The sequence below is a fragment of the Rana temporaria genome, chromosome 8 (genome assembly GCF_905171775.1).
Source record: "Rana temporaria chromosome 8, aRanTem1.1, whole genome shotgun sequence".
Classification (NCBI taxonomy): Eukaryota; Metazoa; Chordata; class Amphibia; order Anura; family Ranidae; genus Rana; species Rana temporaria.
Window position 1 is genome coordinate 53,651,164 of NC_053496.1, and position 72,089 is coordinate 53,723,252.

The 72,089-nt window shown below is 43.7% G+C and overlaps 1 protein-coding gene across 1 annotated transcript; it reads right to left on the bottom strand.

Annotated features, from left to right (window-relative positions):
- Positions 1 to 2,716: 2,716 nt before the first annotated feature.
- LOC120946950 lies at positions 2,717 to 56,961 on the bottom strand. The gene is made up of 10 exons (XM_040361810.1): positions 56,672 to 56,961; positions 32,112 to 32,187; positions 27,257 to 27,388; positions 23,911 to 24,034; positions 21,277 to 21,337; positions 19,437 to 19,483; positions 13,578 to 13,653; positions 10,797 to 10,868; positions 7,938 to 9,515; positions 2,717 to 3,088 (listed from the first exon to the last, which is right to left on the bottom strand). Exons 1-10 carry the CDS (start codon positions 56,698 to 56,700, stop codon positions 2,887 to 2,889), a joined length of 2,397 nt encoding a protein of 798 aa, XP_040217744.1. The 5' UTR covers positions 56,701 to 56,961; the 3' UTR covers positions 2,717 to 2,886.
- Positions 56,962 to 72,089: the final 15,128 nt, after the last annotated feature.

The following is a 72,089-nucleotide window of genomic DNA, read 5'->3' on the forward strand; positions in this document are numbered from 1 at the left end:
AAAAGTTGAGAAGTAAAAAAACTAATCTGCATAGCAAAGGGTTAAAACTAAAAGACCATTCCTGTAGACACGGTCACAATACTGGGGGGAGGATGTGCCTTCATTTAGTACTGGAAAGCATAGGGCTGTAAACCCAGAAATGGGAGCATGTCTGCCGACGGGAACCATCAGGCTAAGGTAGATTATCGGTGGTTATAACAGGAGGTTAGCCCTCTATGCTGGCCGTTCACATTCCACTACACCAAACTGGTCCAACCATGTTTTTTTGGGCATGGATTTGTGCAAATTAACTTAATATTTCGGCGAGGTGTCCACATACGTTTGGTCAAATAGTGTGGATATTTAATGGCCATGTACATTAGGTGAGACATTAGGCATATCAGCAACAGCCAATTGTCACTACCTTTCGTTCTATCCATATATAAAAGGTAGTTTCCCATTGAGTCCTGAAGCTCCTAACCAGTCATTGGACAATCTTGTATGAAGCCAATCTAAAAACCATGCAAAGAGTTGGATTTGTGGAAAGGAAGGTAGGTGATGGCAACCATTTTAGGGATGTTTAAGATAGTGACAGAATCTAAAAAGGACAAAGAAGTTTTATTCACCTTGATACTATGTAAAATGCTCCAAACCACTCAATACTTTCTATGGCTGGAGTGTTGGAACTCAACATTTTACCTACTGATCAGACTTTATTTTCCAATACTTTCATGTTTTCTAATCTGATGATTCTGATTTGATGATGTAGGATATAATTTAATACCTTCAACAATGTTTTATGTTTATTTGGTGAAACCTACACAAGCCTTTAAGGGTAAAAATATAGAAAAACAGACCAACCATACTTTTAAGGATGACACAAGTAGAGACATAATGGAACTGACATTGGGCTGGAGTTGAGCGCTCTTAGCTACCAACATTATTTACTATCACAACTTCACTTTGATGAAAAGCACATCGTCTTACATATTAAAGAAATGCCAGATTTTGGTCCTTATTGTTTTTAAACTGAGATAAAGTAATGCATTTCACATTTTGTAAGAAGGAAGCTTCAGTCCATTGCCTCTAAAGCAGGGGTCTCCAAATTATGGCCCTCCAGTTGTTCAGGAAATACAAATTCCCATCATGCCTAGCCATATCTGTGAATGTCAGAATTTTACAATGCCTCAAAGGGCGTGCAGTTCTGCAACAGCTAAAGGGCCGTAGTGTGGAGATCCCTGCTCCAGAGAATGAGAACGTCAATTTACTTCATGTTTGTACCTGCTTCCAGAAACAGCACATTAAGCCGATAGATATGTAGCCCAGCATAGGACTTGATAGCCTATCCCATTTAGTTATTACAACTTTACTTTTATTTTCTATACTATCCGCAGAATACACAAATTGTTTTAGTCACACAATTTGCTGGACGGTTTCATTTTTCAATATATGGCCAATTTTGAGCGGCAACATTTACATTAATTGTTGAACAGTTTGTCCATTGACAGACAACAGTAAAAAATGCACTTTTAAAAGCAATTTTCAGGGTATTTCGCTTTCCTGCATCAGAAATGTTATTCGCCAATGAATCAACAATGGAAAGAAAAATAAGTACCTAATCCCGTACACCAAGTGTCGGTACAAATTCACAGACACTTGGTGTACGGGATTAGGTACTTATTTTTCTTTCCATTTATATTTTTTAAACAGCAGCTAGATTCGCTCATTTATCCTTTCCAGACAGGCGCAGTGGTGGGTTATCAGCAGGGCGCATATATTGATACCCCATTCATTTCAATGAATCAACAATATAGTGAATTTGTACTTTGCTCAGGGCAAAATCAACCAGTTAATCTTACTGCTGTCCTCCTCATTAGCACTTTCCCTTGGAAACGCCCCCCCCCATACTCCACTCAGCTCCAAGGATCGAGGAAAATAAGTCCCAAGCCCTAGTTACATCTTGAGTAAGTGCTTACACAGGCCAATCACCAGTGTTGCTACATAGGACAAGAAGTGAGTAATATGTTCATGTATATCTGAAATTAATGGGTATTTTTTTTTGCTCCCAAAGATAGACTGGAGTAGCAGGGAAGCAGAGGCAAGTTGCCTGGCTGTATGACTTTAATAATTTGAGTCACTGGCCCAGAAGCACAAAGAAAAGAAAACAGAACTCCTGGTCTGTATGCTTGTTGATGACCTGTTAAGTTATAGCCATTGGATTAGCATGACAGAAAACTGGCTAAGAATATGTATATTTCAGTTCTTCGTTCGTTTTAACACCGACGCTAAATGGACTGGATTTAATTCCCCTGGTGGAGAAGTCGTCCCGATTGCTTCCTCATTACCAGGGTTAAACTGTCTCACTGCACAGTTGTAAAATTAATATAGGCTTTTGATGTGTGAGTGAATACTAGGAATGAATTGTTGCTCTTCATGAATGAAGTCACAATAACTGCGAACTGCATTCTAAATTGTATTGGTTATTTTTTTAATACTTGTTCTAATTTGCTTTTTACCAGCTTTCCCAACAGCTCTCTAGCTGCTAAAAAACATAGTCCCAGCATACACGTTTAAGGGTGTAACAAAGCAAAAAACGTTTAGGTCCACAGTAGTGAGGGAACCAAAGACTGTGGAAGCCTCACATATATATCAAATGGCTTAGCCAATTTAAACACACTGAACAACTGAAAAATATCCACCACATAAAATGACTGTCAGACAAAAAGCAGGCTGTGTCTATATTGAATCTACTTGTACTCGAACACCTTTAATAAAACAAAAAGTTCTGTTTGGTAAAAGATAAAGTCATTGCAACAATACACTGCCTATGACAACTCACTTGACAGTGTGTACAACAAAATCTACTATTACAATTTTAAAGGGATTTTTTTCTTTAACACAAGCGTCTCAGTAATGAAATCTGCTTCTTCTTTGTGGTGGGAACTGGCCACCCATCTCGGGCATACCAAGGGGATGAGCAGGAGGCGCCATATTATGTGGTCCTCTTAACTCCGGGGCTTCTAATGGCTTCTTGGGGGGATATGGCGCAAACCTGTTGGGTGGCCGGATCGATTCTTCTGAAGGATTAATATTCCTCGCCTCATATGGTCTGAAATAAATCAAAAATACTAGTTAGTTATTTAATTAAAAATTGTACACATTCAAAGAAACCTGTATGGAGAGAAATATTTTTCCCACGTTGACCAGATATTTTAATGTGATGAGTAGCTAGAACAAGTATATAAAAACCACTTCCCCATTGCAGGCCCAGCCATTCAGGGACTCGCCTATGGGATTGAATGGGGAGAGCTGCACACATTTGTATGAGGTTAAAGGGGTTGTAAAGGTTTGTTTTTTATTTTCTAAATAGGTTCCTTTAAGCTAGTGCATTGATAGTGCACTTACCTGTTCCTTCGATTTACCTTCTAAATGTTTATTTTCTTTGTCTAAATTTCTCACTTCCCGTTTCTCCTCAGTAAACTTCACACCATCACCGAGCCGTTCTGGCTGGGGTTTAGTCAGCCAGAACAGCTTACTGAGGAACAGGAAGTGAGAAATTCAGACAAAGAAAAAAAAAACATTTAGAAGGGAAATCGAAGGAAAAGGCAAGTGAACCAACAATGCACTAGCTTAAAGGAACATATTTAGAAAATAAAAAACGACCCTTTACAACCCCTTTAAGGATACGACCAGGACTTTTTTCCTGTTAGGCCTCGTACACACGGACGGACTGTCCGATGAAAACGGTCCGCCAGACCGTTTTCATCGGACATGTCCGCTGCCGGAATTTGGTCTGATGGTTGTACACACCATCAAACCAAAATCCCCGCAGACAGGATATGCGGAGACGTCACCGCGCCGTCGCGGCGACGTGCGCGACCCTGGAAGGTCAATGCTTCTACGCATGCGTCGAATCACTTCGACGCATGCAAGGGCTTTCGGCCGAGCGGACATGTCCGGTAAGTCGTACAGACGACCGAACATGTCCGACGGACAGGCTTCCAGCGGACATGTTTCTTAGCATGCTAAGAAACATTTGTCCGCTGGAAACCTGTCCGATCCGCCAGAAAATTGTCCGGTCGGACGTACACACGACGGAACATGTCCGCTGAAACTGATCCGTGGACCAGTTTCAGCAGACATGTTCGGTCGTGTGTACGAGGCCTAACAGTTCTCCAGCTCTGAGCAGGGCGATGAGCCCAATGAGTGATAAAGGGGGCAATTTTTATTGAACAGGGTGAGATTACTTGGCAGGGATTAGAAACGAAGTCCAGAGCCATCATTGTATATTTAACAGAGGGGTATAGGGGAGACTTGCAGTGTTTGTTAAAGCGGAGCTTCACCCAAAAGGGGAAGCTACGCTTGTTTGCTTCTTTCCCCCTCCGCTGCCACATTTGGCACCTTTTGGAAGGGGGGGGGTCACCGCAAGATGTAATATCATCACACCGTTGTGCAGCGATCTTTAAAACTTCCAGCCCCTCATTCCCCCCCCCCCCCCCATGCCTTCTGGGAGGTACATGTCCCAGAAATCAGCAGGACCATTTCCCCCACAGACTGAAATTCCTCTTTAACCACTTAAGACCCGGACCAAAATGCAGCTAAAGGACCCGGCCAGGTTTTGCGATTCGGCACTACGTCGCTTTAACAGACAATTGCACGGTCGTGCGATGTGGCTCCCAAACAAAATTGGCGTCCTTTTTTTCCCCACAAATAGAGCTTTCTTTTGGTGGTATTTGATCACCTCTGCGGTTTTTATTTTTTGCGCTATAAACAAAAATAAAGCGACAATTTTGAAAAAAATGCAATATTTTTTACTATAATAAATAACCCCCAAAAATATATATAAAAGAAAACATTTCCTCAGTTTAGGCCGATACGTATCCTACTTATTTTTGGTAAAAAAAAAAAAAAATCGCAATAAGCATTTATCGATTGTTTGCGCAAAATGTATAGCGTTTACAAAATAGGGGATAGTTTTATTGCATTTTTATAAAAAAAATTTTTTTACTACTTATGGCGGCGATCAGCGATTTTTTTCGTGACTGCGACATTATGGCGGACACTTCGGACAATTTTGACACATTTTTGGGACCATTGTCATTTCCACAGCAAAAAATGCATTTAAAATGCATTGTTTAATGTGAAAATGACAGTTGCAGTTTGGGAGTTAACCACAGGGGGCGCTGATGGGGTTATGTGTGACCTGAAGTGTGTTTACAACTGTAGGGGGGTGTGGCTGTAGGTGTGACGTCATCGATTGTGTCCCCCTATAAATGGGATGACACCATCGATGCTGCTGCTACAGTGAAGAACGGGGAAGCCGTGTTTACACACGGCTCTCCCCTTTCTTCAGCTCCCGGGACCGATCGCGGGACTCCAGCGGCGATCGGGTCTGCGGGGTCCCGATCATGGAGCTTTGGATCGGGTCGCGCGCCCGCAATCCACGGCTGGGTACTAGTACAGGACGTATCTGTACATACATGTGCCCAGCCGTGCCATTCTGCCGACGTATATGTGCAGGAGGCGGTCCTTAAGTGGTTAATCAATTATTAATTCTCATATTAATGTTTACATGTATTACGAAATAATTTGGAATTCCTTGTCGAAATATTGAATAATCCTGCCAAGAAACATCCTCGCTCAGAAACTTCCTGTTTCAGGTGTCTTTCTCTAGTCTACACAGTCACATGTACCCGTAGTCAAAAGCAGAAGACGAGAGGCGAAAGGGGATTGGGGAACTGCCCTTTTAAGGGGAAAGTCTTCCATACACTGCATACATTTCTGAACTGGCCGAAGTTTGGTCCTTGGGTGGCCCTGTCAGTTGAACAGTAACTGCATCCAATCACGTGCAGTCACTGTTCAGGTATTCTGAAAGCCTTGAATGCCGACTATCAGAATGCAATAGCTAGCAAGAGAAATTTCTTTATCCAAGCTGGGAGAATCGATGCGATTTCTTTTTTGGTCCCATGAGCTGTAGAATGTGTGGCTAGCTTAAAAGGCAGAACTTTTTTCAACCAACAGCCTAGAGCTACTCTTGCTAAAATCAAAGTGCCAATAAAAGTGTTCCTTATGAAGGTCCTGCTGCCTTTTCAGCTAAATCGGTCCGCTTTAAGATAAAAGTGGTCACAGCAGCGGATTCACAGCAAGATCACTTTTATTGCTTTTTAGTGTAGTGTAAATATGAGATCCGAGGTCTTTTTGACCCCAGTTCTCATATTTAAAGAGGTCCTGTCATGCTTTTTTTCTATTACAAGGGATCCCTTGTAATAGGAATAAAAGTGGACACAAATTATTTTTTTTTTTTTAAGAACAGTGTAAAAATAAAAATAAGAAAAATGTACGTATGTGGGCGCGATGTGGACAGGTGCAGTTTTTTTTGTATGGTTAATTTAACTTTTATTTTTCTAGTTAGATGCTCTCTTTAAAAAAATAATAATCACTTTCCTATTACAAGGAATGTAAATATCCCTTGTAATATGAATAGTGCGTGACAGGTCCTCTTTACAGTAAGATCTGGAGTCAATAAGTCCCCACATCTCACCTCTAGGCTGGGAAGACTGAAATAATAATAATAAAAAAAAAAAGGGGGGGGGGATCCTGGCTTTCCAGTCGAGTCGGCAGCATTTTTTCAAATGCAGAGGCTGGGCGTGAGGTCAGAGAGACTTTGCGCCCCATTACCTCGCCGCTATGATTGTTCTTATGGCGAAGGGAATCGCCGTCTGACAAAGATGATATCTGAATACTGCAGGCATCATTCAGATATCACCACTCAAATTTGACATCATATGACGTTGGGCAGGTGGGAAGCGGTTAACCTCTTGCCGATCAGCCGCCGCAGTTTTACGGGGGCAGGTCGGCTCAGCTGCGCAAAATCCGGTAATATTATGTGATTTTGCATTTCAGCCACTAGGGGCGCGCGCTCGCCCCTGGTGCCGACGCGCATGCCAGTTACAGAGCGAGAACCGGGAGCTGTGTGTGTAAACACACAGCTCCCAGTCCTGTCAGGGGGAGAAATGACTGATTGCATTTTCATATAATGTATGAACGATCTAATTTCCCCTAGTCAGTGACACCCCCCCCCCTTCAGTTAGAACACACCTAGAGAACATAATTACCCCCTTCTTCGTCCCCTAATGTGAACACCTTCCCTACCAGTGACATTTTTACAGTAATCAATGCATTTTTATAGCACTGATTGCTATAAAAATGCCAATGGTCCCAAAAATTTGTCAAAAGTGTCTGCCATAAGGTCGCAGTACCGATAAAAATTGCAGATCGCCGCCATTACTAGTAAAAAAAAAAAAAAATTATAAAAATGCCATAAAACTATCCCCTATTTTGTAGACGCTATACATTTTGTGCAAACCAATCAAACGCTTATTGCTTATTATTTTTTGACGAAAAAAATGTAGAAGAATATGTATCGGCCTAAACTGAGGGAAAAAAAGTTTTTTTATTTTTTGGGGGGAATATTTATTACCGCAAAAAGAAATATTCATTTTTTTCAAAATTGTCCCTTTATTTTTGTTTATAGCGCAAAAAAATAAAAACCGCAGGAGGTGATCAAATACCACAAAGAAAAAAAAAAGCTCTATTTGTGGGAAAAAAAGGACGCCGATTTTGTTTGGGAGCCACATCGTACGACCGTGCAATTGTCAGTTAAAGCGACGCAGTGCCGAATCGCAAAGAGTGGCCCGGTCATTGACCTGCAAAATGGTCCGGGGCTGAAGTGGTTAAGGAGAGCTTTATTCTGCTTTCGACCCTACATTGCACGCAAGGGAAGCTGGCTGATCCCAACTCAAACATTGCTTGCATTAAAAAAAAAACACAAGTGATCCTATTCGTGTACAGTGTTGCATTAATTTGTGTCTATATTTGCCTGGAGTTCAGATCTAAATAAAGTTTTAGTCAAATTGTTCCCTAAAAAAAATTAAAATAAAAAAGGAGTATAATCATACCTTGCAAAATCCTCATGCATTGATCCATCCATTGGTCTTGGTCCTCTTGTTGGCACTGGATGCATCCGTTCATTTACAGGCCTTTCCATGGCTCTTGCATTACCCTGTGGCATCCATTCATTCATGGAGCCATCTGTGGCCCGAGCACCAGTTGGGTATGGCCGATTCATAGGGTTTTCAGTGGGGCGTGTAGGTCTAGGGTACATGCCATCTCCACCATCTCTTGGGTACATGTGATCATTATTAGAGCCATCCATTGCTTTTGTACCTCCTGGATACCCTCGGTCACCCATGGAGTTTGGCCCAGAACGTGCACCCCTCTGGGGCATCCGAGCATTCATGGGACCACCCATTGCTCTTGGGTCATTTAGCTGCATCTCTTCATATCCAGGATCTTCCATATTTTGTCCTGGTCTTGGGTCCATCCTTTCATTCATGGAATAGTCCACGAGCTGTGCAGGGTTTGGATGTATTCTTTCAGATAATGGGCCTTTCATGAGCTGTGCCCTGTTTTTCATCGGACCTTGCATGCCCCGGAAACCTCTTTGAGGCATCCTTTCATTCATTGGCCCTTCCATGCTCCGTATTGCTTGTGGGTGTAACTTTTCATTCATGAAGCCTTTACTTGCTCTGGCATTTCTTATGTTCAATTGGTCATTCATAGAATCCTCTATGTATGGAGTATCTTCCATATAGGCTGCTTCTCTTGGATGTCCCCTTTCACCCATCTGTGGATTCATGGGCCTTGTATTTCTTCGTGGAATGTGTTCATTCATAGAACCTTCTCTTGGATACATTCTTTCATTCATAGTTTCATCCATGAATGGATGCAGGTCTTCACTTGCAGGTCCTGCCATAAGCCTTGAATCTCTAGGGTTCATTCTTTCTCCCATGGGTCCTCCCATTGGTCTTGCAATTCTTGGCTGCATCCTTTCATTTACAGGACCTCGGAAGGAACCTCTCATCGCTCCTCTACCTCTCGGGTCAAACCTGGGGGTTTCATTGCCAATAAAACCCTCTCTATAAGGTAATTCACTATTCATTATGTGCTCAGCTTCTTCTTCTTCTCCTTCTTCTTCAAAGGCAGGATTATTCATTTTATTGTGTGGAAACATTTGTAACGGGTGAGCGGAAGGATCATCATATTGCATATCTGAAGAAAAGTCTTGTGATTGCATGGCATGCATTGGGCGACCCCTTGATCTCATATCATAATCCATGCCTTCATTTAACATCCCAGGGTCTTCAAAAGGTTGTTCCATCTCTCTTGGTGCACGAGCTGGAATGCTCATGAGTGGCCTTGGTGTAGGGTCATGGAAGCTTTCCATATCTGGATGGAAATCTCCAGGTCTTCTTAACCTCTCAGGAGGATACATAGGCTCTTCCATATCCCCTATGTAATGTGTGTTCTGAGGCTCAAGCGAAGGTAATCGAAGATCGTGATCACCTAGTATATTTCTAGGGGCAACCCTTGCTCCCCTCGCATCAAAATCATCAAGGCAGTCATCGGATCTCATTGGTGGCATAGGCCGCCTATCACGAGCATCAAAATCTCCAAAGTCATTTCCTTGTTCATCTCTGCAAGACACATTATACTTTAGTTTAGTTTTATAAATTGTAACACTTTAGAAAATAAAAAAAATGCCCCTTTACTATCTTAAAGTGTAGTTCCACTCGTTTTTTCAGTTTATTACAGGTCAGCAGCTACAAAAAGTGTAGCTGCTGACTTTTAACACACACTCGCCCGTCTCAGGGTCCAGCGGTGCGGCAGCCCGAAGCCTTGGTTCGCTCTCTCTCCTCTCCGCTGCACCGACATTGCAAGTGTGGGCATCTGGCTGTGACAGCTTGCAGCTTCATAGCCCAGTACGCACTGCAAATGCGCAAGTCGCCTGGCACTGTCCTTAATGGCTGAGCAATCTTCTGGAGCCTGTGTTGTGTCCCAGAAGATTGCAAGGAGGGGGGGGAGCCAACTAGGCAGCACGGCGGAAGTGGGTGCCGAATACCTGTCAAAACTAGGTACCAACTCCCACCTTAAAAAAAAAGGGGGGGGGGGGTTAGGACTTCCACCAAAAAAATTACCTCTCGCTTTAACCCAAGTATATTTAATGCATGCAACAAATCTGCAGTTTTATTTACTGGTTGTTGATTTTACAACATAATGTCCCTGTACAGTACCAAGACATGCATCTTCAGGAAATGAAGTCAAATCAAGCAAGTACTAAAAACAAAGCAACACACCTGTTAATTAGTTCTCGTATCCTGTAGACACCTGGATAAATACTAAATTTGACATACATATTTTTCTAATGCCTAAATTCCCCCTGCTAGGTGCAGGGACTGGTGCAGTATCAGCATTTCATCATAAACAGTAAAAGTAGACGAGGAAATGGAATCTCACACGCTTCCACTAAAATCAATAGCGTCAATTCAAAATTCATTCAAAGTATAGATTGTTGATGATCAGGGGCACGGTGTGTAGTATGAATGATTATTATATAGGCTAGTGATTTTGGTGGAAATGTGTATTTCATCTTTCTTCAATTGTTGCTCTTTAGGAAGTTATGTGATGCTAAAACCCAAACAAGCCTTCAGTTTACATGAAATACATGTCAGGTGCATGAAACAGGTGTGCCAAGTGTCACCATTTGTTTTATTGCCCATCCCCAATTTCAGATTGTGTGCACTTCAATACATGTGTACTTTGCACCCATCATCTTTCTTTTATCTTTCGTCTCTCTCTCTCTCTCTCTCTCTCATCTGCTCTGAAACTGATGCTTTCCTCAGATTTTTGGATCCCTGATCTGCACATCAACTTCCTGGACTTTCCTGCTCTACAGGCCACCTGCAGTAAATTCCTACCTTAGTAGATCTCCACCACTATTCAGAGCTCTTTGCTCTTCTTCCGTTGGAGGCAGATCTATGCCAACATTGCTAGGGAAAAAACAGAAAATTAGTAAAAACAATTTGTTTTTATATATAAAATGTAGCTAATCAAAAAATTAGAAACAAAGTCAAAATTGCATTATAAAAATAAATCCCTGGTCCCTTATTTATTCAAAGCTGAAATACAGACAACTCTGCTTAAAGGGATTGTAAACCCTTGTTTAAAAAAAATAAACAAAACATGTCATACTTACCTCCACTGTGCAGTATGTTTTGCAGAGTGGCCCTGATCGTCCTCGTCGCCCGGCAGCGCTAGTAGCTGCTCCCCGAAACAGGTGTCCAGGTTGGAAAAGCGTTCTCCTTGGTGGACACCCGTGCGGGCGCACTCCCAAGTCCTGCTTCTGCGCGTATTCACACAGAAAGAGGGACTCTGGCCCACCCCCCCCGCATCATTGGATGTGATTGACAGCAGCGGGAGCCAATGACTGCACTGCTATCAATCTAACAAATCAAGAGCAGAGACAACGGGCAGAGAGGAAAAGCACGTCTCCACGAGGGAACGAACGGGCTCAGGTGAGTAAAACAGGGGGGCTAGGGGATGGACAGTGTCAGAAGTTTTTTCACCTTAATGCATCTCCAAAGCTCCAGTGCCATTTTGATGCAACTTTACAATCTATGGATCAAAGCTGCATCAAAAGTCATACAAGAAGTGCAGGCACCTTTTCAAAGTCCCTGTGACTTTACGTGGCACCAATTAAAGCATAATTCCCTCCCCGAGAGCTGTGATCCCGGCCCACAAACACCTTGGAGCATGAAAAAGTAGTGTAGTTGTACAGCAAAGACTCTAGTAGCCGTTTCATCCCCCAAAAAAGCTATATGGAGGGCATCTTCACATTTGTCTGGCCCTGCGAGCTGCGTTTTCTGCGGGCACGGCAGTCAATTTATTTGAATGAGCTGCTGTGCCTCCTGAAAACACAGGGAAAAGGTCTATTCTCCATTTATGAAAATGCTGCCTACATGGAAACCCCCAGTGCGTGGGGGTGCCATCAGGCATCTCCTGAGCGGTAGCACGTTTGTCTGTGCGGGTGGCTGTGGCTGCAGGAGCAGGTGAGGTCTCGCAGTAGCAATCACCCGCACAGGTGTGAACCTAGCCCGAGTTTCAGCTAGATCTAGATGCACTCAATTTGTATAAAAACTCAAGATTAAAAAAAGTTAAAACTTCATTTTTAAAAAAACACCTGTAATATATGCCACCCTTTCCCCTTTAAAACTTAGACCTTAAAGTGGTTTTAAATCCAAATTGACATGTCACTAGGCAGAACAGGGGAATGCCTTGTTTACAAAGGCATCCCCCCTGTTCTGCTTTTGCTGACCGCAATCGCGGGCCACCTGGGAACATAGTGTTCCCGGGACCCACGGGTGCACTGACAAAGCACGCGGCGGGCATGCGCGCTGGGTGGCAAGTTTAAAGGGATGTACATGTACACCCATTTGCCTGCGCCATTGTGTCAACGTATATCGGCATGCGCTGGTCGCTAAGCGGTTAACATGATGGCAACACACAGTTGCTGCAGATTTGTTACTCGTATAGGAGTTGCTCTATAGACCATTTTGTATCACTATTTGTAAATCACACACATCTTTTGTTTGATTATAGCAAGCGCTGCACTTTTGTGTTTAAATATATTGTTTGGGTTGATATCTGTTGACCTGTGCTGGCAGCGGTTTATTCTCCAACAATTCAGATTTTTTTTTATTTGATCTTTTTGATTTACATTACAGTGAGCTCATTATGTTCGAGAAACCCATGGTGAGATGATTTGAGCTTTGTGACATGGTGCATTATCCTGCTGAAGCCATCAGAAGATGAGTACACTGTAGTCATAAAGGGACGGACATGGTCCACAACAATACTCAGATAGGCTGTCGTGTCTAAACAATGATCAATTGGTTCTAAGGGGCCCACAGTGTGAGAATATCCCCCACACCATTAAACCACCACCACCAGCTGACAGGAGTGGCACCCAATGTGGTCTTCTGCTGTAGCCCATCTGCCTCAAGGTTCGATGTGTTTTGCGTTCTGAGATAGTATTCTGCATGCCTTGGTTGTAACAAGTAGTTATTTGTCATTCTCTGACATCAATAAGGCATTTTCTTTTACACAACTGCCACTCACTGGATATTTTCTCTTTTATGGACCATTCTCTGTAAACCCTAGCGAGGGATTGCGTAAAAATCCCAGTAGATCAGTTTTTGAAATACCTCAGACCAACCCGCCTGGCACCAACAACCATGTCACGTTCAAAGTCACTTAAATCCCCTTTCTGATGCTCAGTTTGAACTTCAGCAAGTTGTCTTCATCACGTCTAGATGCCTAAATGCGTTGAGTTTCTGCCATGTGATTGGCTGATTAGCAATTTGTGCTACCAAGCAATTGAACAGGTGTTACTAACAAAGTGGCATGCAAGTGTATACAAAGTAGCATATCTGAATGAGATCATTTATATAAAAGCATATCCAAGGTCCCTTTCACATGGCTGCTGTCCAGTCCAATAAAAAAGCACCTAATCTGACATTAAACCAAACATTCATTACTAGTGCATGTTTTTTTAATGTCAGTAATTAATTCACCGCTAGTAAAATGTTTGCTGAAAGTCACATTCACTGCCTTATTCACATGTCCCCATGTGTCTATAGAAAGACGTTGGGTATATTTCCTTTTATACACAATGAAAATACAGAGAAAATTGTTCATACCTTCGCATAGGTCCTTTAATTAGATCCTCAATGTAAACTGCTCCTTCAATTGGATGCCCACGGGAATTTGCAAAAGCTAAAAAACACATTTCGCATTAGTTTTGTGGGAACCATTTTTACATAATTTAATAAAAGAACATATCTCCTAATCATATTGGTAAATCACTTTTCACCAACTACATCAACCCAAAGACCTTCTAAAATTACTAGAATACATAAAATAAAAAAATCATGTGTACAATTCCTAATCCATATTATCCCTAAAGTAGCAAGTATAGAACCTAAAATATTTACACCCACAACAATATAACCCAACGCCAATGTGGTGCCTATATTTGAAAAGGGATTAAATAGGTAGATTCAGAAAGAGTTAGGCCGGCTTATCAGTAGATAAGCCGACCTAACTCCGAATCCACGCCGCCGTATGTTTAAGCATATGCTCAAACAGAGATACGCTTAAACAAAGCTAAGATAGGACGGCTTGCGCCGTTCTATCTTAGCTTGCAATTTTTCGGATGGCCGCTAGGTAGCGCTTCCATTGCGGCCGGCGTAGATTATGTAAATGAGCTTGTACGCCGATTCCCGAACGTACGCCAGCCCGCCGCAGTCGAATTACGTTGTTTCCGTAAGGCCTTAGGCGGCCTAAAGTCATTCCACCTATGAGGTGGAATAACAATGTTAAAGTATGGCCGTCGTTCCCGCCGTGAGGTTCGAATTTTTTACGTCGTTTGCGCAAGTCGTCCGCGAATCGGGATTTACGTCGTTTACATCCACGTCAATAGGCCCGTACGGCGTACTTAGCCGCAAAGCGCACTGGGAAATGTAGGCGCCAGACGCATGCGCAGTAGCAAAAAACGTAAAGTCAAGCCTCATTTCCATACAACACGCCCCCCCTCCAACCAATTTGAATTAGGCGCCCTTACGCCCGCTCGTTTTAGGCTACGCCGCCGTAGATTAGCAGGTAAGTTGATTTAGAATCATTACTAGCCTAGCTAATTTACGGCGGCGTAACCTAAAAAGGCTAAGCTACGCTGCCGCAAGTTTAATCCTATCTACCTGAATCTACCTAAAAGTCTTCACCAAGTATCTACAGCCCAGTTAGTTTAAAATAACTGCAGAGGTTGATAAAAAAAAAAAAAGACCACATAGAAGAGTTTTTCTAGAAAACAATATCTTAAGCAATAGTCAGCATGGATTCATGAAAGACAGAGGTTATCAAACAAATCCAAGCTCTACTTATGAGGAAGTAAAAACTTAGACAAGGGAATGGCATTTGACACAGTTTCCCATAAGTGGCTAAAGTGGTAGTTAAAGTGGAATTCCAGCCAAAAACACTATGTGTAAAAGGATAGGTTCACCTTTTAACAATAATAAATGCACTTTTTTTGCAAGTAAAAAAAATGTGCATTTACGATCTTTAGTTTTGGGAGCCTGGAAAGCATTGCACCAGCAATCAGCGGATCGTGGGTGCCATGCAGGTCTCCCACAATTGTCGGTGGAAGCCGTTTGCCCCGTATATTGTATGGCCAGGCGGTTTCACACGGACAGGAAGAATCAATTAACTACCACAGCCAGGGCCGTCTTTACCGCAGGGCAAATGGGGCAGGTGCCCTGGGCCCTGTCACTGTTGGGGGCCCAAAGCAACCCCCTTTAGAAAAAAAAAAAAAAAAAAAATAAAAAAAAAAAAAATTTTTTTTTTTTTTTTTTTTTTTGAGGTCCGGAGGCCCCCAGGGCCCCAGATGGCAACCCCCCCTTTTTTATTTATTTTTAAATTAAAAAAAAAAAAAGTATATATTTTTATTAAACGGACAATTTTTTAATATATTTTTATTTTATTTTTTATTAAAGGGCCAACTTTTTTTTTTTAGAGGTCTGGGGGTCTCCAGGGGCCCATAGTTCCCCAGGGCCCCCGATGACAACCCCCCTTTTTTTTATAAAAAAAATATTTTTATATATATATATATATATATATATATATATATATTTATTATTATTATTATAGGACCCAGGGGTCCCCAGGGCCCCGGATGGCAACCCCCCTTATTTTTTATAAAAAACATTTTTTTTATATATTTTAGTTCTTTTTTTTCTATATATATATATATATATATATATATATATATATATATATATATATATATATATATATATATATATATATATATATATATATATATATATATATATTTTATTATTTTTTTTTTATTAAAGGGCTCAGAGTTCCCCAGGGCCCCATGTGGCAAACACCCTTTATTTTTTTTTATAAATGTTTATTTCTTTATTTTTGTTTATATATTTTTTTATTTATTTTTTATTTAAGGGCCCAGAGGTCCCCAGGGCCCTGGATGGCAACCCCCCCTTTTTTTTATATAAATGTTTCTTTATATATATTTTTTATTAAAGGGCCCAGAGGTCCCGGATGGCAACCCCCTTTTTTTTGTAATTTATTTTTATTAAAAAAAAAATATTAAAGGGCCCAGAGGTCCCCAGATGGCAACCCCCTTTTTAAAATATATTTTTTATATATATTTTTTATTTCTTTTTATTAAAGGGCCCAGAGGTCCCCAGGGCCCCGGATGGCTACACCCCTTTTTTATATATATTTTTCTTTATTTCTTTATTTCTTTTTTTGTAAATGGCCCCCCGCTTCTAAATTTGCGGCAGCCCCCCCTGCTTTATTAATTTCAGGCGGCAGCACCCCCCCATCCCGGTTTTCTGCTCCAGGGGGCCCATGCCTGAAGCTGTGTAAGTGGCCTCATAATTCCTGATGGCGGCCCTGCCTCCCGTTAAGCCCCTGTGCTGCCCACAAATCAGGCTGAAAATCATCAGCGGCACGCAGCCAGTGACAGTACTGCTTCCCTTCCCAGTGTTTTAAAATGTACAGCACCCCTGGCTTCCCTTTAGATGCGCACTTCTCCCTTCCTGCCACTGGGTGCTGCTTGCATATAAAAGTGAATTAGAATGTGATTTTATAACATCCCCAGTTTGCTCTTCCTGAGGCTGACTTCTTCATGTCCTGCTCCTCAAGGTATGTCACTGTTTGCTAATCTATATTGTAAATTGAAGTTTTCTGTAGAGTGTGCCCAAAGTCTTTATAATATTTGATGATTCACTGCAGGTCTGGTCAGTGTTTTAAAAAGTTCCTCTATTTTACACATGGCATGGCATGGGGTCACAGCACCGTCTGTCCATTCTGCTTTAGCACCATGGGACCCCATGCCATGCCATGTGTAAAATAGAGGAACTTTTTAAATAACAGACCAGACCTGCAGTCCAGGCTGAGTAAAGCCTCAGAGCAGATGACATTACTGTCTGTATTTAACTGCTTGATGGGCTTATTTTGGGCCTGGCTGGTTCACATGTATGTGTTTTGGCGGCCCACATTTGCGCAGGCACAGCAGCCCATTCATTGAATGGGCCGCCATGCCTGCGTTTCCTGCAAAGAAAAGCGCATGCCTCATGTAATAGGCTGCGCACACGGCACGCCTATGCCCATCAAGCACTGAAATACAGCACTGTCTGTCCATTCTGCTGTCTGCTGTGACTTATCTGCAGTTCCCGCACTGTCAAACTTGCTGCATTTTTAGATGTTTAGGTCACGCTTTTAAAAACACAGTGCGTTTGTGTGTGCAAGAACTGCAGGTAAGTAGCATGGTGCAAAAGCAGAATGGATTTCAAGGCAACTGTATTTTTAAAATGCTGAATGCACCTTTTTCTGCAGGAAACAAAGGCATGGCAGCCCATTCAAATCAATGGGCTGCTGTACCTGCACAAATGAGGACCGCTAAAACATACATGTGAACCAGCCAGGCCCAAAATAAGCTGGAGGGGGGCCCAAAAAAAATGTTTGCCCTGGGCCCAAACCATATTAAAGACGGCCCTGACCACAGCGATGGTAATTCATTGAGAACTACAAAAGAAAGTCCGGACTTCTAGTTCTATCATACACAGAACACTGTGAACAAATGACACAGCCAGACGTGCAATGTTTCCTTTAGATTGTGGCAGATTGTGGGGAAGGAAAAAACTTGGGTAGAACATCACACGACCACGCAATTGTCAGTGAAAAGTAACGCAGTGCCGTATCATAAAAAATGGCCTGGTCATTAAGGGGGTAAAACCTACTGGGGCTGAAGTGATTAAACTTAGTTAGCATTGATACGAAATTTGATTTGAAAGTTTATAGGTTTAGAAAAAAATTCAATTTTTAACTGGATAGGAAAACAGGCTAAGACCGTATTTAAAGAGTAGCGAATAATGATTCATACTCTGAACTCTGACACTTCTTTGTATTAAAAGAGGTATATACACACAACAGAGACACACATTTTGCCCCTGTACAAACTAGTTCACAAAAAAAAGATTATCGGGGGAACTGGAAAACATGCAGAAAAGGGCAACCAAACTGATAAGAGGCATGGAGGAGAGAAGCTGAAAAAAAGATTAGCTCAATTGACGCTATTCTCTCCTGAGAAAAGGCAATTAACGGGGAAATGATTGCCATGTATAAATACATAAGTTGTTCATATAGTGTATATAGTGTAGGTCATTACAAAAGGATCTTTGTCTGGAGGAAAGGGTTTTTAATCTCCTCATACAGGAAGATTTCTTCACAGTCAGGCCCCGTACACACGACCGGACAAATGTCCGGCGGATCGGACAGGTTTCCAGCGGACAAATGTTTCTTAGCATGCTAAGAAACATGTCCGCTGTAAGCCTGTCCGTCGGACATGTTCGGTCGTCTGTACAGACTCACCGTACATGTCCGCTATGCCGAAAGCCCTCGCATGCGTCAAAGTGATTCGACGCATGCGTGGAAGCATTGACCTTCCAGGGTCGCGCACGTCGCCGCGACACGTCACCGCGTTTGTTTTCCGCTGGGATTTTGGTCTGATGGTGTGTACAGCCATCAGACCAAAATCCGGCATCGGACTGATCCGCTGGTGTGTACGAGGCCTAAGAGCTGTGAAAATGTGGCAAAGACTCCTTCAAGAACTAGTTCTAGCCAGTGCAGCTGATTGTTTTTTACGCAAAGTGGTTGAAACAATGTTAAATGCCTAAGCACACTTTTGCAACTCTGACATGCGTTCGTAAAACTGTACATATTAATCACAACTACTTTGTGCATCCAGGTGAATTACACCTTGTTTTTTTCAGGACAAAATCAGACTTTCATTTGCTGGTAAATGGGAATGGATATCTCCTACATTGTTTTAATAATCAAAATGAAAACTGGCCCAAAACAGTATAACATTTTTTTTTTTTTATTTAGCTGTATGTTTCTTGTTACTACCATAACCTACCATCAAAGAACAACCCAAAATAAAATTCTCCTGCTCCAGATTACAGATATATATATATATATATATATAAATAAAATAAAAACACAGACACAAATTATTATTATTATTTTTTTGTTTTTATATTGCCCAAAATATACTGACCATGCCCTTTGACTCTTAGACCCCTTTCACAGTGGAGCAGTTTGCAGGCGCTATTGCGCTAAAAATAGCGCCTGCAAAACCGACCTTAAACAGCCACCGCTGTGTCTCCAGTGTGAAAGCCCCAAGGGCTTTCACACCGGAGCGGTGCGCTAGCAGGACGGTAAAAAAGTCCTGCTAGGCGCATCTTTGGAGCGGCGAAGAAGCGGTGTGTATACCGCTCCTGCCTAATATCACCTAATATGCACCACTTGTTCCAGTTCAAAGATCCACCAAGTGGGGAAGTAAAGGATGGCAAAATTGATAAGATTCCCATGTACAGCTGGCAGCTAAAACATTGACAGCTTCCTTTGTTTTTCTAGGCATGAAAGAGACGCGCAATGGAGGTGAAAAAAGCATGGATCTCAATAACACTTACCGGTAATTGAATGCAGGGGTCGCCATCCATCTACATCTATCAAGTATCTGAAAATGACAAGGTCACATTAAAAGAAAAATTAAAGTGCATCGAACACTAGTCAGTGAACTTATTTTGTCAGCTCCCTTCTGTTTTACTCAGATAAAATGTTGGTCTATTTTGTTAGAAAGTGTTTTTTGTTTGATACATGCAAAATAAGAACCTGTTGATCCTGCCAGAAAATCCAATTCTGCCTTGTGTGATCTGCAGTACTATTTAAAATTATCTTATCAACCTTGCCCAGGTTCACTTCTGCACTAAGACTTCTGTCCTATGTTATGGAGATGGGAAAAGTTCTAAAGCCTTAGGCGCTTTTCACACTGACACGCTTTTTAGGTGGTTTATCGCTAAAAATATCGCTGCTATACCGCCTGAAAAAATTGTGCCCTGTAGTCTTCAGTTCAGCTCCTATACCGCTCCTTCCAATTAAAATCAATGGCAAACCGCAGTAATACCGCCGGCAATGTGCCTCTGCAGAGGTGCATTGCCGGCGGTATTAACCCTTTTTCGGCTGCTAGCAGGGGTTAAAACCACACCGCTAGCAGCCTCAAGGTTTTTTTTACCTTAAAAGAGAAGTATGGGTTATTTTTTTGCCCCTAATCATAATTACCTTGGTGGGTGCAGCATCAGACCGATGCTGCTTCTGTCCCCCATTGTCAGAGCCACCAAACAGCGTCGATGGCTCGGTTTGCACTCCTCCCCAAGCAGAGCGATGCTGACCGATTATCAGTCAGCAACGTTTCTGCTCTACTTCTCATCGCTCATTGAAGTGCCGAGCCGTGGAGGGGTGGGGAGAGGCCATCTCAGCGGCTCGCTAAAACTGGCATCAATCAAGGCAGCTGGCGGATCCAGACTTTGAAATCTTGATTACGCGCTGCCCTGACTGATGGCATCATGGCAGTGACGTCAGCGGAGAGCGGACTTCAGACCGTCACCGCTGAAAATGGGTCACAGGAGTGCAAAACGAATTGCACTCCTGTGACCCAGAGGAGAAGCCCAGCCTAAAAAGCTCAGGCTGGACTTCTCCTTTAATGCATCAAGGTGAAAAACCTTCTGTGCTGCAGTTCACCCCCTGTGTTCGCAAAGTCCACGTGCAGAGGCCGCCAGGAAGTCAGCACTGTGCTGTGCTAATCACAGGCAGTGAGACACATTGTCCCAACGCGTGGCTGCAGAGATCGGGAAATGTCTCACTGCCTGTGATTAGCGCAGCGCCGACTTCCTGGCGGGCTCTGCACGTGGACTTTGCGAACACGCCAGAGCTCATCCTTACTGATAACATGAATGTATGGCCAAAAAACAAGGAGTGAGCAATGTCATCCCATAGACAGGAACTGTGTTACTGGCAGGAACACTAGGTGGAAATGTGGAGAAAAAAAACCCCTGAAAAAAAAAAAACACACCACAGGACGGTTAAATTGAATATATGAAAACTCTGTTCCTTGGTTTAAAGAGACTGTCCCAACTCCAGGGAAAGTATAAATCATCCCTTGTATAATGTTGTCACCAGAATGCAAGGCTTGGATGCTTGTTTAAGCCTGGGGGATGGAAAAGCAGTTTTACTTGCCCAATCCTGTGTTCCAGCAGCTGCCGTCTCTCTCATCTTCTCCCTTAAGCAACAGTGGTGGATTGTTCCATGACAATCTTGTGTTTAGTGCAGGTCTAGGGACTAAACAAGCTTTCAACACTTTGCAGTATGTGGGGCAGCCCTACTTCAAGGAAGGATTTTTACTTTCCCTGGTTCAGCTTTAACAGTAAATGAAAAAGATAACTGATGCATTTTGAAGAACTAGGCATTATTTACCTGCAAATTAGATATCCTGTCCTGTTAATCCCAGTTGTGCAGTGAACACCAATTAGTTTATCTGCCACAAAAAAAAAGAAAATCATGTTTAGTTGATACATTCACTAGTTTTTACATGGCAATACTGTTTTAACTGCTTTAAAATCTGTGAAATGTGTGCCACAGCAGTGTCATAACTACAGAGTCTACCTACTAAACGGCAAAAGTGCTGAGAGGGGGCACTACAGGAATCGCACATCTCTACAGGCAGCAAGGTACCATGCAACATGTAGTCATTAGAAACAAAGTAAGCCAAAAGAATAAGCAGAGGAGGAGGTGCAAAGCATGTAGGTTGTGGAAATAAAGTGATCAGCGCAACTTTCTAATGGTAGAAAACCACAAGTATGTGCTAAACTGACTAATACATACTTGTGGTTTTCTACTATTAGAAAGTTGCGCTCATCACTTTGTTATTCATTACCAATTTTTGTGCACTGTGTACACTTTAGGTCTAGCGGCAATTTTCAACATTATTATTTAGATTAGATTTATTCACTTGATAGCGCGCAAAGGACCAAACCTTTCATTTATTGTGGAAAGATATAACCAGCAGACAGACAGCACGCACAGCATAGAGATTTTTCAGGTTTATATTGGATTGTCAAACAACAATTTTTTGCATTGCTATTACTACAATGCTTAGGTTATATAATAAATTGCATGCTGGGACTATACAGTATATCTCTATTACAAATCCCACCTAGCTTTCCTATTCTAGGCAAAGGAGGGGTGAGGGGGGGAGGGGTCTCAGTCATTATCGGTTGTAAACTGGACCTGAACACAAACTTTTTTCTTTAAATGTATTAACATACAATGTACCACCCAAGCTTGGGTGGTACATTGTAGGGCTGCAACTAACGATTATTTTCATAAATCTATTAGTTGGCCGATTATTGTTTCGATTAATCGACTAATCGGATAATCTTAAAAAAAAAAGGGTGGTGTACAATTTAGTTAATATGTAAAAAAAAAAAAAAAAAAAAAAAAGGTAATTTATTCTTAAATATCCATACACAGTGGTAATGCCTTCTATTACCTCCACTTTCCCTGGGTTCAGATGCTGATCTTCCCTGCACAGAGTCTTTAAAGTGTTTTTTTTTTTTTAACAAACTTGTTATACTTACCTGCTCTGTGTAATGGTTTTTCACAGAGCAGCCCAGATCCTCCACTTCTGGGGTCCCTCATCGATGCTTCTGGCTCCTCCTGCATTCAGAGTGCCTCAATAGCAAGCTGCAAAGTATAGTATAGAGCGCCCACTATAGCAAGGTAAAAAAAACTTCTGCCTTTAGAACCACTCACTTCTTGCCAAGGACTACATGTCCCACGAGGCATTGCTCCTCACACTTTCACATTCACAAATTCTCAGGCACTTAGTGACATGTATGGATGGCTTACTGAGCTGTATGTGTGCTGCACTGTATTTCCTGATATGTAAACAAATAATGCATACTATATGCAGGCCAACTAATCAACTGGCCGATTAATCGATTATGAAAATAGTTGACAACTATTTTCATAATCGATTAGTTGTTTCGGCCCTAGTGCACTGTTAATGCATTTAAAGAAAAAAGTCCCTCAGCCTGTCCACTAAACTGCGCATATATAGTCCTGCTACGAATAAACTAGGGCTGCAACTAAATGCTAATGCTTATTTTCATAATCGATTATTGTTTTGATTAATCGGATAATAGAATTAAAAATAAAAAAATAAATTAATAAAATTAGCATTTAATTTTTTTGGGCCAATTTGTTGTTGGGCAGATTACAAAACACAAATTGTTGCAAAAACACATTACATGCTTTTCTGCAGCTTCTCCATTGAAGTATGTTGAACCAAAAAAAAAAAAAAAAAAATAGCACCGTTTTGCATTAAAAACTCCTTGCCCTTTCCAAATACGCAGCAGCTGAAAAAAAATCATGGATGTGAAGGTGTCCCATAGGAAAACATGTACATGAACTGTAGTGCGTTTCTGCAAAAAAAGTACCAAAAAACAGAGGTGTGACCCCAGGCCTGATACGTTTAGTAACATAATGGGGTTAAGAAAAACTAAAATAAGCACAAAATGGAGCAAATAATTGCTACTGTAAGGGATTCATAATATTTACAGTAGCGATTTGCTTTTTTGTACTATAAAGGGCTAATTTTAGTTTTAACCCCATTATGTTACTGGCCGATTAATCGATTATGAAAATTGTAATCGATTAATTTCATAATCGATTAGTTGTCGGCCCTGGATTAAACAACTAGAGATTAGATATTTTTTTCTATTTTTAGGTATGCTGTGTGAATTGCAACACAAGCATGTTGAGGGCTTCTCACATTTTGACTGTAAAAGCAGAAATGCACTTTAAAACTAAACTCCAAGGGTATATTTAGTGCCTTGAGGATAGGTGCAGACAAAAAATACATGTACTTTCCAGAAGTATTTTCCGTTCTCATTATTAATGGTCTATAAAAAGTAAAATATAATTCTGGTTTATGTTTTCAGAGCTGAAAAATAGCTCCAGTGCAAGAACTAGGTCACAATATAAAATATGCAGTTTTAATCACTCTAGTCTGAACACAAAGAAATAAGTGACAGAAAGCCAACTTACCATTATCTTCATTGGCAAAAAGAAACTGTCGAACAAGTCTCTTGAACTGGTGGACTGTTGCATCATCTGGTATTTTGAGACCTGCCGTGTGTAGCTTCACATACTTCACACTTCTAGGCAAATCCTTTACAAACGAAAAAAAAAAAAAACACACACAAGTTTTAACTTAAAAGTAATAGGTAAGCTCTGATATTCCACGACCGTCCACATTTAGATCATCATCATTGCACTCCGTTGTATCAACAGACAATAACTGATTAAATATACTGCAAGGGCTCGTTCCTACCACATCGGTTAGAGTTGAGCAGCATAGAACACAGTGGTGTAGTGGTTAGCACTTTCGCACAGTAGCAAAAGTGTCGGTGGTTTGATTCCCAAACATGACACTACCTGCCTGGAATTTGCATGTTCTCTGTGCCTGCATGGGTTTCCTCCGGGTACTCCCGTTTTCTCACAAACTCCAAAAACATGCTGGTAGGTTAACTGGATCGTGTCTAAATTGGCCCCAGTATATGCATGTATGAATGAATGTGAGCTAGGGATTACAAGCTCTTTAAAGGCAGGGACTGATGTGAACAAATAATAAATATGTGTAATGGGCTGTGTAAATTGAGGGCGCTATACCTGAAAAAATAAAAATAAAATACAGTCTCAACACCAGGGCACAAAGAAAACAATTGTTTTGGGTGCTACGTACAAATGCAGCAACTAGCTTCACTGCATGACACCACATCACGCTACAACTAGAGTACACAGTCAAATTAAATGTCAATTATGACATTTTACTAACGTTAAAAAAAATATGTGATTGCACACAATGCACACTGACAGTGATTAAATGTACACAGAGGATAACACGTCACAGCTGGTGTGACCGAGTCCTTAAGACTTGCCCCAGACTACATTCGCCCTGTTTTTTTACACCCTCTTATGACTATATTTACATTTACCACTACTTAGACCTCCTTTGAAAATCCACTGGCAATGATCATGCCCCATGTTGCCACCTGACTGCACTGGGGCCTACTAAATGGCAGAACGATTTGATTGGCGTAGCACTCTTGTTTAAGCTATGGAGTTCTTTATTTCTGTTGGCAGTGTCTGCTAGACAACCATGGACATTTAACTATTGCCCAAACTGTCTGTATTGAGACCAGGTGACACCTCAAATCTATAGGTACAAGTAAATCAAGATACTAAAATCAAACACAAATCAGAAAGACAGAAACACAAAATATGAACAAAACCACCATATTTTTTTAAAAGAAAGCCGTTTTGTTACTTTTTTTGCTATATAGCACCAGAGACAAGTCACCTGTAATGAAGTTTGTCCCATGACCATGCTGCATACCAGCAGAAATATTTCCACTACAGCGCCAATTTGATGGCATTTCTGGGGGTTTACATCAGTTGCTGAAAGTGTGAAAGATGAACCACTCACCTGCCTCCTCCATTTATAGAACTCATACTATTCTTTATAAGAAAGCAAGGCATTCAATGAATGGCAGATCCGCCGCCTTCAATCATAGAACACTTTACATTCTGACTTCTCCAAGTTCTATGAGGTGGCTGGAAGGGGAAAGCGAGCTGCACAACCCTTTCACACTTGCAGTAGCTGATGTTAACCCCAGCAGCAGTGCCAGTACATATGTGCTGTGGGGAGAAGATTTCTACAATTTGTAGCAGCCAAACAAGAAATGGGACACGCTTCATTAAAAGTTAGCAAAAGAACTTCAAGAGAAAGGCAAGGAAAATTCTAATTGGCTGGCAAATAATTACAAATAATTGTAATCAGTATACTGACTGTGGTTTGCAATTTTTCAGATAACTAATCAGGAGGCCTCAGCCATTTATAAAAAGGTAATGTTGGAACAGGAAGGGGCCATCCCTAAACGGTTCTCACAAAGTTTAGAGCATGGAATTGTCCAAAATGTCTTGGTGTGCTGACCCCTTAAGAGTTCCCTTCACTGGAACAAAGGGGCCAAGCACAACCCCTGAAAAACAACCCCACATCATAATCCCCCCTCCACCAAATGATTTGGACCGGTGCACAAAGCAAGGTCCATAAAGACACAGATGAGCTAATTTGGGGTAAAGGAACTTGACTGCCTGAGTCCCGACCTCAACCTGATAGAACGCCTTTGGGATGAACTTGTGCAGAGACTGCGACAAATGGAAAAAGAAAATATGGACAGACGCACTCCAAAAAAAAAAAAAAAAAAACTTGATGGTTGTCTTTATTTAAAAAAGGAAAAATGCACTACAAGTCACAGCACACTACACGGGAGTAAAACCACCGACGCGTTTCGCTTTATAAATTAGTGCTTAATCATAGGTGAGAGACTGCGAAGCCAGGCCTTCTCATCCAATATCAGTACCTGACCTCACAAATGCACTTCTGGAAGAATGGTCAAGCGTTCCCATACACACTCCTAAACCTTGTGGACAGCCTTCCCAGAAGAGTTGAAGCCGTTATAGCTGTAAAAAGAAGGTCAACTCAATATTGAACCCTACAGACTAACACTGGGATGCCATTAAAGTTGATGTGCATGGTGCAGACTTAGTCAATAGCAACAACACAGCAGTGTCAGTTTAATACCCTCGTGATCAAACAAGTAGCTTCCTCAATTTTCTATTTCCTTTTACATGGTGACAACACTAGTGTTTTCAACCTGTCAACAGGTTACTTTTAGAAGGACAAATGATTGACTTTTTGGTGAACAGAGAAGGCCACACACTGATCAAAAATCAGATGGTCCCTGCAGCTGAATATCCATTCCGTCTATGACCAGCTTAACTGTTTGTTTCTTGTGCTCTCAACTGGTCAAACCATCTAATGGCTAGCGTCATATCTAATCCCATTTGGAGCACAACGGCAACTGCAGATCAAACAGAGACCAAGATGGCAAAGAGGGTTCCGTTCCACTTTAAAACCCCTGTCACACTGGATTGATTTGCAGGCGCTATTGTGCTAAAAATAGCGCCTGCAAACCGACCCTAAACAGTCGCTGCTGTCTCTCCAGTGTGAAAGCCCGGGCTTTCACACTGGAGTGGTGCGCTAGCAGGACGGTAAAAAAAAGTCCTGCTAGCCGCATCTTTGGAACGGTGAAGAAGCGGTGTGTATACCGCTCCTGCCCATTGAAATCAATGGGACATCGCGGCTATACACCTCTGCAGAGGCACATTGCGAGCGGTTTTAACCCTTTCTCGGCCACTAGAGCGGGGGGGGGGGGGGGGGGGACCACCCAGCTAGCGGCCGAATAGCCTCACAAAATTACTGCACCTCCCGCCACAGCGTGAAAGAGGCCTAACAGACCAAAAGAAAAGTTGTTACATTAATCTTTACCTTAGTTGTATAGTAGCGTTCAGTGTTTGTCAAATCTACGATCAATCCAAGTTCTTCATTTTGGTTGCGAATTGAAGTTACCAAATCCTTAGGGGTAAATTTCTGGGTCTGTGTCACACGTTGATTTGTGGCCTACAATGAAGACAGTATATAATAAACACATTTTAGAGACATAATACTTCACTTAGAGACCATAGATCAGGCATGTCCAAAGTCCGGCCCGCGGGCCAAATGCGGCCCCCCTGTTGATTTAATATGGCCCCCCTGGGGAATGGATATATATGGTTTGTGGCCCCCAGGGCCACAAAAGATATATACCGTATTTATCGGTGCTGCCCTGGAGGGGACAGGGAGGGGGCAGGACGAGCGCCGTCAGATTACATTAAGAGAATCTCCTGTTTACTCAGCAGCATCTGTATTGGAAGTCCTGTCTCCTGGGATGCCATTGGACGACTGTTTTGTCTATCATAGGAGGCAGGACTTTGTATTAAAGAGGCCACAGAGTAAACAAGAGATTCTCCTGTTTGTAATCTGTCGGCACTCGTCCCGCCCCCTCCCTCCCTCTGCCTTCCGAGGCTGCAGATCGGCATCGATCAGGCTGCACTGATGACAATGGTAAGGCTGCATTCATGGCACATGTGAGGCTGCATTCATGGAACATGTGAGGCTGCATTCATGGCACATGTGAGGATGCATTGGTTACAATGGTATATCCAAATAACACGCCCAAGCTCATCCTTAGTCCTGAGCAGCACTCTGGGATTTGTTGGGGCCACAAAAGAAATGTATACAGCAGGGATATGCAATTAGCGGACCTCCAGATGTTGCAGAACTACAATTCCCATGAGGCATAGCAAGACTCTGACAGCCACAAGCATGAACCCAGAGGCAGAGGCATGATGGGACTTGTAGTTTTGCAACAGCTGGAGGTCCGCTAATTGCTTATCCCTGGTATACAGTATATCCAAATAACATGCCCAAGCTCATCTATTCACCACACACAGCCACAAAGGTCAGAGAATTCTTGTTGGGCAGTGTATTAGTTGCTCGGACAAACACACTTAGACCGAATTTTAATGGTTCAAAGTAGGGTTGTCCCGATACTACTTTTTTAGGACTGAGTACAAGTACTGATACTTTTTTTTTATGTACTCGCCGATACCGAATACCGATACTTTTTTTTAAATGTGTCCCCAAATGCAGCCATGTCCCCCGTACAGCAGCCATGTCAGCAGCCATGTCCCCCGTACAGCAGCCATGTCCCCCGTACAGCAGCCATGTCCCCCGTACAGCAGCCATGTCCCCAGTACAGCAGCCATGTCCCCAGTACAGCAGCCATGTCCCCAGTACAGCAGCCATGTCCCCAGTACAGCAGCCATGTCCCCAGTACAGCAGCCATGTCCCCAGTACAGCAGCCATGTCCCCAGTACAGCAGCCATGCCCCCTGTACAGCAGCCATGCCCCCTGTACAGCAGCAATGCCCCCTGTACAGCAGCCATTGCCCCCTGTACAGCAGCCATTGCCCCCTGTACAGCAGCTATTGCCCCCTGTACACAGCCATTGTCCCCCATACAGCAGCCATTGTCCCCTGTACCTACTGTTATCACTGCGACGGGGAACATTACAGACAGTGTTCGTTTGAACAGCTGTTTTCCCGGCTGCGCATAGACACTCCCCCTTGGACGGATCTGTCCAATCGCGAGCAAGGGGGAGTGTCTATGTGACTCCCCCTTGCTCGCGATTGGACAGATCCGTCCAAGGGGGAGTGTCTATGCGCGGCGGGGAAAACAGCTGTTCAAACTAACGCTGTCTGTAATGTTCCCCGCCGCAGTGATTAACGTGGCAGCGCCGGCGGCGGTTTCGGCGGCGGGGGGAAGTATTCTATTTTAGTATCGGGGGTATTAGCGGGAGTACGAGTACTCCCTCTAATACTCGGTATCGGTCCTGATACCGATACTGGTACCGATACTGGTATCGGTATGGGTACAACCCTAGTTCAAAGAATGTCAGGCAAAATAGTCGGCCCTCACGCATGTTCACTTCATCAAATCTGGCCCTCTTTGAAAAAAGTTTGGACACCCCTGCCATAGATGGACAGTCTCACTTGATCTCCCAGAATATTGAGAAACTTCTACAAAAAAATAAGCACTATTCTTCCCCTGTAGCTGCAGCACAATAAAAACACACTTTAGCCACTACTTGGGAGAACAGTACACACACACACACAAAATATTACTATTTGGCATTACTGTAAATACAATCCCAAACCATGTGCTTCTGCTGCTTGCAAGTCTATGAAGAATTATTCCAAATACGTTTTTGCATATTAAATTTGATTTTCCACATTTTTATATACATAACTATACATTTAAAACAGTACAGGAACCTGCTTTGACACAATGTTCTATTGAGCAGTAACAAATAGAACTGAAGAGGTGAATCTTTATCCTTAAAATGTAAATCTAGCTAAAACGTATTTAGTATTTTAGAGTCAGAACATCTGAAGTTCTTATTGTAGTTTGTGCTCTCATTGGGGCGATTTTTTTCTCACTGCCTGTCCTTGTAACACCAGAACAAGAAATTAAAGACTGCCAAACATCTTATGGCAGACCCTTAGATTGATAAAATTGGTAGCTACATGTTACAATGCCTTACAATCTGCAGCTCCTTACCCCTTCACTTCCTCCTGTGCCAAGTGCCAGGCATACCTTCCAGATCTTGCAGAGGAAGATTGGGAGGAGGTCACCGAAAATTTCATGAAAGATGTTATTAGTATGGCTATTAAACTTATACATTTAAAATGTATTCCCCAATTGCACTACACCCCTGCTAAACAGGGGTTTACGAAACAAGCTTATTGCCCTAGGTGTGGGGAAATCTCAGCTCATGCTTTGCACACGTTTTGGTCCTGTCCAAACCTGTCCCGGTTTTGGGCTGACTTGTTTGACAACCCACTTCAATCTACAAGCTCCCAAAACTCCGGGAGTTTGTTTACTTGGGGTTATTGGAAAATGTTCCGCTTACCTGTAAGTGTCAGGTCACACAGGGGCGACTTGGCAGGCGACAGCCGCCTGACGAGTCATGCTCTGATCTGTACTATGGAACCGTTCTAATAGGAGCGACTCCAGTCGCTCTGACTTAGAAAAAGGTTCCTGTACAACTTTGGGTTGACTTGCATTGACTTCAATACAGAAGTCATTTTGCAAGTCGCCTCTGAAGTCGTGTGCAGATTGCCTTGCAGAGTCGTGCGGCAACTTGTGCCGCCCCTGTGTTGAACCGCCACTAAGACCCCTTTCACACTAAGGAGTTTTTCAAGCGGTACAGCGCTAAAAATAGCGCTGCTATATGCCTGAAAAACTCCTGCACTGCATACTCAATGTGAAAGCCAGAGGGCTTTCACACTGAGGCGATGCGCTGGCGGGAGACCAAAAAAATCTCCTGTCAGCAGCATCTTTGGAGCGGTGAGTGGAGCGGCGTGTATACCGCTCCTTCCCATTTAAAACAATTGGAAGCACGGCAATACCGCCCGCAATGCGCCTCTGCAGAGGCGGGCTGTATTAACCCTTTATCGGCCGCTAGCGGTGGTTAATACCGCCCCGCTAGCGGCCGAATCCCGCGGCTCCCGCCCCAGTCTGAAAGGGGCCTAAGCGTATATTATGTTTCGTCTGATATTTTTCAATGCAAAAAAAGCTATACTACTGCATTGGAGGGATCCAGCTCCACACACCCTGCCATATGTTTGCTGTTTAATAAACCAGGCGCTGCCTTTGTACAAGCTTATTTACAAGGGGCGTGCCTGCTCAAAAAAGAAAAAAAAAACTCTAAAGTATGGCAACTGTGACTGGACAACAAGGCTTCTCAGGTGGTGGCTCGGATGTGCTCCCAATGGTCTCTTTAATGGGTCTGCTGTAAATCTTTTATTTGAATTAGGAGATAGCTATGAGTGCGAGTGTTCTGTTGCCTTAGTTTACATTTTTTTTTTTGGTGTACTTTTCTGGCTGCTATAGTTGGCCCAAGTTAGTTGTAAAACTCAAAAAAATTAATAAAAATGTTTTAACCAATGGACATGCTATTTCAAAATCAGTCTAGTATGTACAGTATCTCACAAAAGTGAGTACACCCCTGACTTTTTGTAAACATTTTATTTTATTTTTTCATGTGACAAAACTGAAGTTACACTTTGCTACAATGTAAAGTAGTGAGTGTACAGCTTGTATAACAGTGTAAATTTGCTGTCCCCTCAAAATAAGTGTAGCTGCTGGCTTTTAATAAACTGACACTTACCGGCTCCAGCGTTCCAGCGACGCGCCGGCCAGGGGTCCGCTCCTCTCTCCCCGGCCGGCGTCTCCATTGTCACTGTTGGCACCCGGCCGTGACAGCTTTCGGCTTCACGGCCGGGCACCCACTGCGCATGAGCGCGCGGCTCCGGCGCTGCGCTGTTTGATTGGACAGGCGATCGCCTGGGACCTGTCACGTGTCCCAGGCGATCGCCTACAGGGAGGGGCTGCCAAAAGGCGATATGACGTATCGCCTTTGCAGCCCCTCGGCGGAAGGAGGAAGTGGGACAGGAAGTCCCCTTCTCCTGAAGCCCCCACTCCCCCCCGCAAAAAAATTACATGCCAAATGTGGCATGTAAGGGGGAGAGGAGTGGGTTAAGAGGAAGTTCTATTTTTGGGTGGAACTCCTCTTTAATGTCTAAACTGCTGGCAACAAAAGACTTTGCAGTCCCAAGTCGCACAAGTGTGAAAGGGGCCTTACACAAGCTGTACACTCACTACTTTACATTGTAGCAAAGTGTCATTTCTTCAGTGTTCTTTCTAAAGTCAGATCTTTCAACACACAAGCATTTACTTACCCCTTTCAGAGGTACTTTGAAGGCAATAAACCGGGATCCTGGAACTCGAGTTCCAATGGCTGTCAGAGAGCGCCACCTGCAGAAAAATAAGTAGCAGTTATAGTGAATGAAAATAAAATCAAGAACTAAGGCAACTATTATGGGTTGGGCTAAAGTCTGAAACCTGTCGCTAAAGTCTGAAACCTGTCACTGATTTGGATGGGAGCCAACCTATCCTGCCAAGCCCAAATCAAGTAAATGTATTAATTCAAACATATTATGTAGCAATGTACACAAAAGTCTACCAAATAGATGTGAGAACATCATATAGTATCAATTCCCACAAAGTTTAACCAGCAAGTCATGTAAAAGTCTATTTACAATTTATGTTTGATTTAATGCATCCTAGAGCTTTTGTATTGGGCATGTTTGTGTATATTTTATTGTACCCTAGTGCTTCTGTATTAGGCATGTTTGTGTATATATTTTATTGTACCCTAGGCTTTTGTATTAGGCATGTTTGTGTATATTTTATTGTACCCTAGGGCTTCTTTATTCGGCATGTTTGTGTATATTTTATTGTACCCCAGGGCTTCTGTATGAGGCATAATTCTCATCAGAACTGCCATAGATCAACAATTGCTGGTGCACATAAACAAAAGGTCAGGAGTTTTATACTAGAACTGTTGTGCTTGTCTACATAAGCATTTGTTTTCATCTGTATTGTTTTCCCCGTATACAAGTTAAAGGGAGGGCAAAGGCAGCTTGCTGCAGTTTTGGAGGTGGTCAGACACAGACAAAGCTGCAAATAACTCACAAGGGTCTCAAACCAACCTTGCATACAAGCTAAATTCACATGAAAGCATTCTGAATTTACTGATCTACAAATGCCATTAACAAACGCCTTATAAAACACCTTATAGCTGAACTCCATGCAAACCGATAAAATACACTTAAGAGCGGAGGTCCCACAAAAAAAAGTATTAAAAGCCAGCAGCTACAAATACTGCAGCTGACTTTTAATATATGGACACTTACCTGTCCAGGGCGCCCACGATGTCAACAGCCAAAGCCGATCTGCCGCTCATGGTTCGGCTTCCGCTGCTGCCATACTCGGCAAGGGAATCAGGAAGTAAAGCATTGCAGCTTCACTTCTTGGTTCCCTACTGCGCATTCGCGAGTCGCGATGCGCGTCTTCACTGGTCCCCGCTGTGTCTACCCCAGAAGACAGCGGGGGGTACAGAGTAGGCGCCGGAAGTGGTGTAGATCACCAAGGTGATCTATGCCAGGAAGTGGGAGCAAATACCTGTATTAGACAGGTATCTTCCCCCCCCCCCCCCTGAAAGGTGCCAAATGTGACCCGGAGGGGGGGGGGGGTCCAAAAGGTGGAAGTTCCATTTTTGGGTGGAAATCCACTTTAAACCTTTTTCTGACACCTGTTGCTTACAAGTTAAAATCAGTATTTTCTAGATCTATCTGCTAGAAAATGACATAGAACCTCCAATCATATATACATTTTTTAGCAGAGACCCTACAGAAAAAAATGGCGGTTGTTGCTATATTGTACGTCACACCGTATTTGCGCAACGGTCTTTCAAACGCAATTGTTTGGGAAAAAATACACTTCAATGGAAAAAAAACACACACACACGCACACACACCAGTAAAGTTAGTCTATTTTTTTGTATAATGTGAAAGATGTTATGCCGCAAGAATCAGGATCTTTATACTAAGCACAAAAAAAAAAAGAAATAAAAAGAAAGTGATTATCATTTTAGCTTTGTTGGTCATGTCTGCTGACAAATTCTGACCTCTGGCTTCCTCCTGTGTCCTCCGCCAGCTCTGACCTCTGGACTATTCCTAGTGACTTCAGACTCATGGGATTTACAGCATGGAGGGGTAACGGTCTAGGGCAGTAATGGCAAACCTTGGCACCCCCGATGTTTTGGAACTCCATTTCCCCATGATGCTCATGCACTCTGCAGTGTAGTTGAGCATTTCATAGGAAATGTAGTTCCAAAACATCTGGGGTGCCAAGGTTTGCCATCACTGGCCTACGGTCTAAATACAGTGAGGTGCAAACCTACACAAGAGGGACCCAGGTGGATACCAGTTTGTTCTTCGATTCTGTGCCCTGGTGAATCCTGCATCATCTGCGCTCACATGGGAAAAATCCTACTTCAGCCAGGTATTCGCCATTCCAGAAGTGACCCTGGTCCCATTCCCAGGACCCCCCCCCCTCTTTTCGGTGTGCTGCAGCGTTGCTCCTACTTCAGATTCAGACCATTAATTAAACTGTCCAGCGCTGCCCTGTCAGTCTACACCTCAGGTTAGCCTACCACTTCTAATTGGGTATTCCTTATTGTGTAGTTATAGCATCCAGATTGGTATAGTTGGCATCCTGGCAATATATAGATTTGGAGCTTTGACTTTCCGATTGTATGTTTGCTCCCATTCGGTGTCATAGTATTAACACCAGGCAACTGGGATTTTCAGGACTGCAATCACCAATGGTACCCCTCAATACTTTTTACAGTACAGGCTTAATTTTAGGAGTGTAATGATAGTGACAGCATTGTTATCTTCCTGTGGCCCTAATGCATTTGCTACAGCAAAGAAAAAGAAACTGTCTGGCAAGTGGTTGGCAACATTGCCTTGGCGTACAACCTATCTCAACAGAATTAGAATGTACATGGAGCATAGATCTTGTTGTCATGTAAACCAATTCATTTCAGTAGCGTGTTAGATTTTGGTGAAGGAAGCACAGTATTATTGGAGGACTTGGGCAAAATAAGCCGCTTATAGATCATGGGAAGGTAAGACTAGTTGTGATTTAGACACTTTCATGGCTACCATTCTGAGATCCATTGAAAATTTCAAACTCCGCAGTTTGGTTATAGTCACAGAAGATTTCTGCTCCCTAAGCCCCACTCTGTAGCATTCATATTGCAGTAGTCTGGTTATTGTATAGAGTGAGGAAGTATTAGAACCCCTGTCAGAGTTCTGCTGTAATCCAGGACTTCACTAGAGAGATGCATCTTGTTTCCAGTCCAACTGACATTTTTCCAGACCAGGACGTGAAGGAAACTTCAGACAAAAATAAGAATGCTTTTCTTTACCACATTCCACCAGCACTATAACTGAAAGACACAATAGCATGGGCTTACTTTGACAAGAGGGCGCACATGGACATCCTCCCGTGATCACGTGGTACACTCGGTAAAGGGCCAATCACAGAGGCTCTTTACCACATAATCAGCTGTGTCCAAAGCAAGTTATCAGATTTGTGATAAGAGGAGAAGACCAGCTAACCAGCTTGTGTTAAGAGACATCTACCAGTGGTTCTCAACCCTGTCCAGTAGTACCCCCAACAGGCCATGTTTGCAGGTCTTCCTTCATCTTGCACAGATGATTTAAATCAGAGTCAATGGCTGGGTATTTTGGACAGCAATTTTATCTAGGAGAAATTCCCAAAACATGGCCTGATAGTCAGTGCAGTCCCACCAGTGCCGTCAAGAATACTATCCCCACCATGAAGCATTGTTGTGGCTCACTGATGTTTTGGAGGTGTGTGAGCTCTAAATGGCTCTAAATGGCACAGGGCAGGAGAATTGAGAAAATTGATGGCAAGATAAATGCTGCATGTTATCTGAAAAGGCAGACAATTTGCATTTTTCTGCAGAAAGATTGCACATGGACTTTCCAGAACAATGACACTTAGGCCCCTTTCACATTGGAGCGGGCGCTGCGGTGGAGGTATATCGCCGCTAAAAAAAGCGGCGCTATACCGCCGGGATTGCCGTGGGAATCGGCCGCTGGCGGTGCAGTATTAACCCCCGCTAGCGGCCAATAAAGGGTTAATACCGCCTGCAATGCACCTCTGCAGAGGTGCATTGCCGCGGTTTCCCATTGTTTTAAATGGGAAGGAGTGGTGAAGGAGCGGTATACATGCTGCTCATCTCACCGCTCTAAAGATGCTGAGGACAGGAGATCTTTTTCTCTCCCGCCAGCGCATCGCCTCAGTGTGAAAGCCCTCGGGCTTTCACATTGAGTAGGCAGTGAAGGAGTTTTTTTTAGGCGGTATAGCAGCGCTATTTTTAGCGCTGTACCGCCTGAAAAACTCCTCAGTGTGAAAGGGGTCTAAAGCACAAGGCCAAGTTGACCCTCCAATGGTTACAGCAGAAAAAGGTGAAGGTTCTAGAGTGGCCATCGCACTCTATCGAACCACTCTGGTGAGATCTCAAAAGGTGCAGCCCATGCAAGACGACCAAAGACTTTGCATGACCTGGAGGCATTTTGCCAAGACAAATTGGCAGCTGTACCTGCTGCAAGAATTCGGGGCCTCGTAGACAATGGATTACAAAAGACTGCATGCTGTCATTGATGCTTAAGGGGGCAATACACAATATTACAGACTAAAGGTATATAGACTTTTGAACAGGGGTCATTTAATGTGTTTACTTGTTGCCATGTCTTGATTGTGTCATTCTGTTATGACCTACAGCTGAGAATGAAACCCATAAAAAATGTAAAAGAAATGTGTCTGCTCACTCATGTTTTCTTTAAAATGGTACATATTACCAATTCTCCAAGGGTATGCAAACTTTTGAGCACAACTGCACATTTTAAAATAGCTCTATGGTGTGTTATGACTGGCATGCTTTAGCCTCCTGAGTTCAACAAATCTTTACCCAATGTAATATGTCAATTATGATATTTCCTGAGAGAATTACAGGCCCACATCCTCTCAATAATCTATCTGTAGGATTACTGCCCAAAAAGTAACTTTTGGAAGGTGGCAAGTCAGCTTAACATTACCAGGAAACAGCAATGATGGCCAAAAAATAAGGGTACATATATAGGCGTGTGTGGGCAGCACTATCTTCCTGCATTGTAGTAAAGGATCCTGCTACATACAATTATGAGGGATAGTTTTTTGCATCATGTCAGCATTGCAATCTATCCAAGTGGATTTACAGTCAGGCAAATTCTTTTATAAGAATTAAACTGGTGCCAGGCATCACAATCCTGGATGTAACGGAAACACATCAAGCAGACTGTGTGTAGGATGATGGAGCTGACTGAGCCTTGACATTTGTACAACAATAAAAACATGTACAGTTTTCTTCCGAAAATATACAAATCAAACAAAAAAAACGTACGATCTGGTATAATACAAGAAAAATGTTGTCCTGTCCGATAATTTCAGATGAAAGCTGTGTACCAACGATCAGATTTTAGTACAATCGATTCAAAAGCAGAATTTTTTATTTGAATGTGATAGTTAATGTGTACTAGGCTTTAGGGCAGGGGTATGCAACCTTGGCCCTCCAGCTGTGGTGAAACTACAAATCCCATCATGCCTCTGCCTCTAGGAGACATGCCTGTGATTGTCAGGGTCTTGTATTGTCTCATGGGACTTGTAGATTCAAAACAGCTGGAGGGCCGAGGTTGCCTACCCCTGCTTTAGGGGGTGGAGGAGGAAAGCAGAACACTCGGCATAAAAAAAAAAAAAAAATCTGGGGCTTGAGAGCGACAAAATGCACACCAACAATAACTAGGTAAATGCTGTCCCAACCTATTGAGTACACCTGTCTTGGATGGCAGAATGGGAAATGTGGCGAGTCGACAACATGGGTGGCAAACTCAATTTCATCCCAGGCCGCATCAGCATTATGGTTGTTCTCAAAGGGCCGGTTGTATCTGCAAGACTATAAATTTATCAAGAGGTGCAGGAACTCATCCATGCCCCCCTGCTGAACTGCATCGAATGGTGGGAGTATAAGGATCATTAAGGGACAATACTAGGAGGGCGTTATGTGCAGGGTTGAGGGGTGCGCTACATACATAGTGCAGGACTTGGGGGCGCTGTATGCACAGAGTGTGCTACATACAAAATGCAGCGTTTAGGGGTGTGTTATGCAGGGTTTAGCTCTCTTTCACAGCCTGTTCACATCTCACTTCCACCCCTCCTCAGCTCTGACCTTTGCACCACTCTCCCATCCCCCCCATACAAATCTCCCTCCAGTCATCACCTCCACCCCCCCCCCCCCAAAAGCTTCCTCCCATCTCACCTACCCGTTCCTAGTACCTCTGTGTAATGCAGTGTAGGTGGCTCCACCTCTTTCTCACTTGCGGGGAGACTATTGGTTGGCAAATGTGCACCCAGACAATGATGGGGATCACAGTCCAGCTTACCAGGTGATGCCCCATCCCACAATGCACCTTCATGCCCTTAACCTCGCCATGAGTGCAGGGCAGGCATCTGCGAGTGCCACAGAGAAAAAAAAAATCTGTCCTTGTAAACACAGAAGCCTTCGGTGTTTACAAATAACAGTGGTGAGTGGAGGGTGAGAGCAGGTGGAACAGAGTTCCGCCACATTCTGGCAAAAATAAAAAATCATGGGTGAGTGGGCCACACAAAAAGGCCTGGAAGGGCCCAACGGTCCTTGTGTGCGACACATGTTCTACAGGCATCACTCAGCATATTCAAGCCTGCAAGTGAAATCAGCGAGATACTAAATACTTTCAGTTTAGTAGGTTTGAATGTAACTACCGCTAAAAACCAAGTAACTTGATTTACCATTATCTTCTCTGTACTCCCCTACATCCACAGCACTGCAGGACAGACAATACTTATTTAAAAAATAAAAATATAGGAAAACTTGTTTAACCACCTCTTACTGCATCACTAATCACATTCCAAAACACATATGAATTGAATTGGTGGTCACAAGAAACAAATTAAAGCTTTAAACATAAAAAAAAAAATAAGGCGGTGGTTTCCGATGTTTCAGGATCACCAGACAACAGAAAAGCCTGGAAAAACATGTGCACTACATCAACATCTGAATCAAAATGAAGTTGGAGAGGAGCAGCGCACACAACAAGGAACACCCAATCTGTTTGCAAGATCCACACACAGGTGTCTGGCCGTACACACCAAAACAGGACAAAATGGATGGATTGAGCTGGCAACACTGTAGTCGGTATAACTACAGTGTTGCCAGCTCAATCCATCCATTTTGTCTTGTTTTGGTGTGTACGGCCAGACACCTGTGTGTGGATCTTGCAAACAGATTGGGTGTTCCTTTGTTGTGTGCTGCTCCTCTCCGACTTCATTTTTGCTCCAGAGCATTTTTTTTCAACGAGAAAAATGTAGAACCTGTACAGGGGGGGGGGGTGTGTGTGTGAAGCACATGCGCAGAAGCAAATTATGAGACAGGAAAATTAGCAAAAGCAGCCCAAAGGGTGGTGCCATTTGAATGGAACTTCCCCTCTATAGTGCCGTCGTACGTCACCGCGCTTTGCTGGAGCATTTTTTTTTCACGAACGTGTGTATGCAAGGCAGGCTTGAGAGGAATCGCGACAAATCACATCGAGAAAAACGTTGTTTTTTTTGCATTAAATGAATAACGGTCGTGTGTACGCGGCATAAGTCGCGCTATGACTAAGGCTCTAGCTGAAACAAGTTTGATTTTTTGTTTCATTGTCACTCCTTTACAGCTAGTCACCAAGAAATTGTTATATGGACTACAGTGTTGCCGGCTCAATCCATCCATTTATCTGGACGAAAAAGAAAAAAAAAAAGAAGGGGGGTGCTAAAAAAAAAAAGGTACCAGGTGTTTTGCCTTAAAGTGATACTAAAAATTGTTAATTGTCATAATGTCTACTATTTATATACAAAGATCATGCCACTGCATCAAATATATATAAAAAAAAAATGTAATGCTGTTCAGAGGTCACATGACTTTTCCCAGTCCTCGAGGAGTTTATAGTACTGTGTTGATGTATGAAACTGTCTGCACAGCGTTGTTTGGTGCTGTGCCGGCCACAATAACATGTTGTAGGTGAAGTGTTGACTGACAATAACATTCACTTTGTTCACTGTAAGACCTGGTCCACATCTATGCATTTTTGGTTTTGCAGAAACGCACTAGTCCATTTAACATGATTTCCTATTGCTCACACTCACATCTTTGCATTTTCCACCACCCCGCCCCCCCCCCCCCCGCAGCAGGTTGCATTTCTGGCTCCATAAAGGTCAAAAGAAACATCAATAAAGTAGAGGTTGCTTTTTTTTTTATATGTTTGTTGGTTTCTCTCGCAAAACAGACATCTCAAAAATGCAAAAAGCATACAAAAAAAAAAACACACACACACACAAAACACATCTGGAGAATGCATCAACTTGCATAAGTGTGAACCAGACCTAAAGAGATCTGGAGGATATTCTGAAAAAAAAATAAGTCACAGGCCTATATCCCCCCCTGCCCCCATGGTGTTTGGCAATATGGAGGAGAAGGAAGGGAGAAGTGTAATTTACTACTGTGGATATGCCCACACATGTGACTAGTCATGCGAGCCACACAAATAAGTGAAAAAGGAGGAAATTAACAGTTTAGAAGGGAACAGAGACTGGAGCATGTTCAGTAGATGTCAACATCTGGTCTACACAGCCACAGGCTGCAGTGGGGGCACAGACAAGGGGAGCGGGACAGTAACAAGCAGGATCAACCAGGATTCTTACAGTCAACAGAAAAATCAATTCTCTAGTGGATGAGCCAGTATGAACACAATGTAATATAGCATGTATTGACGGCTTCAGATTTGGGTTTAATGTATTCTTTACAATCACTGATTAGTCTATAAGCTACATATGCATCTCATGGTTTAATATTGCTTGAGCTCAGTCTAAAGTCACATTGAGTGCAGAGAATTTAGCAAGCCTTGCTGCATTCCAATTGTATTTGAGTTGCCATGCTTTTTTAAATGTGTTGCATTGATAAACTATTTTGTTTGGTTCATTGAAGCTAAAACCATTACATTGGTCTTTCCTTAAAGTTTGCTACCCCCAACACTTCATATTCCTGATATGTATCTGCTGTACTTGTATGAGAAAGTATCATATTCTCTTTGTATTGATTCCTTTATGTGAAATCCCTGGTGTTCATGTCTGTCCCTCTGCTCTCCTATCACAAAACGGACTACACCAAGAACACACTGTGGTCAGTTCTCTAGCTATGTTGGGAACTCTGTGTGCTCTCCGCCAATGATCAGACTTGTCCCGACACACCCACTGCACAGCCATTCACTGGGAAGCTCAGTATACTGCCTGTGCACCCCCCCCCCCCCAACTTTTATGCAGCAGAGAATGTTTAGAGGAAAAAAAAAAAAACATTCCAAATACTTTTTTTTATCTATACAAATAGGTTTTGCTTTTCATTTCTATTTTGAACTGAATGGGTTGTTTTACAAGGTGATCGTTGTTTACAATCACTTTAAAGTAGAACTTCACGCACTCAATCGTTGGCTATTTTTAATCCTCATGGCGCTAGAATTAGTAAATAGACAGGAAGGTACATTTTACTGGATTTTTTTGCATTTCTTCCTGGTTTCCACACCCAGGCAAATTATGTCATACATTCCAGGAGTCTTCAGGAGAGGGGGAAAGGTTTTCTCAGCCAAGCACACCCTCCTACCTGTGTCCTATCAGAAAGGCGCTATTCATCAGAAAATGCAATGCAAGTGAGGGTCCGTCGCAGCCATCTTAGATGGCCCGCACTAAACCTACAGTCAGACGGCGACAAGCGGACATCTTTTTACACCCACTGAATTGTTGCATTTCACAAATTTTTACCAGCTTATATAGTGATATACAGTATTTGGAAATCCTTGGCACTGTTTTGATGTTGAATTTTGAAAGCAGCGACAAGCCTACTGCTCTCACAAGTTTGTTAATCTGACAGAACACCGCTACTTTTAAGATTCAACATCAAAACAGCTCGACAGGTTTCAAAATCCTGTATTCCACTATATAAGCCGAGTTTACAGGTAAAAAAATGCAAGACTTCAGTGTAAAAAGATGCCCTCTTTGCGCCTTCAGGCTTAGTGTGGGTGTACCAAGAAAGCCGCGATAGAACATCACTTGGGTTGCCTTTTCTGATGGGTAGCGGCTTTCTTATAGAATACCTGCCTAAGCTATGGGCAGATGCATTCCACAAAGTAAATGCTACATGAATCAACTGCCCTTACTCAAGATGGCCACGGCCAGAAATGCTAGGGGGTGTTTTTTCAAAGTGATTTCTCACCTAAATAAAGCATGGAGACATAGATGGATAGGAGTTTGCTTTGAATAGAAAAAAATAAAATAAAAAATGAATGAAATAGCTAGCAATTGTGGCGCTCGGGTATCATGCATCTCCGCTTTAATGCGTGTTCTAGCAAGCTGAATTAAATTGGGCTGCATTGTTCCCAGTTTGTTACAGGGTGGATTTGATTTAAATCACTAGTAAAAGGGCTTCATTTAGATCAAGGGTCTCAAACTGGTGGCCCTCCAGCTGTTGTAAAACTACAAGTCCCATAATGCCTCTGCCTGTGGGAGTCATGCTGGTAACTGTCATTCTTGCAATGCCTCATTGGACTTGTAGTTTTGCAACAGCTGGAGGGCCACCAGTTTGAGACGCCTGATAGATGAACTCGATTTAAATTTAAAAAAAATGTAAACAGCAACTGTTATTCTCGGTCCCACAGCAGCTCCTCCTCCTCCTCCTCCTCTGACCTGCTGTTGACTCAGACAGTCCCATTCACTTTAATGGGACAGCTGGTGATGCAGCAGTGACACAAGATGAGGGATGTGGAAACAGCAGGTGAGTGGATGCCCACTAACAGGCACCGCCATGATGGATCTGAAATGACAGGTGCCCTTTAAATGTGAGGAATCCTATCTTTGACAGGTACCCTGTCCCTACTTCCAGGAGCCCGGATCACTGCAAATTACATCACTGCTCAGCTCCCTCCTTCCCCCGCCACCAGGCGAGCACAGTGGTGCCTCGCGCAATAGGGACCTGGCCTGAAGCCGTAATGCTACACTGCCAGGTTCCCTACCCACAACAGACATTGCGCGACTCCAGGACAGGTAAGTGTCCTATTAAAAATCGGCAGCTGCAGTATGTGTAGCTGCTGGCTTTTGATTTTTGCAGGGGTGGGCTATATATATATATATATATATATATATATATATATATATATATATATATATATATATATATATATATATATATATATATATATATATATATATATACACATACACACACATACATACACACACACACACACACACACACGCACGCACACGCACGCAATCTTTTTTCTTTTTAAATCATTTATTTTTATCCACCCTGGTTTGGTATAAACTGGGCCTATTGGAAACAATAGATTTCACCCAAGTCCGACGGGAAAGAGGTATTTTAACAGACTAGTATTGAGAGATAGAGGCAGTAGTAAAAAGGAGTATTTTCGGTGGTTTTACACACACTGAAAAAAGGCAGTTTTAAAAACAAATATGGGTGGAGAAAGGAATCTCACAGACTGGAATTAAGTGAAAATAATGATTGTATTTGTTAATCTAAAAGGGTGTTTGAAATAATCAGCAGAAAACATTTACACAATAATTGTCACAACAGTTGTCCTGTGAAAATATATACAAAATAAAAGCTCAAGACGCCAATTCAAATATTTTTATTAAAACATACATGCAAAATTTCAAACATTGTTTCATGAAAGATACATTTTTCAAAAGTATAATGTCATAGAATAAAGTGCAAATTCTTCTCCAGGCAACTGGGGTAACATGTTACAGGATTCAATTACCTAAACCAGTGTTGCCCTGGCAGCGGTTATACGATCAGTCAAAGCAGACACTAAGCTAAAGCTAAATAGGCGATTGCCTGGGAAGGTGAAACCCAATTTATTTTTTCCCAATAGAAGAGAAACCTCAGATACATTTATGCAAACTGATGCTGATCAAGCTATCCAAATGGTGTCAAAGTATAACAAAGCTTCAGCTAAATTAACTTCCTGGCTCCTGGGACCTATAGACCAGTCATGTGAAATCTGGAATTGTTCATTCAGCTTAGTGCTAATTCTGGGCTGTAGCCATTGCAAAGGCAAAAACGTTGTACAATGGTTTACATTTTATCATATAGAACAAATGTATCCAATTTCATCCAGCTTGGAACATCTGCTCTGTGGGGAGGAAGGGGGCACCAGTAATGCGAGGGGCTTACATGACGAAATGTTTCTCAAACACTGCAGGCTACACACATTCAGTATGAATGCTTCACCAAGAGCGCTTGTGTGTTCAAGATCTTCTGCTGAAGACACATCCACTGAATGGAGCCCAAGTTTACAAGGCCCTGTGTTCACAAGAATCAAGATAGGCACTCAACCAGTGTCCCTTACAAACAATTCTACCGTTCATTCGGGTGCCATAAAAAGCCTGAACCCAGCAACATTCTAGGCCCACCTTAGAGCCACTACATTTTCTGATTAAACAGATTTAAAGCAGAGCATTGAAAAGGCTTCTAAAAATTCCCACAGCAATTCGCATGACAGAAGAGTGTGCCCAGCTCTCAATAGAGCCGGGTCACAAATATCCGTGGCAGCAGCGGAGCAAATTGCACAGGGGTCCTGTGAGTCTTTTACACACCGATTTGTCCCTGAAATGGAGACAAGGGATGCACCAGCCCCCTGCTGTGAGCTGAATGCGAATTAAGTGTGAACCCAGCTTTAGGCTTGATACACACCCATGCATTTTTAGTGCATTTTGCAGATTTTCACTACAGAGCGTGTTCCAAGAAAAAGAAAAAAAAAACACATGTTAAATGGACTGTAGTGCAAACCTGCATAGTTGTGAATCAGGCCTTAGGCATCTACCTGGGGTGTCAGAGGAACTCTAAGCAAACCCTTCCAAACTATGCTTAAAGCGGTTCTAAAAGGCTGAAGGATTTAAGTTCACCATCACAAATAAAATAAATGCACTTTTTTGCAGGTAAAAAAAAATTAAATAAAAAAAAATCGCATTAATTTCATTTCTTTTTGTCCAGGAGTCCGAGTGTTTATTAGAACCCTGGTAGCTCACTGAGAACTACAAGCCGTCAGCTGCAAAGGGACCTATGAACTTCTTTGAATTGTGACGAGTGCGGAGAGAAGATACCCGACTAGCCGCCTGGGGAGGAGGGGGCAATGGGGTCAGATGTGGAACATGACATGCAACAACCCAAATATTGGTGTAACATGTTCAGAAAGGTGAACTTATATACTGACCGTTGAGCCTGTCCTCAATCCGGCAATGTGCACAAGAGCAGCCCCTTCTTATAGGCTCAGATAGCAGGGGAGCCACTGGCTCCTGTTGCTGTCAATGAAAGCCAGTGAAGAGGGAGTGGGGCTGAGCCTCGCTATATATTTCTATGGACACGGCCCATTCAGGAGCGAGGCCGCATGAGTTCCCACATAGCAAGTGGCTTGCAATAGTGGCCACTGGGCAGGGGAAAGGAGTGCAGACGTTGGACCCAATAAGTGGAGGATCGAGGCTGCTCTGTGCAAAACCACCGCACAGAGCAGGTAGGCATGACATTTTATTTTATTTTCAATTATAAGGCTTTACTCTTTTACTCTAAAGCCACTGCCCCCCCATGTGGCTACTTATCCCAACAATTCATATGCTTGATATGTGGCTGCTGTACCATGTACGATAAAGTATCCTGTTCTCTTTGTATGGTTTCTCTGTGTGTGAAATTTGACGTTTCTGCCAGTCCCTCCGCTTTCCTATTAAAAACTGACCACACTAAGCAGGAGAGCACACCGTGGTTAGTTCTTTAGCTGTGCTGGAAACTACCTACTCTCCTTCAATGATCAAACTTGTCCTGACACACCCTTTAACTGGGGAGCTCAGGGTGCTGTTGCTTCTCCTCCACCCCAGCTCTTAAAAGCAGCTGAGAACAGAGTGAATGTAATTACTTATATTAAAAAAAAAAAAAAGGGGGGGGGGGGCGGGAGGCTTGTATTTATGAATGAAATTTAAATCTATACACAAATGTTTTGCCTTTCATTTCTATTTTAAACTGAATGGGTTGATTACTTTACAAGGTGATTGTTTACAATCACTTTAAAGCTTTCAGTGCATAACATAACTGAAAGGAAGCTAAAAGCAAATGAGTCATCCCTAAATCTATAGGTGGCAAGCAATGTATTCAACTTTGATTGGTTATGCCTGTGCAAACTTTAGGGAAAGGTTCATATTTAAGGGCATGAAAATGTCACAAATATGAACAAAGTGCATACCTGGACGACACTTCGATTATAACAAAAATACTAATCATGGTAATTTGACAGCTCTATTAAAAAATAAATAAATAAAAACTCCAACGTGAGTGGATCTCTCATCAGTTTAGCGCTCATGTTCATGAATTGCAGGTTCACAGTAGACTTGCGTTTTCCTTTCCACACTGGACCCTTGGCATCAGCATTCTACACAGTCAGGATTTTGGTGGACCCATTTTGAAAAACTAAAGAATATAAGGGCTGTAGCTTCAATTTCAGAGGCATCTGCCCATATACGTCTTAACATGATTTGCCACAAAGGAAACGCATCACCAAGATGACTTGTCAGAACCAGGAATTTGCACTGAGCAGCCTCTTATCCCAGCATTGAATGGGTCCTGCATTTCTCTTCTGATCATACACAGCATTGAGCCAGCTTGTACCAGAGTTCTATGAAAAACACTTAAAATTTGAATTTATTTTTAAAAAAATAAACCCTTTTTACAATCTTGGGGGTTTTCAGGCTTTAAGTTTCCACAATCCTGAAGAAAACAAACCGTGCAAAAAACCTAGACATTATGCCAATTGGATGTGGGTTTACCCACATCCAATTTCGCAGGAGAGTGTGCCCGGCTCGCAATAGAGCTGGTTTACATACCTCCGGGGCGGCCCCGTCCAATATTTGGAAAGAGTCCTGTGTGTCTTGGGTTCTGATTAAGGTGCAAATTCAGGCAAAAATTTGGACCCGATTCACACCTGAATCTGAACAGGGACGCACCGAGTCAAGGCCGCAGCATGTGTGAACCCAGGGTACATTCACACCTGAAACTGCTTTAGATCACAGCAATATCAATGCACCAATTATAGTACATAGCACCGTACAAATGTTTTTCTCTCTCAAATAAATGTTCTTGAAATGCCACATCTCATTAGGTTATATAGGTTACAGTGCATGCAGTACTTTTCAGCACAACCCACCAAAACATGATGGTGTGAATCCGCCAGTCAGAAGTCATCATTTTGCCTCGTCTTGCAGTAGGACTGCGTTGGAATAGCCATCCAACCCAGTGCCACCACACTTGGTGTGAATCTACCCATAAATATGCACAGTGGAAGTCTGAGGCGAGACTGGCATTTATGTCAAACTATGACAAACTCCAGTTCCCCATTGTTTAAATGGGCACCATAATTACCCAGATCAGAGAGTGGGATTATGCAGGAAGGGCCAGAGGCCTGGTTTTGGCCAGTTAATGGCAGGAAAAAATAGTACATATACCGTACTTAAAGCCAAACTCTGGGCACCAAAATAAACAAGATGATCCGCATTCAATTCGTTATAAATTCCATCATTTAAAAATCAGCGGTAGGTATACGTTTCTTTTTTTCTTGCAGACCACTTTTGACATTAGGTAAATCTTTGCTTATAGCAGGGGGGGGAAGTACAAGTCCCCTATACTTCTTGCCTGCTCAGACATAAGCTGTGCAGGACCCCAGTGCTATGGTCAAATCACTGCCTCTCGTGCAGGACCCCAGTGCTATTGTCAAATCTCTGCCTCCCTTTCCCCCTGGCTTTTGACAAAATGAAGCACGGGGAGGCGTTTTGTGAACTGCCAGGAGAGGAAGTCGAAAACAACCATAGCACTGGCTACGAGACATGAAGTACTTTCATTCAAGCAGGCTGGAAATAAAGTTAGAGCTGTACTTCCTCCCCACGTACATCCAAAGCAAGGTTTACATAACATATAAAGTAGCCACCCTAATGGAGGTTATTAAACCCTGGTCATTTTGTGTGTGCCCAGAGTTTAGCTTTACAAAGTGTTGTCAGAAAAGTACATTTAAGGCTGGATTCACACTAGTGCAAATTGGATGCGAAGGTTCTCCACATCCAATTTGCAATAGCAGGAGATTGTGACCGGCTCTCTACGAAGCCTGTTCAGAAATCTCTGCTGCGAACTTGCACCGGGTCCTGTGCATCTTTTGGTCCGTTTCAGGTCCAAAATCAGACCAAAATTCTGGCTGAAATCAGACCTGAAACGGTGACGCACCGCACCCCTGCGGCTTGGATGTGAACCCAGCCTTAAAGACATGTTTACTTTTCAGTGGAACATTTGCCCACACATGCTACAAAGACAAATAGGACTTTTCCAAACGGTGACCTTAAACACGTCCCTCGTAGCATCTATACGCAGTTCCATTTTTCCGCAGGTCGAACCACCACAGAGTTTTCTTTCTAGAAGACTTTATTTCCTGTAGATGGGAAACATCACTTTACATCCTATTCTGGTTGGCGATTGGACCTCTGCAAATAAATCCGTAATCTCCAAGCGTTGTCTGGAATAGATCACGTGTGACCCATATCTAAGGTTTCGGTGCGGATATTTTCAGCTGGAACGTTGTCTGCAGCTGTTGCCTTGGAAGATGTAAGATATAACGATGGCTTGTTTTTAGGCTTCACATGACCTATGCCATGCCAATTTGACTCGACTACATATGATACCAAACATGGGTGGCAGTTACACCTGCATGAGGGTCACGTTTTTACTGTGACCTGCAGAATGCAGCGCTATCGGCCATCTTTATGACAAAGATTCAGCTGATCATTCTCAGCTGGGTCTGCTAGTGTCCTTATGCAAGCCATTAAAATCCACAAATGAGCGTTGACGCAATGAATATAGAAGGAATTACGGCGCATTATACCCTATAAAGGATTTTAGAATATAATAAAACAGCACGCATTTGAAATACTTGTATCAGCATAGAAAAATTCAAGGATGTGTCTTGTAACAAGAAAGCATTGCATCATCCAATTTCCAGACCCTATACTGCCACATAAGGATAGATTAAATTTGCAGCAAGGGAAACAGTTTTTACACCATCACAATCCTAACAAGAACACTAGCTATCACCACACTCCAATCGTGTTAATTTACAGCCAAAAAAGCAAGCCAATTTAAACCAAAACTCCTCTTTGGGCAACGTCTGCTAATGTGCTATGGTTAGCACTGCTTCCAGTGCGTGTTTGTACTTTGGATTTTTCTCCGACGGACTTGTGTGCCGTCTAATTATCCGATCGTGTGCACATATTTGTTGTCGGTAAATTTGAAAGCATGCTATGCAACATTTGTTGTCGGAAAATCCGACAATTGTCCGATGGAGCTTACAAACGGTCGGATTTTCTGACAAAACCGTGCCATCACACATTTGTTGTTGGAAAATCCGATTGTGTGTACGAGGCTTTCAGTCCCCCCCCCCCCCCAGACAACCCAGGGGTCGGAGCCGCTGTACTAGCTATACAACATTAGTACAGTGATCTCCCCTGCTGAGCTGTTGTGTTCTGACAGGGGGAGAGCCCCCTACAACACTCCAATGGCTGGCGCTGATCGGGAGTCAGTCAGCTGGTTTTCCAGCAAATTCATCTAAACGGCCAAGTTCTGACGGACAGACCGAAATATACACGGGCCGAATGTCTGACTTTTTTGTGCATAAGGCCTCAGTCCTGGTTCACACTGATGCAGTGCAGGAATTGCAGCGATTCCTGTGTGTATCCCACACTGCATACCAATCGCACGCCATTCACGCAAAACCACTGTGGGTGTCAATGTCAAGTAAACAGCAAAAATGGTTCACAAAACGCAGTGTGATTGTCTGAATCGAATTGCATGGAAGCAATCCGATTCCAAAGTGGCACTTTTTTTATGTGGGTGCAATTTGAGTTAGAGCAAATCAATGGATCCAAGTCGCACAGCAAAGAATCGCATGCGATTTGAACAGAAATGTGGTGCAATTCCTGTCTGAAGCGTGGTTCCCCGTTCCACATCAGTGTGAACTGGGACTTTATGAACCAGTATTTATTTATTTTTTTTAAATGGGCTGGCCATACACATACAGATTTGGCATCTCAATAGGATGTGGTTATTGATGGCGTCCTCAAACCAACCTGTAAGTTAACAACAATATCTGACCTCAGATAATGTAGGAAAAAGAAACACTTTGAAGTATACACACAGTCGCTTTATGGGTGTATCTTCCATTGTAAACACACGACACCCAAGCAGAGTCCTATCAGTTTCTAAATTCAGTAGTACGCCATACACTCCCAGATATATAGCAGACTTGACCTAAACTAAATCTGCCCTAGTGGAAACACATAAGCATACAGCAAACCATTACCACGTTCATCCAAGTAAAAGGATGCAACTCAAACACTGACAGATCAACCAATGATCAGAAATACCTACGTCATTTAAAAGCTAAGCCAACAAAAAGATAAAGCTCAGTGGATAAAAATAGACTGCTGATCTCAGATAAACAACAAAACGCAAAAACAGATGGAACCGGGAGGAAAAAAGCTACCATGCCAAAACATTGATATGCTGAAAACGTCAGCATAATCTAAAAACCTGCATGTTTTCATTTCAAATGTTTAGTACCAACGAGCTTATGCAAACGATGGGCTGCACGGATATCCAAGACGGTGTTTACGAACTGAAACTTACCTTAAAGGCCATTTCTACAAACTTACCTTGCGGACCGTTTCCAAAACTTACCTTGTTGGCCATTTCCATATATTCTTTACATACCTTTATAAACATCAGTCAACATCTAAGCATAAAAAGTTTTCTGAAAGGCATCACTAAACTGTAAGTGTCAGCAAACAATGTGCACTTACAGATAGTTCACCTGACATGGGGTCAGTTTTAAATCCTTAAATTGGACACGGCCCTCATGATTACACGTATATCTGCAGGAAGCCACACTTGGCAGGATAATGATTAATAATCATTGCCCTGTATCTAGGATGCAAATGCATGCCAGAAATTGAAAATATTCACTAGTAGTGCTTACTGTGCACAAAGCACCATACTTACCTTTGGAGAAAAATACCTACCTTAGCACAAGACCCTTACGAAGGGCTCTAAAAACAAATTTGGTCAGGGCTCTCAGAATAGAATCCCAGCAGCACTGTTGCTATACCTTGTGGTCTAGAGTACCCATGATCCGAGTAAAGCCTGCACTGTACATATCCTGCTGGTGTCCAATTAGGACTGGTAAACCTTTCCTAGAATAACCCCAGGGGCCACATACACCAGTCCTGGCTACACACACCAGATGCTCAACACCACAGCGCTGTTGTGATGGGTGGAGAAGTGCGGTTTTCTTCTGCAGTGCAATGGATGGCACTGCAGGTCACCGCAATGTGCTGCAGAGCAAACATTTAAATGCAACTCTGAACCCTCTCAATAAAGGGCAGACAGTGCATTGCAGTGCCTGTCAAAACAAATACCAGCCTGCATGATAAAAGTGGAGTGTTTTGGGAGCCAGCGGGTCTGGGCCCTCCCACTAGGTTGTTCTTGTGCATTGCGTTAGTACATTCATTTTCAATAGGCTGCCAACACACAAGGAAGTGCAATATTTTTCTAGACACAACCAGGCACTGTAGAGTGTTACCGTGTGTTGTGGTGCCCTGAAACGCATGTGCATTAAAGCCCAGCGCCACTTTTAATGTTTCTTTAAATAGCTTTGTTTCGGCCAAGCTGGCCCAAACTATTTACTGTGCGTTATAAACTGTATGTAGCTTTAGCTACATATAGTATACAGGACTGTTCCTGCAGTGGGACAGACTACCCTTCCTGCTCCTGAAACAAAACAGTCTCGGACTGAGCGTTGCTCATCTATTCACAGGAAGCTTTGTATTGAAGAAATACAAAGCTTCCTCCGACTAGCCGATGCAGAAATTGTGACATCTGAACCAATCCAATCAGAGGAAGCTGACGGACTTCAGCCATCACAGATGTCAGTCCAGGCACCACGTCATGACAAAGTCTGGATCCGCCAAGTGCCTGGACTCACACCTCCGCTCGGTGAGCCGCTAAAAACCCGAGCTGGTTGACCCGCCCCCTCCACAGCTCAGCGCTCCAATGAGAGGGGAGGAAGCAGAGAGCTGTGATCAATAGTCTAAAGCTCTCTGCTCACGGAGTTCTGAAAACCGAGCGATTGGCGGTGTTTAATCGCTCGGTTCTCAGTGCAAAAAAATAAAATAAATCCTTTACTTATCTTTTAAATGCAGTCTTCGGATTAAGGTGGCATTCAGCGTGAATGGCAATGTACTATCACACATACCTTACAGTAACACGCATGTCACTGCAAGTGTCCCTAAAGCTAGTTCATCATCTTCCCGAGGCAGATGAAAAAATACTTCACTTTTCTTTAGAAAACAGAGTCTGTGCTGTCTCTTAAAGGATAAGTTCACCTATGGAAACATGTTTCTGCAGCCCTTTCCCCCGTGACAGCAGACCAGGTATCTTCTCCTTGCACCTGCTGTCAATTTGAAAACAGCGAGGACGTGCAGGGCTCCACCCACATGGCCACGTCATTCATTTTTTCAGAGTTCTTTGAATAAATGCCTACAAGTACCATCAGCCTTTGTGGCTGAAGAGTTGCAGTTCTCAATGATGGTGATTGCTCTCATAGGCCATTGAGCTTCTAGGACTAAAGTAACTGCCTGCCCATACCAGAGGCAGACAGGTACACTGACAAGTCTGCAGGAGCCCGACATTGCACTCACAATCTGCTGATCGCAAGTGCTATGCTTTACAGGCTCCCAAGAATAAAAATAAAAATTGTAAATACACATTTGTTTACCTGCAAAAAAAATTGCATTATTTTTTTTAAGGTGAAATTATCCTTTAAGCAGGTCACATGGCCTAGGAACCTGTCACTTGGACAAGCTAGCAGGAATCTGCAGCAGCATATTCTCCCAGCATGGGAAACTTTTAGTCCTTCTAACCCTAATTGCTCAACTCTGCTAGTCTGTTAAAAGCTTCACATTATGTCACAAAGGCATATTTTACACATAACGTTACACAGAGCCATTTCAACAGCACTGCAAACGTGACGCACATTTTTTCACGCTTTGTGAACATGTGAAAAATCTTCCTCACCCTGTGCATTTTCAGTTTGCCCACACACAGCCACATCATTCATTCACAAGAACCAGTGAATGAAAAGACAAGTCCCAGCTGCCACCATAGCATGGAGACTTGTAGATATTAATGGAGTAGAAGTGTGCTGATGTCACCTCAGTCCACTGATCCTCCCTCAGCCCTGTAATAAAGGTCCATAACCTTTGTACAGACCTGCAGCAAGAGAAATAGTGTGCAGGAGACGCAGCATCACACCCGTGATAAGCCGCCAATCACGTTTGCAATACTTTCAAGACTCCTAAGCAACAAATTCACTTTATTCGGCATGGGTGCATTTGCAAAACAAAAGTGGAATTAGCTTTTAACATGTATAATTCCCCTACATGGGCCAGAAGCATGCGACCGCTCTATTTGGGCAAGTCATCCAACAACACAGGAAGCACTATCCCTACACACTATGTACAATGCGGCAGTACTCAGATGATGGTAAGGCTCAAAGTAGAATAGCTAAGGCCTAACTATACTTAAAAATGCTCCTCCCCCTCCTAACACCTACCTATTGTCAACCTGCTCTAGTCACATGATCCAGCTCCCGTCTCCCCCACAGGGGATGAGGGGGGAGAGCCTAACAGCTGCACCATGGGAGCCTATGGGCAACATTCTCAGCCAATGTCAGAGCTCACGCTATTGCCCTGCAGCCGGCACTGGCCCACACCGGTGATCACGTGATTGGACACAGGATAGTATAGGTCTTAGGAGAGGACACTTGTAAGAATAGATAGGCTTTAGCAGGAATTCTACTTGAAGGGGGGGGGGGGGGGGGAAAGAGTCATTCAACAGCACATTCCAGGTTCTATTCTGAGGGCTCACATGAACAGCACAGTTTTGTTTTAGAACAGAGATCTCTCACATCCAGTAATGAAGTACTGGACATAAGCATAGCCTCCAGTGATGAGCGCTAGTTTTGTTCCACCAGCAAGGAATGCTGGAAATTGTAGTTCACAAGCAACCCTTGAATGGCTGTGTGCCCCGTGTTTGATTGGATGCTGGAGGTTAAGGTACCTTCGACTGAGGAAGGGTGTGGATCTCAGCCAGTCCACATTTCCTTTGGTATCCCCATCCATTGGAGTACTCTCCATCACAGACAGCGATCATTTATTTTAGGAGGCGGACAGTTCTTTTCACCATATTTAAAGGCATAGTTCACGTTTACAAAATGTATGTTTGCAAGAGGATTCTGTGGATGAAACCAAACTGTGCAGCTTTGGCCAAAGCTGAATAATGTAGGTTAGGTTATTTGTGCACCTCATGAAGCCTGACTGAAAAACTCCCAGGAGACAATCCTGCTCTGCTTTGTTGCTAGAACCTGGGACCCCCTCGGGGGTCGAATGGCAATTTGCCAGGGGTCACCGAATCCTGGGCTGTTCCTGAAGCCCGCACCGCTCTCCCAGCCTTTTTGCGGAAGCCCAGCCGGGCTGTCCCTGGAGCCTGTGGCCGCCCACTCAGCTCACGGCATAGGTGGGGGGCAGACACTAGAGGTCAGCTGACTGGTGAGGAATGTGAAGTGGGAGGGGCTGGGGAGACCCCATCTCCTGATTAGGGCATAGGTGACCTTGATCAAGAGCACCCAAGTTGGCTGATCAGAACTCAGCCCAGTGCCGCCTCTGATCCCACCCCCCACCAGCACTGCCACTCATACCATTCCCCCCAACAAGGAGTAAGAGAAGAAAAAAGAGAGAATACATGGAAGGCAGAGGAAAAGAGGGGGGGGGGAGAGGAAAAGAGGGGGGGGGGAGAGGAAAAGAGGGGGGGGGGAGAGGAAAGAGGGGGGGGGGGAGAGGAAAAGAGGGGGGGGGGAGAGGAAAAGAGGGGGGGGAGAGGAAAAGAGGGGGGGGAGAGGAAAAGAGGGGGGGGAGAGGAAAAGAGGGGGGGGGGAGAGGAAAAGAGGGGGGGAGAGGAAAAGGGGGGGGGGGGCAAAGAATAAGAGAAAGAACAAGAAAGACAGCTAGAGAGAGGGATGGGGAACAAGAAATGAGGATAGAGGGAGATAAAAGGGAAAAAAGAAAGAACAAAAAAAAAGTGATAAATCCCAAAATGTACCATAAGGGGTTTTACTGCATGAGTTGAAGGGACTCAGGGAGCGCAAAATGTCCGCAGGTTTAGGGGCGCAAATTACTTGTCTTGCCCCGGGTGCCGACAACCCATGCTACGAAAATAATTTTACTGTTGGGGGTCCCCACAACATGGGAAATTTTATCAAGGGGTCACGGCACTGGTAAGGTTGAGAACCTCTGTGCTAGAACATTGCTATGACACCCCCAGCTCTTAGGCTCCATTCACACCAGATCCCGGGCAGAATTGCCGCAATTCCAAGTCACTGCAAAATGTGTAATGCCTTTGTGATGTCATTACTTAAAGTGGAGGTTCACCATCAAAAAAAATTCTGACATCACATGGAGTCGAGCCATCCTACCGACAGAACGCCAGTGTTTGTTTTTTTTCTCAGCACATACCCCGTTATCCCGATTTTCACCCCCCCCCCCCAGCAATCTCGCGGGACTGGGCGTTCCCAATCACTGCCTGTGATTGACAGGCTTCCGAACGGCGCATACTGCGCGTCACAGATTGCCGAAAAAAACAGAACGTTGGTGCGGCTCTATACGGCGCTTGCGCACCGACGTTCGAGTTCTGTCGGCAACCTGTGACGTGCAGTATGCGCCGTTCGGAAGCCTGTCAATCACAGGCAGTGCTTGGGAACGCCCAGTCCCGCGGGATTGCCGGGAGGTGAAAGTCGTGATAACGAAGTATGTGCTGAGAAAAAAGTAAAATAAAAAAAACAGCGGCATTCTGTCGGTAGGATGGCTCGACTCCATGTGATGTCAGAAATGTTTTTGAGGGTGAACCTCCACTTTAACAGCACCCCAATCACAAAGCTCACTCAAAAATGAACACAAGGTTCTTTTGGGCGACAGTCATAGCGTTAATGGGGTGCAATTAGAAGCATTCGCAATCTCATCCCATGTTTTGCAATCGCAGCAATTCCACCCACGATCTGGTGTGACTGGAGCCCTACCGCTCACCTCCCCCCATCACAGGAGGGCGCTCTCCAACACTGAGCTCAGGGATCCCGCATCAGGGAAGAGGGAGCATGTGAGGGGATCAAATCAGGAGAGCTCATTGCTATGATAGGGGGAGGCGAGCAGCTGACAGTCTCTTAGCAACAAGCAGGACAGGGTGGAGCCATCTCTGGGAGTTTTTCAGTCATGCTCCATGAGGTAGGTATATGATGTACACCTATAACAAGGACATTATACAATTTCGGTCAGAGCTGCACACTTTATTTTTTTCTCTACAGATTCCCACTTATCTACATAAACAAAATAATAAAGGTGAACTATCCCTTTAAGCCTCAGCCAGTACAGGGAGATCTGTGGTGTCTCCCTCACCTGGGTGATTGGATAGGAGGTGTGCGAGAGCCTCCTCCCCTCATACTATGTGTGTCCCCATCCAGCAGATGTACGTGTAAGAGCACGGCGGACCGGCCATACTCACCTCTCCGGGATGCTGTTCTTCTTCACCATGCTGCCGGTACAACGAGGCGACCAATGGGAGCGCGCTTAGATTGAAGGGCGACGAATGTATCACGCAACGCGGCGCCCCTATCACCAGGGCCGGCCGGAGAGCTCAACTACACCCAGCGGAGGTCACCCCCTCTCCTCCGTACACCTAACTACACCCTGACTGTGTCTGCAAGTGACCGACAGCACACACCGGACTGCCACCTCTCCGCCACACAGCACTGCCAAAGGAATGCTAGGCCTTCCGGTGACGTCGCTGCAGCGTACTACGCATGCGCGACCCGCCCACCACGATGAAATTCACGCAATTGGCGTAGCGTACGCCGTTTATCTTCTTCTGCTCGTAACGAGCAGGACGCTCGTTACGTAATTAGCTTAGCGTACGCAACTTCTCCGCAATTGAGGGTGTGCGTCCTGCGCATTACGTAATCAGCGTAGCGTGGTCAGCTGGTTGGCGCCATTGGAAGAGATCATTGTGTATTGTGTGCTGCACTTCCAGTGCTTGTAATATGGCGGTTATCAACCACAATACTGAGCTAGAACTGTGATACTGGAATATGTATTATACAAAATAAAAAGCAATACAAATGTCTTACAATTTATTTCTCTCAAACCAGAGTGTCAGCCCACCTCAGCTAGTGTTGCCACCTCATCCCTTTAACCACTTGCTTACAGGGAACTTTCACCCCCTTCCTGCCCAGACCAATTTTTAGCTTTGAATGACAATTGCGCGGTCATGCAATACAATTTTTAGCAATTTTCCCCACAAATAGAACTTTCTTTTGGTGGTATTTGATCACCTCAGCGGTTTTTATTTCTTGCATTATAAACAAAAGAAGAGGGACAAGTTTAAAAAAAAAAAACACAATGGGCCAGATTCTCAAAGAATTACGCCAGCGTATCAGTAGATACGCCAACGTAACTCAGAATCTAAGCCCGTCGTATGTTTAAGTGTATTCTCAAACTGAGATACACTTAAACATGGCCTGTGCCGTCGTATCTTAGGCTGCAATATTTACGCTGGCCACTAGGTGGCGCTTCCATTGCGGTCGGCGTAGAATATGCAAATGAGTCGTTACGCCGATTCACGAACGTACGCTTGCCCGTTGCAGTAAATTTTTGCCGTTTCCGTAGGAGATACGCGGCGTAAAGATAAAGCTGCCCCCTAGGTGGCGTATCCAATGTTAAGTATAGCCGTCGTTCCCGCGTCGCAATTTGAAAATTTTATGTCGTTTGCGTTCACGTCGAAACCAATGACGTCCTTGCGACGTCATTTACCGCAATGCACGTCGGAAATTTTCGGGACGGCGCATGCGCAGTACGTTCGGCGCGGGAACGCGCCTAATTTAAATGATCCACGCCCCCTACCCGGATCATTTGAATTAGGCGGGCTTGAGCCGGGGGGATTTACGCTACGCCGCCACAACTTTATAGGCAAGTGCTTTGTGAATCAAGCACTTGCCTGTAAAACTTGCGGTGGTGTAACGTAAATGTGATACGTTACCCCGCCGCAGATCTACCTGAATCTGGCCCAATATGTTTTACTTTTTGCTATAATAAATATCATTTTTTTTTTAAAACCAAATTTTTCCTCAGTTTAGGCCGATACATATTCTTCTACATATTTTTGGTAAAAAAAATCGCAACAAGCGTATATTGATTGGTTTGCGTAAAAGTTATAGGGTCTACAAAATAGGGGATAGATTTATAGCATTTTTATTATTATTATTTTTTACTAGTAATGGCGGCGATCAGCGATTTTTATCGTGACTGCGATATTGCGGAGGACACATCGGACACTTTTGACACATTTTTGGGACCATTCACATTTATACAGCGATCCCTTCTATACAAATACATTGATTACTGTATAAATGTGACTGGCAGGGAAGGGGTTAACACCAGGGGGCGATCAAGGGGTTAATGTATTCCCTAAGGAGTGGTTCTTACTGTGGGGGGAGTGACTGGGGGAGGATGACCGATGGTTATCCCTATGTACAAGAAACACACCATCGGTCCCCTCTCCCTGACATGACATGGATCTGTATGTTTACACACACAGATCCACTGTCCTGCTCAGTTACTGGGCAATCGCGGCATTGTGGAATGAGCACCGAATAGGGTAGTGTCGATCCCTGCCATTCCCATGGCGGTTCTCACCCAGCGAGCTAAAGAGGCAGTTGAGACGGGAAGGTGAGGTTTGACATAGGAGATAAGTAGTTGAGAGGATCCTGTGGGACGTAGAGCAGAGGTCTGAGACTCGTATGCCTGTAGGCAACGCACTACACAGAGTGAAGGATGTGTAGGAAAGGCAGGATAGAATACTGACTGGATTCTGGTCTTGGTCCTGCGGACTACGGAGAATTCAACACCTTGCGGCGAAAATTGCCGCCTGGAGATGTCCAGAGCCCGTACATCTGATATCCTCTTGATGGAAATCAAACAGAGAAGGACCGTAAGTTTTATGGATAAAAGTCTAAGAGATAGGTCCGTGTTCTCCCCCCAATTGGCGAACATATCAAGCACCTTGGAAACATCCCAGGTCGCTTGGTATCTAGGCCTAGGGGGACGTTGAAATTTGGCGCCTCGTAAGAGTTGGCATACTAACGGGTGTCTGCCGACCGGCAAGGAATCCACGGGGCAGTGGTATGCTGAGATAGCTGATCTATAGATATTGATAGAGCTGTATGACTTACCGGATTCAAAGGAATCCGCCAAGTAATTCACTATCAGTGCTACAGGGGCGTGAACGGGATCAACCTGTCGTTGATCACACCAACGCACCCAGAGCCTCCAGGCCGATCGATATCCCGATCTAGTCCCGGGGGCCCAGGCCAGGGCGAGGAGGTTCTGAGCTGATTCTGAAAGGACTCTACCTGGAGTTGGGATCCCGATACCAACCATGCCAGAAGCGGAAGGTTGTTGTCGCGAATCAGTGGATGGGGATCCCCGTTCGGACTGGTGAGGAGATGTGGAAATGGGGGGATAAGCCTGGGAAGGTCTATCGCCATTCCCAGTAGCATCGGGAACCATGGTTGGGAAGGCCACCAAGGTGTAATCAGTACTACCACCGCCCCCAGATGATTTATCCGTAGGAGGAGTCTGGGAATCAATTGGAAAGGTGGGAACGCGTAATGTGTTCCCTCCGGCCAGGACTGGCGGAGAGCGTCCACTGCGTATGCCTCCGGATCCGGCCTCCAACTGAAGAAGTGGGGCAGTTGATGATTGAGGCGAGAGGCGAAGAGATCCAAGGATAGCGGTCCCCAGAGACGCTGCAAGCGAAGAAATATAGATCGATCTAGTCTCCAGTCGCTGGAATCGCGAATATATCGCGAATTCCAGTCGGCAACTGAGTTGGAGACTCCCGGAATGTATTCCGCTATAGGGGTAATGTTGTGGGTTAAGCAAAAGTGCCAGAAATCTTTCGCTATGTATGCCAGGGTTTTGGATTTGGTGCCTCCTAGGCGGTTGACGTATTGTACCGCCGCCACATTGTCCATGCGGAACAGGATACAGCCTGTGGGGGTATGAGGCATGAAGCTCTTGACAGCGAACAGGGCTGCCAATAGTTCTAGTGCGTTGATGTGCAGAGAGGTCTCCGCTGCGGACCATGTTCCTCCTGTGGAGGCTGTCCCGCACCGGGCGCCCCAGCCCCGGCGACTGGCGTCTGATTCTATGACGACGTCCGGGTTGGGGTTGAAGATGGTCCGGCCGTTCCATTCGACGGCGTGGTGAAGCCACCATCTCAACTCCTTGGTAGCCTCCTGACAGAGGGGAATCTCGTCTGAGTATCTGAGGCCCTGTCTCAGATGCATGATTTTGAGCCTCTGAAGGGCCCTGTAATGCAACGGGGCCGGAAATATGGCCTGAATGGAGGCCGCAAGAAGGCCCACCAGCCGTGCCAGTGTACGGAGGGAAAGACAGTCTCGGCGTAGTGCCGAACGAATCTCCTTGCGGATGAGGGCGAGTTTGGGTTTGGGAAGGCTGAGGGTGGATAGAACGGTGTCTACCGTGAAGCCCAGGAATTCCATCTGTTGGGATGGTATTAAAATGGACTTTTCGTGATTGATAATGAATCCCAGTGACTGTATTAGTTCCAAAGTCCATGACATATGGAGGAGGGATTGATTCCTGGAATAGGCCATGATGAGGATGTCGTCCAGATAGATAATCAGACGTACTCCTCTGCTTCTCAGAGCTGCCACCACCGGTTTCATGATCTTGGTGATCTTGGGCGGATGACAGGCCGAATGGGAGGCAAGTGAATTGCCACATCCTGCCTCTCCACGGGAACCGGAGCAGGTGCTGCGATTCTGGGTGTATAGGGACCATTAGGTATGCGTTTTTTAGATCTATCTTTACGAGCCAGTCCCCAGTGTGGAAAAGGTCTCGGAGGAAATGGATTCCTTCCATCTTGAAATGTCGATATTCGACGTATTGGTTTAGACCCCTGAGGTTTATTACTGGGTGGAAGCCTCCCCCTTTTTTGTGTACCAAAAACAGGTTGCTCACGAAACCTGGGGAAGAAGGATCCACTTCCATGATTGCACGTTTGGCCAGGAGGTCTCGAATCTCCTTGTCTATGAGAAGACAGCTCTGTGTCGCAAACCGAATGGGGGGAGGGATTTGGTTGAGGATCGGAGGGGACAGTATGTCTATAACAAATCCCTCTACTGAGTGTAATATCCACGCGTCTGCCGTAATCGCAGACCAGGCGTGGGTAAAATACTTCAGACGACCCCCCACAGGAACCTGACTGAGTGTGGTGTAAGGTATACTCACCGGTAGGAGGTCTGGATCGTGGGTATCCTCGTCCCCCGCGTCCGCGCCAGGGTCTGCCTCGGGGAGGGAAGAATGGTGCTGGTTGAGCCACTGGGGCGGCATAGGACGGAGCCTGGTATTGATATTGAGCAGGGGGTCTGCCCTGCGGCCTATAGAAAGTGGAACGGCCGGCAGAACGGCCTCTATTTCTGCCGGCCCTGTTAAAAACCTTATTGGTCCCGGTTCTACGTAAGGAGTTTTGGGCCTTGTCTAGGCTGGTCAACAAGCCCACAAATTTATTTATGTCCTTTATAACCATTTCGCCAAAGAGCATGCCCTCAGCCGAGGGACCGGGCTCGGATTCCGCCAGGTGGGACAACTGGGGATCTAGGCGCATGAGGATCGACCTGCGTCTTTCTACAGAGCATGCCGTGTTTGCCGTGCCGGCCAGACATAGGGCTCTTTGGGCCCAGCCTCTTAGTTGAGGTAAATCAACCGGTTGACCAGAAGCCGCAGCTTGCTCGGAGAGGTTAAGGATCTTAGTAAGTGGGCCCATAAGGTCCAGTACGCGGTCTTGTATCGACCGAAAGGATCGTTCGATACCTTTCTTTTGAAACTTTCCTGTTTTGAGAAGATATTTGGTTAAGACCGGGTCCACCTCTGGGGTGGCCACAACCTTTTTAGGTATTGAGGGTCTGGGGCACTCGGCTCTTAACTTATTACAGCCAGATTTATCCAGGGACTTCCTTGCCCACAGCTCCACATATTGTGATACGTGTGGTAGGGGAGTCCACTCTTCGGAGCGCGGGTGGGTAATTGCGTCCGGGGGGAAAAAGGGTTCTCCAAGGGCGTCCAGGAGGACTTCATCCTGCGTGGCAGGAGTGGCAGCTGTGTCAAGTGCCATGGCCCCAGCATCTTCCGTACCTGATTCGGACTCCGAGATTTCCGACCCTTCAGAGGGGTCGGCAGAGTCATCATCAGAGGATTCGTCATAGGAATTTGGTTTAGCCCTTCTAACGGCTTTGTACCCCGTTTGTTGTTTCTCCCTGGGGTCCAGGGGTCGAGAGACTGTAGATTGATGCTGGGGTTGGTAGACCATGTTAGGGGCTACCTGTGTCAAATTATTTACTTCCCCTGTCGGGGAGTCATGCACCACCAGGGTGTGTTTCCTCTTGTGAGAGGACTTGCCCTTTTTTGTAGGTGGTTCACTGCCCTGTGGTGGCAGTGGTGGAGTAATTGTGGGTTGCTGAGTCCAAGGGACAGGGACAGTGGAGGCCAGGGCAGCCTGGATGGACATCTGGATTATGTCCTGTAATTGGGAAGCACTAAGTGTGTGTGAGTTGCCTGAGGGAATTTCCCCATTGGGACTTAGTTGAGTGGGGTCAGCCATGATTTTCAGATTCGCACAGTAGTGAGAAGTATGTGTGATTGGCAGTGCAGGTGCCTTAATTCTGTGGCTGACAGTTAATGGCCAAGATAGTGCTGGGCGTTTTTGGGTGAGCTAAATGGGTTACCAGGATGCAGAGCAGTGTCTGCAGGTTCCGATCCTATCCTCCCTTCCGTTGGCGCCGGACTGGCAACGGAGGGGAGGTGAACTTGAGAGAGAGGAGCGGCCCGTGGGCGAGATATCGCAATATCTCAGCCGCTGGGCTCCGATTGGCTGAGCGGGGCGGGAGCTGGAAGCTCCGCCCCCCGAAGTGCGCGCGATCTGTGGAGAAGCAGGGGAAGGTAAAATGGCGCCGAGGGAGCGGTCGCATAGGTTGAAGAACGGGCAGTGGAGTGGGGGAATCGTAACTCTGTCGCAGGGAGGGGGGCGGACACCCGATTTCTCCGATTATCAGGTAGAGGGAGGAAAGTAAAATAAGAGGAAACTATGAGGAGAATAGATCGCTGCAGGGAACTGTCAGAAGGACAGACCAATGACAGAAAGCAATGGAGGAAAAACGGAGCTGAATACCAAATAGAAATAATAGAAATAATAATAATAGTAGTCAAGATAATAATAATAAAATAATAAAAATAATAAAAATATTCAAATAATAATAGTCAAATAATAGTCAAATAAGGTATCAATTCCTATAAATGACACAGTATTGACAAGTATACTTATCTTATCTAGCTATGAGCAGAAAGAAAGAGGAGGAACCACCACAAGCAGCCCCCTTTTATGGAGACCTCCGTAGGGGTGGGGCTAGTGACTGTAGGGACTGCTGGGGGTGGTAATGTGTTATAAAAGTTTTTTACATTGAATTTTTTAGAAATACATTCTGCTGTGAGCATTAATAAAGAAAGATTAATGCACAAGATATGAGCCTCCTGTCTGATATATAACCCTGGTTTTCTTATCGGAATTTCCCATCGCGTGTACACGGCATAAGAATGACTCACACTGATTTGGTTGAAAGTTTATTTGCTTTAGTCCCATCTCACTATATCTTGTACAGTAATAGCGGCAGACCCAATTCTTGTATTATTGGTAATTTGTGTAAGCTCCCCACCTTGTGGGCAAATAATGCATTGCAGCCTAGATACAGAAAAGGGCTCTGGTGTACCTGAAGGATACTTTGCCCAAATAGTGGAAAATTATGGAGTGCCCGAAACATTTCAGCAACCATTTTAAAATCAAACGTATGATTAGTACTGTTGTCAGTCTAAAAAAAATCTGCTTTCTTTGTAGTCTGTAGTGTAGATACAACTGTGTGTATGGTATTCAAAATTATTAGCAAAATGCAGGTGCTACTTATTTTAATATTCACCCTAAGGGCCCTTTCACACGTACGGACAAACGGTCCATTTATTACAAGTCTGTTTACGGACTTGTAATGTATCCCTATGGGATTGCAGACGTTAGCGGATGATGCATCCGCTAACGTCCGCAACCATCCGCGTCCGCAAAGATCCGCTTTTGCGGACGGAAGAAAACCCTATTTTTCTTCCGTCCGGCGGAACAGATCGGATGAATACGGACACACGGTCCGTATTCATCCGATTCCCCATAGGGGAGAGCGGAGGAGAGACAGGGCGGTCTCTGCACTGTGTGCGGGGACCGCCCTGTCCGCCGACAGCTCAGCGGGGATTACGGAGGAATCCCCGCTGAGCCAAACGGGCTAACGGAGCGGATCAATTACGGATCCGCTCCGTGTGAAAGAGCCCTAAAAGTGCTGATAACCCAAGCCACTAGGATGCATAAGGCAAGCCAAAGACAAAACAATTTTCTTTCGATTGATTCCCTTATCAACACAGTCTGTGTTGATGGGGAGAATCCCTCCTGCGAGGCTATTGCTTTCTCCGGCGGGGGGAGGGGGGTTGGCGTCCCCACCTTGAGATCACAGTGATTATTGCTAACAGCTTTAACAGCTGCTAGCAATAATCGCATGTGAAATCCGACAGGCTGGTTGTACCCAATTTAATTGATCAATAAACTTGGTACATTCAGCCTGCCCATACATGGTTTGAATCTAGGTCGGTCCCTGCTAACCTGGCCGAGATTTTAACCATCTATGGCCGGTTTAACAGTCATATGGTTTGTTACTAAGTCACATTGTTTACATTATATTGCTTATAGTATTTTTTTTGTTATTTTTTTGTTTTTTGTGTCTCTTTTCTTCTTCTTTTTTTTTTGTTTTTTTGTTGGAGGATTCGGATAAACCACCATATAGTAAAGGAAGACAGCATGTAGTGAGCTCCCTTTCAAGTGTCAAGGCATGACAAATGTGAAATGTTAAATTGTATATGTAAAGAGGAAAATTTAATAAATAAGAGATTAAATAAAATAAAGTCACATTGTTTACATTATCTTCCGAAGACTTCTGTTCAACAAGTGCATAGCTCTCCCAACTGTCCCGGTTTTGAAGGGATTGTCCCTTTTTGGGACCAAATTCCTCTTGGCTTCTTTTGCCTACAGTTGTCCCCCTTGTTTGGTCTGATGTATAGCTGTGGTAATTACTCGTGCCGCGTACACACGACCGTTATTCATGTCATTGAAAAAAACAACGTTTTGCTCTACGTGATTCCTCTCAAGCCTGCCTTGCATGCACAAGATCATGAAAATAAATGCTCGAGCAAAGCGCAGTGATGTACAACACGTACGACGGCACTATAAAGGGGAAGTTCCATTCGAATGGCGCCACCCTTTGGGCAGCTTATGCTAATTTCCCCGTCTCATAACTTGCTTCTGAGCATGCAAGTTTTTCCCCCCCTCGTTAAAGCGCACACACGACTGTTTTTCACGATGTGAAAAACTATGAGAAAAAATAGAGCAGTTTCAAAAAAAAATTCCCTGATTTTTCTCGTCAAGAAAAATGCTCTGGAGCCTACACACAACCATTTTTCACGACCAATTTAAAAATGGCATTTTCCTCGTCATGAAAAACGGTCGTGTGTACGCGGCATAAGGCAGTGAAACTGATCAAATCACATGTGCAAAAAATGGAAAGCCTGAAAACATGACCTGAAAACATGAGAAACACTGGTATAGACCATGGTAACAAAATGTAATAATTAACTACCAAAAGTCTTATACTAAATTAAATCTCTTATTTATTGCATATCTTGAATTTAAACATCACTTTTTAAAATAATAGTGGGGAAAAAACAATTGTGAGTTTAATGCGGAACTTTAGTCATCTTTCCATCTGTTAAATCTTCTGCCCATGTTGTTTTAACTTTGGATAGTTAATACCTTATACAGCCCACTTCCTGTTTCTTGTTTAGTAAAAGGCTTGTGACATCATGCACAGCTCTCATTAGGTTAGATCCACAGAGCGAGTAAGCCGGTGTATCTACTGATACGCCGGCGTACTTTAAAATTTCCTGCGTCGTATCGTTGTTTTGAATCCTCAAAACAAGATATGACGGCTTCTGGGTTAGATCCGACAGGTGTACGTCCTCGTACGCCTTCGGATCTAAGATGCAATACTTCGGCGTCCGCTGGGTGGCGTTCACGTAGTTTTCCGCGTCGGGTATGCAAATTAGCTATTTCCAACGATCCACGAACGTACAAGTGGCTGGCGCATTTTTTATAAATAGTTAAAGCTGGTATTTTGTTGCGTATAGTTAGATTTGCCATGTTAAGTATGGCCGTCGTTCCCGCGTTTAATTTGAATTTTTATTTTATTTTTTTGCATAAGTCGTCCGTGAATCAGAATGTACGTAAGTCACGTCTATGTTAAAAAAAATGACGTCCTTACAACGTCATTAAGCGCAAAGAACGGCGGGAAATTTAGGGACAGCGCATGCGCAGTTCATTCGGTGTGGGGACGCGCTTCATTTAAATGAAACACGCTCCCTAATCGCCGATTTGAATTCCGCGCCGTTACGCCGCTTGAGATACACTACGCCGCCGTAACTTACGGCGCAAATTATTTTGGGATTCGAACCAGCAAAAAGTAAGTTACAGTTATCTCACATACGCTGCGCCGATGTATCTGTATGTGGATCTACCCCTCTGTCACTCTTGTGAAAGTTTGCCAGGAAGTTGGGGGGGAGGGGTGAGTCATAGGAGGGCTAATGAAAGCTGCAGAGCTGGAGGTGTGCCTCTGTGTGCCTGTGTAAATCCAGGAAGTGAACAGGCAGCAGCTTCAGCTGCCTACAGTTAAAAAGGTTGCAGCCAGACTTAGTGGAGGGAGATTTTTGTAGCATGTTTGGCAGGTGCAGAATCACAGTATATATAAAATACATTGGACATTGTTCATATATTACAACAAGTAGCCAGGATTAACCAAATTCACCATATATATAATTTTTCAGTTGTGTCATGTAGACCGGAAATGTGATAAAAGAGTATAATTGGAACAACACGTATTCAAAAAAAAGTATAAAAAGACATTCATTATAAGTAAAGTAATAAAATGAAATAAAAATAAAATTATATTGATAAATACTTTTATGAAAATTAAAATAATTAAAATGTTTGCAAATCTTTTGTTTTAGGACTGCAAGTTCCTTGTTGACTACTTGCAAGTACCCCTATATCTTTAAAAATTTTTTTGCTAATAAAAAGTTTGAAATTAGAAATTCTACCTAGAAGAATGGAAATTATAGTATTGGGTGTACTCTATTATGCTACAGAGGATTTGAGGGCCTATATCAAATTCTATTGTTTTATATATTTAGCCACATATAGCCATCCATAACCAGGATGTTTAAAAAAAATTGAAATAAAACTGTTAAAGGGACGCTAAAGGTTCAGGTTTTTTTTTAAATAACAAATATATCATACTTACCTCCACTGTGCAGTTCGTTTTGCACAACACCACGGCCTACCTGAGGATTGTTTCTGATGTCCCTCCCTTTATGACTACAGTGTACCCATCTTCTGATGGTTCCTTCCAGCAGGATAATGTACCATGTCACAAAGATCAAATCATCTCACCACTGGTTTCTGGTGTGGCCCCGAACGTCCTTTTCTGGGGTACCACGGCGGCTGTCTCAGCTCCTCCCCGCAAGAACTAACCCCCTCTGGGAAGCTCTCTCCTGAGGGGGTTACCTTGCGGGCACGCTCCCGTGTTATACACTCAGTGTGCATAGCCGCCAAGTGTATGACTCGGCTCCTCCCCCCGGAGGCTGTGTCACTGAATTTGATTGATAGCAGTGGGAGCCAATGGCTGCGCTGCTATCAATCTATCCAATGAGGAGCCGATCAGCAATGGAGAGAACGACGCGGGATCGCGCCCACAGAGATTTGGTGCTCAGGTAAGTAAAATGGGGGCTCAGGGGGGCCGGAGAGTGCAAGGTGTTTTTTCACCGTAATGCATAGGATCATACTGGGGCGGTTTGCAGGCGCTATTGCGCTAAAAATAGCGCGTGCAAACCGACCTGAAACAGCAGCTGTTGTTTCTCCAGTGTGAAAGCCAGAGGACTTTCACACTGGAGCGGTGTCCTGCTTTTGAGCGGTGAAGGAGCGGTGTGTATACTGCTCCTTCACCGCTCCTGCCCATTAAAATCAATTGGCTCCGCGGCTAAAAATAGCGCCGCTTTACCACCACCCCAGTGTGGAAGTGTGAAAGGTGTGTAACCCTAAGGTGAAAAAACACAAAGCTTTACAACCCCTTTAAGATTTATATCTTTATTCATGCTTTCTGATTTTTTAACAGAAAAATCATTTGGTTTCATTCTGTGAAATTTGGATCTTCACTGTCCTGTAATTTTATCTATTCCATAGAAGGTCATGAGTGATGGGTCTTGATACACCAGGGCTGCCCAACCTTTTGAAGTGTGAGGGCCACTTAAGCGACTTGGTAACTGGTCGTGGGCCATAATCAGCATAGCAGGCGAATGGCAGGTCCATGGCCCCTCTGCATATGCAGAGCAGACACGGACACAGCCGGATTAGATTGGAGATAGAACACAAGTTGGTTTACATCTGCCACTCCTTAGAGGTGAATGGAGGGTCCAATTGGGTCGGGCTGCTTTCACACTGATTACCCGCACAGCAGGTGCAACGCAGTGTACCTTTGGCTTTTCTGCACTTTGCAATAGACTTCTATTATATTCTGCAGGTTTGGTGCACTTCCAGAAAGCTCACCTTACCTGCAGGTAATATCAGAAGTCTACGGCTCAGTGCAGGTAACCCGCAGGTGCGCTGCGCTGCATCTGCGGATTAGTTTGAAAGCAGCCCAGTAACCACTGCAGAACAGATATGCCCATATATACACTGTGATTTTAGTAATAAACTGACCTTTAATAACAGTATTTTATTCTATTCCATCCCAGAGCAGGAGGTTGTGGGCCACATCAGAGGGCTCCGTGGGCCACTGGTTGGGCACCCCTGCGATACACTATGCTTTGGGAATCCTTTTCTAATGTTTTTAATATGTTCCCGGATTCTAACCTATAATGGCCTAGTTGTTCTTCCTACGTGCTGAAGCCGGCATGGACATTCCATAGTATTACATGTTATTAATTCTGACATTTTATATTTCTTGCCTGTATCTGTAGATCTAAATGTTTCTTTCTTCCTGTGAGACCCGGTTCACACTGGGGCGACTTGTCAGGCGACGCAGCCGCCTGACAAGTCGCGTCCCATTCTAGTGAATAGAACCGTTCTAATAGGAGCGACACAAGTCGCTCCGACTTAGAAAAAGGCTCTTGTACGACTTCGGGGGCGTTTTGTCATTTTGCAAGTCGCCTTGGAAGTCGTCTTCAGTAGTGTTGAGCAGAATATGCCATATTCGATTTCGCGATATATCTCGAATATATATTCGAATATTCGAGATATATTCGCTAAATTCGAATATTCGTGATATTTTATCGAAATTAAATGATTGCGATTTTTCGCTATTGCGAATGCGAAAATAATTGCGATTTTTTGATAACTGCGGTAGGAGCACTCTGATTGGCTCAGAATATTCGTGATATTTTATCGAAATATCGCAACATGCGAATGCGATATTTATTGCGCAATTTCGAGAAATGCTGGAGGAGCGCTCTGATTGGCTCAGAATATTCGTGATATTTTATCGAAATATCGCAACATGCGAATGCGATATTTATTGCGCAATTTCGACAAATGCTGTAGGAGCACTCTGATTGGCTCAGAATATTCGTGATATTTTACAATACAAAATAATTGCGAATATTCGGCAAATGCGGAAGGAGCACTCTGATTGGTTCAGAATATTCTTGATATTTTACAATACAAAATAATTGCGAATATTCGGCAAATGCAGAAGGAGCACTCTGATTGGCTCAGAATATTCTTGATATTTTACAATACAAAATAATTGCGAATATTCGGCAAATGCAGAAGGAGCACTCTGATTGGCTCAGAATATTCGTGATATTTTACAATAGAAAATAAAAAGTGTTTTGCATTGGTGGTGATTCTTTACTCTATCCATCTGTCACAGCCGTTTGTCAATCAAACACCTTGAAGATTGAACACGTTCATGCTGCATGCTTTGGACTTTTTTTCACTTCACATATCAAAGACATTTTTATGAAAGATTATTTTTCTATTATTGGGACTATATTTCTTTATATATTTGTTTCACTGTGTATTTCACAAGTTATTTGCGCTTGCTTATTTTAAAATTTGCCCACATGTCTTGTCACTAGACATATTTTTTATTCTTGTAGAGCGACTCCATTTTCTGTCTTGTATTAAATTATGTTGTATAACATTTTTGAGTTGCTGCTGTATTCTCCCCTTTTTTTAAGGTATGCGCAATTTTTTCCTTCTTACAAAAAAAAATAATATCAAACATACAAATATTCATAACAGAAACATACACAAAGCCCCCCCCCTTTTGCATCAGAGACAATCAGAGTTCTCCTACCACAGTTATCGAAAATTCGCAATCATTTTCGCATTCGCAATAGCGAAAAATCGCAATGTTTTTTTTTATATATTCGGCAACATAAAAGGATCGCCTCAGCTTAGCTACTCGGCCCAGGGTCTCTAATCATACCAGCAATGCTTTTAGACGTCGATAGGATGTGATCTGTTTTAAAAATCAAATTGAAAAAATGCGAATATTCGGAATTGCGAATATTCACCGCGAAATTCGAAATATAGCGCGATTTCTCGAATATGCCATATTCGAGCCGAATATTCGCAATGCGAATATTCGTGAGCAACACTAGTCTTCAGGTCGCCTGGCCGAGTCGCCCCCGAAGTTGTGCCGCCCCTGTGTGAACCGGCTCTTAGTTTGTTGACTGGTTCTGCACGGTAGGCATTTTTTGCATCTGAAGAATTCTTTTCAATCTGAAAACATACAAATTTGTTTTGGAGGGTCTAGTACAGTGTGAATACGTTTGTTTCTCAGCATGGGTGTCTTTCTATAGATGAACCTGGGATGTTGTGGGAGGATCGTCTTTAATGTTTTATTCGATTTTAAAATTGGCCAGTGTTTTTTATAAATTTTCTCCAGTTTTCTATATTGTCTGTTAAAACCTGTAAGAAAAGCTGTTTCCGCATTTTTGTTGTTGTTCTTCTCTCTTTTCACATTTAACATTGTTTCTCTGTCCATTGTTTTCACCACATTTCTAAGAACTTCTTATTTTATTTTGTTGTAACCTTTTTATGCAAATCTATGCATAAGCACTTTAGATTGCACCTCATAATCCTTCTTGTCACTGCAGTTCCTATGCACTTTCATGAACAGTCCTTTTCTATCCATTTACGACAATGACAAGTTCTGGTGGGTATGTACCTGTTGTGATCCATTTGTTTAAAGAAGGTTCTGGTATGTATATGTTCATATTCTTTGTAGATTTGTAAGTCCATGTAGTCTATGCTGTTTATGCTCCAATTTCCTGAAAAGGAAATTCCGTAGATGTTATGGTTAATTTCGTCAAATAATTCTTGCAATGATTCTTCCATACCTCTCCAGATTATCACAATGTCATCAATATACCTTCAATAAAACTTCAGGTTAGGTCTTTCCATGCTGTATATTCATTCTTCCTCCAATTTTTGCCTAAATAAATTTGACACACCGGGCACATATTTGTCTCACATGCTACTCCTTTGTTTGTACATAATGTTCACCTTTGTACCAGAAGTAGTTATTGCTCATGACCATCTTCAAACCCTCCAGTATGTAGTTTATTTGTAAAATTTAAACTCCAACCCATTTCCATCGACACCACCAAAAATATCATCGGTAGCCTGCGGGACAGTACAGTGC

Excerpts from the sequence above, each read along its gene's own strand:
- LOC120946950 (XM_040361810.1), bottom strand. The coding sequence starts at position 56,700 with ATGGTGAAGAAGAACAGCATCCCGGAGAG. Across the intron at positions 27,389-32,111 it reads TCAAAGTACCTCTGAAAGGG|GCCACAAATCAACGTGTGAC; the intron begins GTAAGTAAATGC and ends TCTTCATTGTAG. Across the intron at positions 3,089-7,937 it reads ATGCATGAGGATTTTGCAAG|ACCATATGAGGCGAGGAATA; the intron begins GTATGATTATAC and ends GATTTATTTCAG.